Below are 70,913 nucleotides of genomic sequence, written 5' to 3'. Positions count from 1 at the left end.
GTGGGTTTTTCTTCAGGTCCTCCGGTTTTCCCCTCCACATTTAGAATCATGCGTTTAGAGTATTTGTCTGCTATAAATTTCCACGTGATGAGACGCCACTTTGTTGAGCTATCAATTGTGGCCACGTTGCTTCTGAAAAAGATGATAATTACTCATTTGGCCTTACCTGGTATTTAAAAAAGAAAGTAGTTTCTCTTCCCTCACCCACTCCTCCCCCACTCTCTCACTTGTCCTGCTCCTCCTCCACCTCTGCAACCAAATCCACCCCGACCCACGTCCCAGCCCGCTCCCTCTGCTCCGTGGACCCTCGCCTCCTCCTGGGGTCACTTTGTTAGCCTATGGGTGTCGTCTATGTTTGAATCTGTGGGTCTCTGTGTTAGTCTGTGGGTGTCTGTGTGAGAATGGGTGTCTGTGTGAGTTTGAGTCTCTACGTTACTCTATGGGTCTCTATGATAGTGTGTCAGTCTTTATGTTAGTCTTTGGGTCTCTATGCGAGTATTTCAGTCTATGTGTTTCAATGGATCTCTTTATGTTGGCCTATGGTCTCCATGTAAATCTATGGGTCTCCATATGAGTCTGTGCATCTCCATGTGAGTCTATGGGTCTCTATATGAGTCAGTGGGTCTCAATGTGAGTCTACGGGCCTCAATGCAAGTCTTTGGGTCTGTATGTTGGTGGTTGCTCTTTTAGCGAGTACGCTGTATGTTGGTGGCTGCTCTTTAAGCGAGTACGCCATCCCCCGCTCTGGAACTCACTCCCCAGGCATCTCCGCCACCTGCTTCCACCAGGAGGCAGGTGGCTGATGAGGATCGCCTCGTGGATTCCAATCGAGTCATTCAGATTTTGCAAAAATTGGACAACACCGCCGGCACACGATGGACGCCTACTCCTTGCGTTTGACGTCAGGAGATCTTTAAACAAATCCCTTCCTTATTTTCCGTGTGCCCAAATCAATCTGGCGAAAATCCCCAATCCAAGCATGAATGTGAACATGGCTCACATCAACGACAGCGACAATGTTTGTGTCGTGTGTCGCAATGGAGTTCGGATCACCTCCTGGTTAAATAGAGGATACCGCTTGCATTTGACATGTTCCCATTTTACACTGGAGTACTATAGTGACTCGATATCTGTTTCATGTTAACGCATCCTGCAGCTTAGCTTTTGTAATATGTGCTCTGTTCAACCTGGAGGTCATCTGCATGAGCCGATTTGCGCTTCGGGGAGTTATATTAGCGATATTTTAAATTGCTCGTAATGTGTGACACCGTTTTGTTTAGTTCTACGTTCTTGATTTTCAAGCGTTTCGCTTTGGTCACGTTGGTGACCTGGGTCACCGCCCCTGCAAAATGGGCTCATCCTGCATATATATATATATTTTTTTCACGTGATTTTCTTACCTTCCCTATACTTTGCACTATTATCGTTGCTTTCGTACTGTCTGTCGTCGTCACGCGACTGACCCCGACCGACCGTCTGCCGCAGGTGCGCTTCTTCGACCTCAACGTCCTCAAGCCGCTCATGGTCGACCCGTCGCTCAACCTCAAGATCATCAACCTGATCCGCGACCCACGCGCCGTTGCGCTCTCTAGGGACAACGCGCCGCGCGGCCTCAAGCGGGACAACGGCATCGTGTTGGAGCGCGGCGGGCAGCTCATCCTCGACGTCAACTACACGGCGCTCAAGACCATCTGCGACAGCCAGGCGGACATGGGCGAGGCGGCGCTCGTGGGCAAGCAGCCGTACTGGCTGCGAGGGCGTTACCGCCTGGTGCGCTTCGAGGACCTGGTGAAGGAGCCACGGCAGACGGTGCTGGACCTGCAGGCGTTCGCCGGCGTGCCGCGCAACGACCGCATCGCCTCCTGGGTGCACAACCTGACGCACGGCTCTAAGTCGTCGGGCGACGTATTCTACGTGGTGCCCAAGGACGCCGTGAAGGTGGCGCAGAAGTGGCGGCTGGAGCTCACCTTCGCCAAGGTCCTGCAGGTGCAGAAGGCGTGCGAGAGGATGATGAAGATCTTTGGCTACAGGTTCATACGGACGCTCGGCGAACTCAAGAGCATGGACGTGAACCTGATCGACGACCTGAAGTTCAGCGTCTTCGGAAACTGAGTGAGCGCGCTGCGTGCGTGCCGCCCGGGCCCCGGGGTGGGGGGGTGGGGGGGTCACCGCTTTGGCCGGCGCAGAGAGCGGCGAACATTTTGCCGATTTCGCGTTTTTTGTGTCGCGTCGCGGTCGCGGGTGGAGTTGGATCGCAGTTTTTAGCGGCCTGTGCAATGCGCTTCCTCGCGGCGGTTTTGCCGAAGGGAGGATTCTTTCTGCTCAGAGTGGGGGGAGGATTCTACAGTGATTATATCTGTGCATTGTTCTGTTGAACCTTGGGGATGCTGGCAAGATGTAATGGTTAGCACACTGTACTTGCAATGCAGGGGTCGCCTTACACGGCGCGGCAGCTGAAACAATGGGGCAAGTTCCAGAAATGCCAACACCACCTCTGTCCACCGTGCAGCCTAAAGCGGGTAACACAAAACAATCGGTGGATGGGCAAGTGGCGTGTGGTGGGGTAAAGTGTGGGTACCTCCCACCTCGTCCCAACATGTCTGGCCGGCGGGGAATGAAAGGCAAACGACCCTCGAGAGTTTTGCTCAAGTGGAGGCCCTTTTGCCAGCGGTGGCATGCGTAAGACATTTTCAAGGCTGCACCTTTATTGGTTTCATTTTAGTCATCGTCGCCGTCAAAGTGTTGCTTGTTGGTGACGTCCGGATCACAGCGGGGGGAACGCTGTCAGCAGAGTTACTGCGATGTATTGTTGCTGTTGACGTGACGTTACGATATCAAACGTCACAAGACGACGATTGTCACGATATCAGCTTCCACCTTAACCCCGTAGCTGGTACTCCCGGTACAACTCGCGACAAGTTCTCTGACGCCGTGGTGCGCGTTGGGCAACACGCGGTCACACGCCCCGCCACGAGACTTCAGATCGTGGCTGCTTCACGACATCTACCGACTCATTGCGCAAACACAGCCAGCTGCGTGTACGTACTGCGTGTACGTACGTACTGCGTGTACGTACGTACTGCGTGTACGTACGTACTGCGTGTACGTACGTACTGCGTGTACGCTGAACTTCTCATTCGCACCGTGCTTAGCCAACCTTACTAATCGGAGGTGCGAGTGAATCGATCGGACGGGACAACGGAGAGGGAGACGTCGCAGATCCATCGAGAATACTTTTTAATTTAGGAGAAACGTTTTTAGAGCTCTCTTATTATTTTTTCCTAAAATGTTGTGAAGTTTACCATCTTGTTTGAAATGCTTTGCTCAAGGAGTTGAACGTGAGAATGTTTTTTTTTTACAAGCAACGACGTTTACACGATACTTGCAGAATAACGGACGATGCTGGGATTTTCTTGGACCTTGAATTGTACAATATGCGTCGCAGTATTGCCGTATCGTGGCGGCAATACTGGTTTATGGCAATCAGATTATTTTCTTGAAATGGGTGCTAGGGAACAACTCTGGAAGCCCAGGAAAATTGTCCAGAATTGTGAAAGTATACCGAATGAAAATGCATTTTGTTTAATGTTGGTAAGAAATAATAGTACATTCTGCACACTTGCCTGTAAAAACCTCCGCATCGGAGGTTTGTCCATAATAGAGGTTTTTTTGGGTTAAATCGCTCTATTTTTGGGTTAGATCCCTCTCAAAAAGAAAACCTCTGATGGATATTGGTCACGAAAGCGTGTAAGCTACGCTGAAGCTCATTGGTGTTGTGGACTCGTGAAAAGCGGACCAACAGGGTTCATTGGCAACGTTAATTTGGCTGTTGCCAGAGTATTTGGCTGTTGCTATAAATTCCCAAGTGATAAGCCACTTAGTGAAGCTATCAATTGTGGCCAGAGAAAATGCATTGAATGAGTTTTCTTATGATTATTATTCTGAGGCTCTGTTATAAAAAGTTTGTAATGTCTAGACCGTGCTCCCTCTCCCTTGTATCAGCAATGATCTCCCAATAACGGCGCAGGACTTTGGATGTGCCGCTCACGGAGCTAATTCCACCTTTGTGAGGTCCATGCCTCCCAAAAAACACAGTTGTATGTGAATGGGCGAAACTGCATGCTCGATGTAGTTCGTTGTGGATTTTGTGGTTAATATGCAATGGTCTCTTGTAGAATAGACACTCTTTCACCTTTCTCAGGATGCATGCCATATTGTAATGGTTGGCACGCTGAGCTTGCAATTTTCTGAGATCTCCTCTTCCCCCCAGTTAGTCGATCGGTGGGTCGCGTGAGGTGGATGGGGTAAGTTGTGGGTACCCCCACCTCTTCCAGTGCAAGCTGCTCAGCGTGGCAGTGTAGCCCAAATTATCATCCAGTGGAGGCCCTGCCAACAGCAACGAAGCAAGCAATTGCAGGGCCGCACCTTTACCGCATTTTACAAGGGTTATATCGAAATGAAAACCTCTTTAAGATTACTCTCGCTCGGTTAGAACTCGTGGATTAAGTTAAATATTTCCTTCGTGTTTTAGATGGAGAAGTGTGTTTAGGTAGGTTATTTAAAACTAGTGGGAATCTAATAAAATAATAAAATATATATAAAACAATAATATATAAAACAATCAAAATTCTCACGACGTGAGAATTTTTATTGTTTTATATATATTTTATTATTTTATTGTTTCCCTTCAACGTGACTTTACCGATAGTGGGAATCCGTTGAATTGGATGTGAATGCATGCCCGTGTGCGTGCGTGTGTGCGCGCGCGAATTTGAGCGTGTGGGGAGTGGTGATGCAATGATCGGTGCGCCGGGCTATTGATGTTATACCCGGCTTCAGTCGAGCAGCAAGGTGGTGCAGTGGTAGAATTATGCCTGGAAGCAACTCCAGCCTGGTGGGGACTTTCTCCGTGCACTTCGGGGTTCTCCGGTTTCCTCTTACAATGCAATCCAGTATTGGCACAAACCCATTGCTAAAGAAATTGTCCTGTAAATGAACTCAGTTAGGATGAGACCACGTGGCAACATCGCCCCCCCCCCACCCCCCACTAATGTGAGAAACTTGGCAACTACCCTGCTCAAAAAGAGTCTTGAGACCCAGTGAGGCTTTCCTGGGTAAACAAGCGGAGTGCTAATAATACATCATACAAATTATACAAAACAGTACCAGGCGCTCCTCTGAAAATACCGCAAACTTCTTTGCCCTCAGAAGGTCTCGTCACGGTGGCTGGGAGATGTTTACTACCTCGCCTGCTATACAGGAGCTCGTGGGTTCAATCCCGACCTTGACGCCTGCTGCTGCTGTATATATTCGGAGTTTGCGGTGTCTCTCTTCTCCCCGTGGTTGCGTGAATTTTTTCCCTCCGGTTCCTCCGGTTTTTCCCCGCCACATTTAGAAACATGCGTTTAGAATAGTTCGCTGCTAAACATTTCCACGAAATAAGCCACTTTGTTGAGCTGTCATCATCTTTGGCCGGGCAGCTTCTGAAAAAAAACCTGCAGAGCTCAGTGGGCCTTAACTTGAAAAGAGCTAAATACATAGTCGGCATGCTTCGTGCAGCGGTGATATAATTGGCATCCCGCTGTGGTTGGAGGCACAGGTGCCTGGGTGTGTGCATTGGTGACCCCCCAACATCCACCGCCCACACAGGGCAAGGTGGCCCCTGAAATCCAGAGGTCAGAACGCTGCAGCTGTCGCCAGCGATACCCCGGGACTTGAATCCCGGTTTCAGACACCGGTGATTAAAACGCGCTTCTCAGGATGTAGCGAGTTCTCGGCCTGTCTCAGCCTGGTCACTAATAACTGCACACACACACACAAACCCCATCGCATGAAGTTTGATTGTGTGCCTTATTACATCTGTGATTACATCTGTGATGATATATTTTTTTAACCGTCATGCTACGAAACTTTCTCGCCCGTTGAAGGGCGGGTAGGGGAAAAACTCTGCCCTCCGCCGTATGTAGAAGGGGTTTACAAGATGTATTGGGTGACCTCACTGCTCTGTGAGATTGCCCAGTGTACTGTTCGTGTCGTGCCCGTGATGCTATTACAGTGATACCCCAACGTACGTTCCTCGCTTTTACGGCGTTTCGCTAATAACGTCGTCACGTGACTATTCAAGGCCGCTACTACCTGACGATTTTCGTCGACTCAACCCCCAAACGCTTGCGTCGCTGACAGCGTCGTCCGTCCTTTCTCGTTCTCCGCCACCTCTCAGCCTTCGCCTCCACCACCACCTACAACAACTACGACATCGCTTTCATTGATGTCGTTTCGATTTTCGTCGTCGCACCTTTCAGAAAGGCATCCCCGACGTGAGTCGCCGGGGTATCGCTGTCGCACAGTAGGGGCACGATTTGGAGGCGGTGTGAATACAAAATCACTGACACGGGGTAGGTTATTAGAGGATACGGGTCGGTGTTTTTCCTGCTTTTTTTAAATAAGAATTCAACATCACGAACATGAAACTGTCGTTTATTTAATATTATATGGTTTAGTGTGTGTGAGTGTCAGCTTCAACAGTGGCTAAAACTCAAGGTAGCAAAATTACTAAACATTTAAACGATGGGTTATTATTCTGTGGGCACGATTCCATCGTTCGGTCTAATTTTGACGATAAAATAACATGTCTAGCCTAATGTTTTTTTCAGCCAGAAGGAATTCCACTCATATCGACCTGTGGCTGCCCTACAATGTTTGTGACTTTTCTTTTGAGTTTTAAAATAAATAAATAAATAAAAAGAGCCTGCCACGTTCTTGTCATGTTGGTTACTTGAATGGCGTGGTCTCGGTGTTCAGTACATCAGCGAAACAAACCATGCGAGCGTGCGTACACACACAAAATAATATAATTCGTAACGATTTCAACTTGTGTCAGGTGCGGGCCACACAGTATTCGCTCGCTCTCGGAAGACGGAGAGGATGAATCGTGCGCGCAGAACCACACACAGGAAAGGCAGCAACCAAGCTGTGAGTCGGTGCCAAATTTCCCCCTCCAAGCTCTGCGGTCCTTTATAACGAAGTTGTTATCGGCCAATTAATGAGCATTTACACGTGGGAGGAGACCGGAGAAACCGACCACACGTTCGAGGGGGGTGCCACACTGAATCCCAAATAGGTGAACAGCTGGAGTCCACAATTGCCTGTTCAGCCTCCTCCTGGCAAGCCAGGGTATAGCTCCTCAGTCAGAATCTTTGTTTAGACTACAGGAGCAGGAATCCGATGAGCTATGAAGCTCTTACTCGCAGATGTCCAGTAGCGGTGGGTCAGAAAGTTACAATAATAAACTACAAAAACACGACACGAGTGAAAAATAGAGAAAAAGTTAAGCACGTCACGAAATATAAAATGTATGTAAGTCTGAGAGTGACCTGCCACACACTGCGTGTGAGAGTGACGCGAATTCAACCATCACGTGGGCACATGTGGCTGTATCCAGCACCAAGCTTCTGCTTCAGGATATTTTTTTAAAGGAAGATTTACGATCTTAAGGGAGGAAAGAAAATTGTTCCGTAACGTTGGTGCTGTGACGGCAAAGGCTGTGTCGCCTCTTCCAGTTCTTGATCGAATGCAGTGGTTCTCACCTTCACTGCAGCCTAGCCTGGTTGTCAATCGTTACAACAATTACAATGTTAATAACTACGCAGAAGTGTGATGAAACAAAGTCGTTGACGGCAACAAATAACAACATGAAGCGTCTCAGGCAATCGCAGCGCTTCTGCAATGTGTAAAGACATACACATTCTCCTGCTGAGGGAGCTGGTAGGAACGTTGGGTTGCTCGGTTAATGGCCAGGGTCAACGGCGGCACCACCACGTGGTGTATTCCGCAAATATGCCCGACTGTGAGGGCGGGCACAAGCCGGCGTGAGTAGGTTAAACGTTGAGTTTTATAAGGGAACCACGGGGTGACCAGCCCCTCCCCACCCAGCCCCACCCCTCCCACCCCCCACCCAGCCCCTCTCCACCCTCCCCACCCAGCCCCTCCCCACCCTCCCCTCTCCACCCTCCCCACCCAGCTCCTCCCCACCCAGCCCCACCCAGTCCCATTTTTGGATGCACGACGGACGGACACAATAATCCCCTGTGGGCTGCTGGTGTAACCAGGAGGTTCCTACCAGTAAGCTCACCTGTGTAGCCTTCACAGACTTGGAACAAGTGCTGGTAGCGAGCAGCACCTGTGAAGGCCGGCACGGTACGCGAGGGGGTGGGTGGCCAGCACCACGCCCGGTCGCCTTTGTCTCCCCAGTGGCGATGTTTACACATTGCATCAGGTCGTAATTTGTGGCTGAGTCGACCTAGGGGAGACCCAGTACCGGTTCAGATAATCGTCACTGGTGTTGGCCGTGAGTGGGAATCGAACTCGGGTCTTGCAATGTGTGGTCCTCTACGTTCAACGATCCGTATCGGTCCCTGACCCCAGACCGGGTGACCTCACACGTGTCGGGACCCACTGAGGTGGCATGACTTTACAGTGAGTCACGTGATGACCATTTGAAACGAGCGGTAGTTGTGGAGTCATCGACGCGTTATTAGCCGTGTGGATTCATCGGTTTCGCTAACTCAGGTGTCAGCAGTGCCGGATTAAGCTCGTGCCGGGCCTGTAGCGTACGTTTTAAAGGGGCCCTAATTTATTTTTTAACACAAATATATATAAAATGTTACTTGCATAGTAACGCAATTGTATTTTTGATTTGCTATACAATCAGATAATACGACAATTCGCTAACCTTAAACACCGAGTCGATCATAAAAGTTGAAGGCAGTATAGTACTATCGTAACAGTCGTGGCAGCGTCTCTTGTTTGGCCTTTGTATCTCCGCCTCGACTCAAATCAAATGGGGTGGGGTTTTTTTTTAAGTCTAATTTACGGTTGTTTAGATTCAGCCCAAACTCGTCTACCTCCTGAAATGGAGGTTTAATGTTCAGAGGCCAACGCCAGGATTTCCTGCTCAATTAAACAGCGGAGGCATCGGTGTTGATCTCCTGTTCATATTGCCCGAGCCAGTGCTGGTAATTCCACATTCCTGTGCTCTGGGCGAGTCTCACACAACCACACGGTCGAGACTTCCCTACAATGTGACAGCCATCTCATCTCACACCCCAAACCGATTAATTGCTGAGTCAACCCCCAACCAGAATTTGAAACCCGCGACCATTATTTCATCAGCACCAAAACCACTACCACCACCACCCACATCATCATCATTGTCATCTTAACTGTCATCACTACCTTGATCGTCAGCATTCCAGTGTAGGCAAGCTGGAGCAGTCAGGGTGATTTATGATCCAGCACTCGCTCACTGGTTCAGGTCAGGCCCACCGAGCTATGGAACTATTTTTTCAGAAGCGACTTGGCTACCACAAACGATAGCCCAACGAAGTGGCTTATCACGTGGACATGTATCGATAGCCCAACGGAGTGGCTTATCACGTGGACATGTATCGATAGCCCAATGAAGTGGCCTATCACGTGGACATGTATCGCAGCCAAGTACTCTAAACGTGTGGTGATGTTTATTTAAATGTGGAGGGAAAAACCGGAGGACCCGGAAAAAAATCCACACGACCACGGGGAGAGAGACACGCAAACTCCAAATATACAGCAGGCGTCAGGGTCGGGATCGACCCACGACACCCTGCATACCAGGCGAAGTAGTTAACATATCCTAGCCACCGTGGCGTCCTATTGGCTGGTAAGGAGGGTGAGTGAGTGGAGTGGGTGGGTGAGTGAGTGAGTGGAGTGAGTGAGTGGGTGAGAGCGTGAGTGCAGTGAGTGAGTGGGTGGAGTGAGTGAGTGAGTGGGTGAGTGAGAGTGAGTGAGAGTGAGTGAGGGTAGGTGGGTGAATGAGTAGGTAGGTGAGTGAGTGAGTGGGTGAGTGAGTGGGTAAGTGAGTAAATGAGTGGGTGAGTGAGTGAGTGGGTGAGTGAGTGAGTGGGTGAGTGAGTGAGTGGGTGAGTGAGTGAGTGGATGAGTGAATGAGTAGGTAGGTGAGTGAGTGAGTGGGTGAGTGAGTGGGTAAGTGAGTAAATGAGTGGGTGAGTGAGTGAGTGGGTGAGTGAGTGAGTGGGTGAGTGAGTGGGTGAGTGAGTGAGTGGGTGAGTGAGTGAGTGGGTGAGTGAGTGAGTGGGTGAGTGAGTGGGTGAGTGAGTGAGTGGGTGAGAGCCGTGACGAGATTGGCGACGGAGCGGCGGTCGCGAGGAGGGACGGACACTGTGGAGACGGAGCGACGATGTCGGCGAGAGTGCAGGAGTGGAGGTGGATTGTGGCACTGCGGGACTGAGAGAGATGGGTGACCTACCATGGGGAGGCCTTGTATGGATGGATGTACGCTAAAACTTTTTTCGCACCGTACATTGCCGATCGTTCAAATCGAAGGCGCTGGGGAAGGACATTAAGTTAAACACAAAAAGCAGCTCTAAAGAAATTAGTTTTCAATTTACACTTAGAAGTGCAAAGCAGTGGATCAAGGTTAACAAAGGATGATGATGACGATGCATTTATGACTGTACGTGCATGTAGCAGGACACACATACACGCAGTGTGTAGCAAGTCACACACACGCAATGTTTAGCAAGTCACACACACGCAGTGTGTAGGAAGACACACACACACGCAGTGTGTAGCAGGTGACACACACACGCAGTGTGCAGCAAGTCACACACACGTAGTGTGTAGCAGGACAGACACACACGCAGTGTGTAGCAGGACACACACACGCAGTGTGTAGCAGGTGACACACACACGCAGGGTGCAACAGGACACACACACGCAGTGTGTAGCAAGTCACACACACGCAGTGTGTAGCAGGTCACACACACTCAGTGTGTAGCAAGTCACACACACACACGCAGTGTGTAGCAGGTCACACACACGCAGTGTGTAGCAAGTCACACACACGCAGTGTGTAGCAGGTCACACACACTCAGTGTGTAGCAAGTCACACACACACACGCAGTGTGTAGCAGGTCACACACACACGCAGTGTGTAGCAGGTGACACACACACGCAGTGTGTAGCAAGTCACACACACACACGCAGTGTGTAGCAGGTCACACACACACGCAGTGTGTAGCAAGTCACACACACACGCAGTGTGTAGCAAGTCACACACACACACTCAGTGTGTAGCAAGTCACACACACACGCAGTGTGTAGCAGGTCACACACTGCGCCTGCCGTGTCAGCACTTTTAGGAGCTCAATGCAGTCCAGCCCCGAAGGAATAAAAGTGACCTGAAGTGCACTTTACAAAAAAAGTCTGCTTCAACCCAAGTGACACTATCAGACGGAACACAGCGCAGGAGAATTCCTTCAGGATCCGAGCCCGTAATGAGACCCTGGGGACAGTTGTAGGGTCGCCACCTTTTCCAGTGTAGACCAAACTTTGACATTTCCATGGGAAGCAAAACGCGCAGTAAATTGTAATAAACGAGACCTCGGGACAAATCGATTCCTGCTGCCAGGTTAATCCTGGACACAGGTGGGCAACCATCGTAGACATTCGCCGTGTCGATCGCCCGCTCCCACGTGGGTGGTCTCACGGCCACCAGCGGTAGCGCGAAATTTGCCGCTCGTCGTGGGACATCGCGGTTGGAACCCAGCGTGGGTGCCACGGTCGCGAGATGTTAACTCCCTCGCCTGGTATGCGGGAGGCCATGGGTTCGATCCCGACCCTGACGCCTGCTGCTGTATATTTGGAGTTTGCGGTGTCTCTCTCCCCGTGGTCACGTGGATTTTTCTCCGGGTCCTCGGGTTTTTTCCCTCCAACACGTTCAGAGTATTTGGAGGCAATACATTTCCACGTGACCGGCCACTTCGTTGAGCTGTCATTTGTGGCCAGGTCGCTTCTTACAAAGAGATATGTAGCTCGTTGGGCCTTTCTTGCTAATAGTGTGGCTGCGGGTGTATTCACCATACAAATATTACGCGCCGTCTGCTTCACTGTGGACGTTTAAGATGCCGTGGGATCATTCACAAGAGCCGGCCATTGTGTGCTCGCGTCGTGGTATTCAATTTGACAAATTAGAAAACATTAAATCGCTCAATTGTTCGGGTGGGATAGTATGGTTGTCATGTTCTAGTTTTAATTATTCAGTTCTCCTACAAGTGTTATTTTCACCTTTACACGTGCAATGACCAAACCAATAAACCAATCAACTAGGCGGTCCTAAACGCCACTCCTTGCGATCCCTCAACACGCTCCTTATTTCCGCTTTCACCAATTTACTCATCCCCATTCAAATTCAAATTAACTCGCTACTGCACGCGCCGATGATTGTTAAATACGTCCCACGTGACTCGCCTGCATCACGTGGAAGCCACTGAAGCTATGCGCTTCTAGATCTAAATCGAACATGCCTTTCTTAAGAACGGCTTTTCGTTTTTTTGTCCTGCCCCGCACCTCTGATTAACGCGGTTGGCTACGTACGGTGCGAAAGAAGTTCAACACGCAGTACGTACATCCACTGAGATCTCAAATGCATTTGACTGCTAATTGGAACGCGTTTAACACCGGGCGCGTGCAGCGTGGAATAACTTTATTTGTATTTGAACGCCGAGTAATTTGTTAAACGCCTAAAGAGTGGAGGGCGGGGGGTGTGGCGTCGCAAGTTCTGGCTGGAGTTTGAGAGATCCCGAAAATATTTTTTTTTCCCGAACATCCGAGTGACTTGGAGCGGACGTTCGCGCTGTTGAGAGAAGCGCCTCTTTCGTCATCCCTGAACAACAACAACAAACCGCGAGGCGGGGGGGATCGTGATTCGTATTCAAAAGTTCACGGCACATTTTGACCGTTCGTGGCAGCGGGGGTCAGGTTTTGTGAACGTCCCTCGACAAGAGCCGGGGGATTCATTCCTCCTCGCCCCACCCATTCGAGTCGTGTGCACATTTCTCGTTTGTCCTGAGCCACATTCTTGTCGCAAACCCGCACGCAGGGCGGCTCGTGTGGAGAGGCGTGCCGCTGGCCACCCACCCCCTCGCGTGCCACAGCGCCGGCATTCTTCATAGGTGCTCCCTTACAGCGCTTACCCCAGGCAGTCCACTTAGGCTATACGGGGGATCTTTGCCTTTGTAGTTATGCCTTAAACCAGGGGTGGGCAAATTTTTGACTCGCGGGCCACAATGGGTTCTAAGATTTGACAGAGGGGCCGGGCCAGGAACAGAGATGGATGGAGTGTTCGTGTGAACTCATATAAATGACAATCCTTTCATGTAAAAATCATTACGTGAAAGGATTTTGCCTTTAACAGGTAGCAAAGCATTTATTTGCAAGGCAATTTAACAAATTGCACGAACATGAACAATACAAAAACGTCGTAACTCCCGGTCAAAGTGCGCCATCAAATGGGGAAATGGGGCATTACAGGAGAAAGATAATTTTTTTTATTTAATAATAATATTTAAACAAGTTCGGCGGGCCGGATTAATAAGCCCAACGGGCCGTACTTTGCCCATGTCTGCCTTAAACGAATACCCGGTGCGGTGTAAAAATCAGCACTCGTTGGAAGACAAAGGCGGCGGGGGGGGGGGCTAGGTCTTGGCCGCCCACTCCATCGTGTGTCGTGGCCGGCGTTCATCGGTGTTCGTGAAAAGCACTTGCCCCGTCATTCTGTGCAAGGCTATACGGGGAATATTTGTCTTTATGGTTGTGTGTGGGAGTGGCGTTTGGGCGCAGTGGTCTAGCGGTTGGCGCGCTGCGCTACGATACCCCACGACCCGAGTTCGATTCCCGCTCACGGCTCTTTAATTCACCACGCGCGGTTCTATCGGAGCGGCAGAAACGCAGCGCGATCACAGCCGGTGGCAACGAGTCGTGAATGTCTCCCGTGCTAAAAGCTGTCTATATACACACAAAGACAAAGATCCCCCGTATAGCCTTGAACAGACTGTTGGGGCAAGTGCTGTTAGCGAGCACCTATGAAGGCCAGAACGACACACGAGGGAGTGGGTGGCCAGCACCACGCCCGGCAGCCTTTGTCTCTCCAGTGATGTTTACACACCGCATCAGGTACATATTTGAGGCCGAGTCGACCTAGGGGAGGCCCAGAACCAGTTTAGATAATCGTCACTGATTTTGGCCGTGAGTGGGAATCGAACTCTGGTCGACAGGTTTGTAGCGCAGCTAACCGCTACACTACCGATCACGCACACCATCACACACACACATCACACAACAACAACAACCGCCATTCGCCACTAAGTGGCGGTGACGTCACCACGACGCTTGTGCCAGGCTATGTGCACCCTGAGGCCACGTGAAGTGTCGAACGCCCGCTGGCAGGAGGTCACGGGGCAGACCCAGGTGCCACGGGGCGACTGACTGAGATGACTGGCTGATGCACCACCTGTGCCCCCTACTGTGCCAACCTGCTGTGCTTTGGCCACCCGGCGCTCCGCTCGTTGTTGTGAGCGTCGCTCCTCCGCCCTCCGTTGTTGTTGGAGAGCGACTACCTCCAACTGCCCAGTAGCATCCTTCACGAGCCTCCTCCACAGAGGCCGATCTTGACACCACTGGTACCAGTCATCGGCAAGTCCACTCAGCTCCACGTCCTCCTGTACCACATCACTCCATCTCTTTTCTAGCCCGTGCCGCGCCCGCTTTGCCCCCTCAATCCGGCCGAACAAAAGCTGTTTCGGCATGCGGTGGCTGGGCATGCGGGCTACATTACCCAGCGAACGCAGCCTTGCCTGCCAGAGGAGCTCACCGATGGGACTTGCCCAGATCTTTCAAGTATTTGTCAGCTCCTCACACAATCCAGCCTGGTTAAACCCAGGATGGATTGTAGGCAGGCCAGCCTAAAAGTTTCTAACCGGCGAAGATGTTCCATTAGGGGGGTCCACGTTTTTCGCAAGCGTAGAGAAGCGAGGGAATGACCGTTTGGCCGACAAGACCTGAAGCTTCGTGCGGAGCGACGGACCAGGCAGCTTCCACACAGCGTTACGCAACCGATGAAAATATATTGCCGCTCGACTGATTCGGAGTGAGACCTCCGCTGCCAAACCGGGGCCGGTCATGAGCACACTGCCCAGGTATTGGAAACTCTCCACTCTCTCAACAACTGCCTCATCACCGATTGGGAGTTGTGGGGGTGGAGTGTCTGATAGTACAAAATACCCAGGCAGGTGCTTAGTTTTGGTGGGGCTGATGGTAAGGCCCCACCTCTTAGTGGCACGCTCCAGTTTCAGCAGAAGTGTCTCCAACTCCTCCTCTGAATGATTAGCAATTACCAAATCATCGGCATACATAACGTGGTTAACCAATATGGGAGCCATCCCTTGACCGCACCCCGGTACAGCTACTGAAGGCTTCACAAACTACGTGGTCAAAATAGATGTTAAATAATGTGGGAGCCAGAGGACATCCCTGTCACACCCCAAGGTGTACAGGGAATGGCTCTGACTCCCAGCCACGTAGTTTTACCCGGGCCCGCTCACCATTATGAAGGTCCTTAATGATCGTGAGCAGAGGGTCAGGGACTCCGAAAGCACGAAGAACAACCCAGAGGCCAGGCCTACTGATGGTATCATAGGCCTTGACCAGGTCAATGAAGCAGAGATGTAGGTCTTGTTGGAATTCCCTACACCTCTGTTGTAGCAGATAGACAGAAAATTTGACATCTGTGCAGGACCGCCCTTTCCTGAAACCGCATTGGGGCTCCGCAAGCCTCTCCTCAGCGTGCCTAACAAGGCGATGTTGATTAATCCTTGCCAGGACCTTTCCCGGCACACTGAGAATTGAGATGCCCCTGTAGTTGTTACAGTCTGTGCAGTCCCCCTTCTTAAAGAGGGGGACCACCAGGGCATCCTTCCAATCCTGCGGAACCCGTCCAGTGGTCCAGACTGTTGTTATGATGTCATGTAGAGCAGTGTGCACAAACGCCACCCTCCCTCAGCATTTCGCTTGGGAGATCATCTCTGCACGGTGCCTTTCCTGGTCTCAGGCTCTGGATCGCCTTCAGTACTTCCTCAACAGATGGCACCTCAGCCAGCCGCTCACAGGGGGTGACTTCTTCCAATATTTGAGGCACCACCGCCTCAGCAGGGTCATCCCCACTTTCTGCCACGATGTTTTCCTGGCTGAGGGATTTTCCCTCCTCCAGGACCTCACAGAAATGCTGAGCAAATCTGCAAACCTGTTCCTGGGGGTCGGAGATTGGATCACCGTTTTTTCCCCTATTGATGGTAATAGGTGTTGCGCTGCAGGTTACTTTTTTGATGGAGTTAAATAGGGATTTGTGACCGCGGGCCACTGAGGCAGACTCCATCTCCTCAGCAACCCGCGACCACCACCCATCCTTGCAGCACCTCACGGCTCTCCGAACCTCCGAGCGAAGGCTGCGATAAGCCTCCTCATTATCTGACGTGGGATGCTGTAGCCGATGAGAGTGGGCCTGTCGCTTTTTCTCAACTATCCTGAACACCTCCTCTGTCAGCCAGGGTCTCTGGGGAGGTCTGGACCACGTACCCAAAGCAGCCATTGCAGCTGCATGAGTCACAGTCCTAAACCTCGCCCATTTACCCTCGACATCAGGAGGAGTGGGGGCTATGCCAACCCCAGCCGCAAGAGATGATGAAATTCTCGCTTGCAACTTTCATCAGCTAACTGAGACCAGGCCACTTTAGGTTGGAATGGGGTCCTGGGTGTACACCCATCTCTGCCATTACATACAATGAAACAAAAGAGAAAAAACAGAGCAATGTAAATACAATATACACTATTAGACATTATTGTAAAACAATAAATAAAAAGGCCATACCATGTGTTAGTGATTTTTTTTAATATTTTAGGCATGAAATTACAGGAAATGAGTTTTCAAATTTAGTTTTTTTTGTGGGGGAGGGACCCCAGACCTCCTGGAAGATCTGGTCCCCCCCCCCCATGTTGACTCCATGGCTACGGCCTTGGTGCCAGGAATCAGAGCGGAGAGTGTTTTTGGTGCCACCCAAGGAAGCAAAATTGAGTCGCATCGAGTTTAGTTACACGGCCAACACTGGGGGCGGGTGAACGACTTCACGAGGGCCCTCTCGCTTCGCGTGGCTATCGCCGACGCCAGCGTGATTGGCCACACCGTGCAACTGGAACGTCGAGTGGAGTCGCCTCGCGTGACACCGTCGGGGTCACGGGCAACCTCGGATGACGATAACTCTGAGTGCACAGACCCCCTGATAATGGTAATCACCCCACCGCGCCAAACCCCAGTGCGTTGAGAGGGGAGAGGTAGGGGAGTGCGTGGAGGGGAGTAGAGTGAGTTGAGAGGGGAGAGGTAGGAGAGTGCGTGGAGGGGAGTAGAGTGAGATGAGAGGGGAGAGGTAGGGGAGTGGTGTGAGATGAGAGGGGAGTGCGTGGAGGGGAGTAGAGTGAGATGAGAGGGGAGAGGTAGGAGAGAGTGCGTGGAGGAGAGGGGAGTGAGAGACGTTACTCTGCTCGTTCTGTCCCCACGGATTCTCGTTCAGTGTCCACGGCGCCCACTGTGGGGACAACGGCGTATTGCATCACAGCAACAAAACACCACTTCACTTGGAAACACGACTGCATCATTAGATTATAAGCAGGGGGTGCGAGTTGAAGCGCGTGATTTCCCGCTGTAAACACGAGAAATGTTGCCACCTTTAACGGACACGACAGGGTCACGAATTTCAGACGAGACGTAACAAACTCTTTGGTTTTTTTCGGTAAAGTCACGTAGGTAAAAAATGAAATGTAATAAATGAAAACTAAATTAAATCACAACGTTTCGGGCGCAACACAAGCGTCCTTCTTCAGGTGGGGACAACGTAGCGAAAGCACAAACGCTTAAAGTGTCTCAGAGATGGCTGTAAAGAGGGATTATAGAGTAGTCGCAGGGCATGGTGAGTGTGGGGGGCATGGTGAATGTGGGGGGCATGGTGAGTGTGGGGGGGGGCATGGTGAGTGTGGGGGGGGCATGGTGAGTGTGGGGGGCATGGTGAGTGTGGGGGGCATGGTGAGTGTGGGGGGGGCATGGTGAGTGTGGGGGGGGCATGGTGAGTGTGGGGGGCATGGTGAGTGTGGGGGCATGGTGAGTATGGAGGGGGCATGGTGAGTGTGGGGGGGGCATGGAGAGTGTGGGGGGGCATGGTGAGTGTGGGGGGGCATGGTGAGGGTGGGGGGCATGGTGAGGGTGGGGGGCATGGTGAGTGTGGGGGGGGCATGGTGAGTGTGGGGGGGGCATGGAGAGTGTGGAGGGGGCATGGTGAGTGTGGGGGGCATGGTGAGTGTGGGGGGGGAATGGTGAGTGTGGGGGGGGGCATGGTGAGTGTGGGGGGGGCATGGAGAGTGTGGGGGGGCATGGTGAGTGTGGGGGGCATGGTGAGTGTGGGGGGGAATGGTGAGTGTGGGGGGGGGGGCATGGTGAGTGTGGGGGGCATGGTGAGTGTGGGGGGGGGGGCATGGTGAGTGTGGGGGGCATGGTGAGTGTGGGGGGGCATGGTGAGTGTGGGGGGGGCATGGTGAGTGTGGGGGGGGGGGGTATTGTGAGTGTGGGGGGAGGCATGGTGAGTGTGGGGGGGCATGGTGAGTGTGGGGGGCATGGTGAGTGTGGGAGGAGGAGAAGTTGCAAAACCAAGGGTGCACTGGGAGGCAAACGACTGTAGCCGAGACTGAGGCTTTGTGATGTCGATGGCGGAAGTAGATAAGCAAGCGAGGATTAAGCCGCATTTTGTTATGCTGCCGGGTGGGTAAGTTGGAGATGTGCAAGCTAAAACACAACTTGTGGTACACACTACCCTGGCGATGGTAGTGTGTAAAACTGGGGGTAACAGACTGGGAATATGGGTATGTTTATGAAAATACATCTAAACCGGCTGTCTAGCAGTAAACTGCCCGGTAGCTAAAGTAACAAAGAGCGCATGTGGAACAAGAGCACGTGTGGAACAAGAACACGTGTGGAACAAGAGCGCGTGAGGAACAAGAGCACGTGTGGAACAAGAGCGCGTGTGGAACAAGAGCACGTGTGGAACAAGAGCACGTGTGGAACAAAGAGCGCGTGTGGAACAAAGAGCGCGTGTGGAACAAGAGCGCGTGTGGAACAAGAGCGCGTGTGGAACAAGAGCGCGTGTGGAACAAGAGCATGTGTGGAACAAGAGCGCGTGTGGAACAAGAGCACGTGTGGAACAAGAGCGCGTGTGGAACAAGAGCGCGTGTGGAACAAGAGCGCGTGTGGAACAAGAGCGCGTGTGGAACAAGAGCGCGTGTGGAACAAGAGCGCGTGTGGAACAAGAGCGCGTGTGGAACAAGAGCGCGTGTGGAACAAGAGCGCGTGTGGAACAAGAGCGCGTGTGGAACAAGAGCGCGTGTGGAACAAGAGCGCGTGTGGAACAAAGAGCGCGTGTGGAACAAAGAGCGCGTGTGGAACAAGAGCGCGTGTGGAACAAGAGCATGTGGAACAAAAGCACGTGGAACAAGAGCGCGTGTGGAACAAAGAGCACGGCCACGTGCACATTATGCAAGGAGGACATCATGAGCATCACGTCGTGAGGAAGTGCATTGTGGGCCCTTCTTGTCTTAGGTCACCATCAATGTTGAGCAAATGTGACTCAGCAGCAGCAGTGATGCAGTGTGGGGCGCCACGGTGGCTAGGAGATGTTAACTACCTCGCCTGATGTGCAGGAGGTTATTCACTTCACATTTTCAGATTTGACGAGAGCAGTGGTTTCACTTTTTAAGTCTCCACTTCATGATGAGGTTTAAACTACTCTGAAGTGCAAACCGTGGGTCTCATATCCCGCTCATTAAAACCTCCCTCCCTTGCTTCCAATCGTGGGCGGGAGATCGATGCCAGGAGACCCGGGAGGGTTGCCAAACCCCTGCCAGCATCCCCGCCGATGCACTCTGCGCGTCCCATCAACCCTCGCCGCCTCGTCACCTTGTGACGTGAAGGTGGCCGGGTGCTGCTGCTGCTGCTGATGATGATGATGAGGTGGAGTGGGTGGCCAGATCCTAGAGAGTAACTGGGCGTCGTGGTGGCTATGAGATGTTAACCACCTCGCTTGGTATACAGGAGGTCGTGGGTCGATCCCGACCCTGACACCTGCTGCTGTATATTTGGAGTTTGCGCCTCTCTCTCTCTCTGTCTCTACTCCTGGTCACGTGGATTTTTCTCCGGGTCCACCGGTGTTTCCGTCCACAGTTAGAATCAACATCAGCACGCGTTTAGACTATTTGACTGCTGCTATAAATGTCCACGTGATAAGCCACTAAGTTGAGCTGTCATTTGTGGCAGCCAGGTCGCTTCTGAAATAGAACGATACAGCTCAGTGGGCCTTACCTGCTAATATACAACATAGTTTAACCACTCACACACCTCACCAATATCCTCACCACTCCTCACCACTCACACCTCACCACCCCCACACCTCACCACTCACACCTCACTACTCACAAACCTCACTACTCACAAACCTCACCACTCCCACACCTCACCACTCACACAACTCACCACTCGCACACCTCACCACTCACACACCTCACCACTCCTCACCACTCACACACCTCACCACTCCTTACACCTCACACACCTCACCACTCACACACCTCACCACTCACACACCTCACCACTCACACACCTCACCACTCCTCACCACTCACCACTCCTCACCACTCCCACACCTCACCACTCACACCTCACCACTCACACACCTCACCACTCGCACACCTCACCACTCACACACCTCACCACTCCTCACCACTCACACACCTCACCACTCCTCACCACTCACACACCTCACCACTCCTCACCACTCACCACTCCTCACACCTCACCACTCACACACCTCACCACTCACACACCTCACCACTCCTCACACCTCACCACTCACACACCTCACCACTCACACACCTCACCACTCACACACACCTCACCATTCACCACTCCCACACCTCACCACTCACACCTCACCACTCCTCACCACTCACACACCTCACACACCTCACCACTCACACCTCACCACTCACACACCTCACCACTCGCACACCTCACCACTCACACACCTCACACACCTCACCACTCACACCTCACCACTCACACACCTCACCACTCCTCACCACTCACACACCTCACCACTCCTTACACCTCACACACCTCACCACTCACACACCTCACCACTCACACACCTCACCACTCACACACCTCACCACTCCTCACCACTCACCACTCCTCACACCTCACCACTCACACACCTCACCACTCACACACCTCACCACTCCTCACACCTCACCACTCACACACCTCACCACTCACACACCTCACCACTCACAAACCTCACCATTCACCACTCCCACACCTCACCACTCACACCTCACCACTCACACACCTCACCACTCACACCTCACCACTCCTCACCACTCACACACCTCACACACCTCACCACTCACACCTCACCACTCCCACACCTCACCACTCACAGACGACCTCTCTAACGCTACTGCGTCGATTTCATGCGAAGCTCTCCCATGCGTTTTCGGGTCGTGGCACGTGTTTGCTTGACACGATGTCCGACGTTTTGCCCCACCACTCAGCGCGTGCAGCCAAATGTTGGATGTCTGGCCAAACAACGCGCAGCACAAGCTGACCACAGCTGGCAGCTATCCCAGTAGACATGGAACGTTGACGCAAACGTTGGACCAACGTTTGTTCAACGATTCCACCCACTTTGCGCTAACGTGGGCCCAACGGTTTCACCCACGTGCCAACGTTGCCTCAACATTGCCTCAACGTTGGCGTGTTTACCGGGGGGGAGGGGGGGTATCGCTGCGGGCGAATGACGAGACTCCCCCCCCCCCCCCCCAGAGTATCTGTAATCAGAGGCAGGGGTGGGCAGAGAGCGCAGTGGGGGGTGGGGCGTTCGACGATTCGGAGCGGATGCCCGCCACGATGTTTAATGATTGAACCGCTGGCTGGACGCTGCGTGTGGCAATGTTGACTTTGACTGCGGTGGGAGGGTTCAGAAGCGTTCCTTGGGGTTCCGGGAAGGCCCCTTGATTCGGAAAGGATATGCAGGAGGGGCCATCAAGAGGAGTATTATAATTCTGTTTAAACATGTGCACATATAAAGGGAGAGCTGTGATAGGTGTCTGCAGAGAGCTGCCCGGTACATCTGGGACCGAAGCTTCGCTGGAGGTGGCCCCGGCAAGAGAGAGGGGGAGACACCTTGGGCCAAAGTAAGTTCCGCGCACCTCCGATTAGCACGGTTGGCTACGTACGGTGCCAAAGAAGTTCAAGGTGCGTACATGTTGAGAGAGACGTCTGCTGTATGCATGTTTTTGTTGAACCTTGTTCGCACCGTACGTAGCCAACCGCGCTAATCGGAGGTGCTGTGCGTGTCTGCTTCGTGTGGACTGGAAGGATTATTGAATGTAGGATGAGAAAATAGATAAGCAGGCAATCCGGTACACGTGGGACGTCGGACCAATGTTTACTCAACGTTGGTTCCATGGACATGCCATTAGCCAAACGTTTCTTGCTTATATATCCTTCATATATCATTAAACAATTCTTACACAATCCATCAGCCGCATGGCCTTCTGGGAGTGCCTATGTTGAAAAGCATTGATTCAAGACGAGCAAACTCTGAGCCGGTTTTGACACACGGCGTCTCATCAGCAGTCGGGTTTTCTTGCTGGTTACCTGCCGATCTACCAGGCAAGGACCTTGTCTTTAATTGGGGCGCCACTGTGGTGAGACGGTAACTACCTCGCCTCGTATACAGGAGGGCATGGGTTCGATCCCGACCATGATGCCTGCTGCTGTATATTTGGAGTTTGTGTGTCTCTCTCCCAGTGGTCGCGTGTATTTTTCGCCGGGTCCTCCGGGTTCTTTTCTCCGCATTTAGTAACACGCGTTTCGAGCATTTGGCTGCTATAAAGTTCCACGCGAACATAAGCCACTTCGCTGAGCTATCATTTGTGATAGCCAGGTCGATTATTTTACGAGAGCTATACAGCTCAGTGGGCCTTTACCTGGTCAAATAAAAAATAGTTCAGTAAATTAATTTCGGTATTCACTAGGACCCTCAAATGATACTGGTAGGATGATTGATAAGAGCAAGGTAATGAGGAGCCTCAAGAATAACGTTTTAAATCGACGCTAATGGGTCAGAACTACGGTCGTTAACAAATGCAACATGAAACAATACTTAAAGGTACGCAGCCTGAATAGACGCGTTTTGTGGAGTTGGTGACAAGAGGAACGCGTGGACTTCAGACCTGTCCATGAATTGGCCGAGAAATACCTTCATACACAGAGGACTGCAGAGCTTGGGACGTGGCTGTTACTGTTGCGCCAGCTCTCTGCCTGGCTGCTGTTACCATCCGGGTGAGATCTGTGCTTCCTTCAGCCATTGTGAGATGCAGTGTGCATGATCGGTGACGCTACTAGTGAAACTAAAACATTATGTTAGAGACTTACATAAGAGACTCGTAGACATCCATATACATCAAATGGAGACCCACAGAGACTCGCAGAGATGCATAGAGACTTGTAGCTATCCATAGAAATCCATTAGGAACCCATGGAGCCTCATGGAGACCCAGATATGTGCTCAGAGATTTATAGATATATACAGAGTATCATACTAAACTAATTTAAAATAAAATAAATCGTGACTTTACCGAAAGAGCCAAAGAGTATGGATTCCAGCAGTCACGACAGCTTCAAATCAAGATTAAACTAATTTATTTTGCCAGGTGTAAGAACCACTTACCTATGTATCTCTTTTTCAGAAGCGACCTGGCCACAAAGGATAGCTCAACAAAGCGGCTTATCACGTGTAAATTTATAGCAGCTAAATACTCTAAATGCTTGTTTACAAATGTGGAGGGAAAAAATCCATGCGACCACAGGGAGAGTGAGAACACGCAAACTCCAAATATACAGCAGCAGGCATCACCAGGGTCGGGATCGAGCGCACGACCTCCTGTATACCGGGCGAGGTAGTTAACATCTCCTAACCACCGTGGCACCCCAAACACGTATCGAACCCCAGGGACCGATAGAGAGGAGCCATGGTATCAACACACTACTTGGCCGATGACGCCTTCATAAACAGATGACTGCAGAGCTTGGAGGGGGATTTGCCGCTGGATGATCGCTTGACTACTGCTGCTGCCTAAGTGAACATTCTCAGTCTGTCTAAGTGAACATTCTCATTCAGTCTAAGTGAACATTCTCATTCAGTCTAAGTGAACATTCTCATTCAGTCTAAGTGAACATTCACAGTCAGTCTAAGTGAACATTCTCAGTCAGTCTAAGTGAACATTCTCAGTCTGTCTAAGTGAACATTCTCAGTCTGTCTAAGTGAACATTCTCAGTCTGTGTAAGTGAACATTCTCAGTCTGTCTAAGTGAACATTCTCAGTCTGTGTAAGTGAACATTCTCAGTCAGTCTAAGTGAACATTCTCAGTCTGTCTAAGTGAACATTCTCAGTCTGTCTAAGTGAACATTCTCATTATGTCTAAGTGAACATTCTCAGTCTGTCTAAGTGAACATTCTCAGTCTGTCTAAGTGAACATTCTCAGTCTGTCTAAGTTAACATTTTCAGTCTGTCTAAGTGAACATTCTCAGTCTGTCTAAGTGAACATTCTCAGTCTGTCTAAGTGAACATTCTCAGTCTGTCTAAGTGAACATTCTCAGTCTGTGTAAGTGAACATTCTCAGTCAGTCTAAGTGAACATTCTCAGTCTGTCTAAGTGAACATTCTCAGTCAGTCTAAGTGAACATTCTCAGTCTGTCTAAGTGAACATTCTCAGTCTGTCTAAGTGAACATTCTCAGTCTGTCGAAGTGAACATTATCAGTCTGTCTAAGTGAACATTCTCAGTCTGTCTAAGTGAACATTCTAAGTCTAAGTGAACATTCTCAGTCAGTCTAAGTGAACATTCTCAATCTGTCTAAGTGAACATTCTCAGTCTGTCTAAGTGAACATTCTCAGTCTAAGTGAACATTCTCAGTCTGTATAAGTGAACATTCTCAGTCTGTCTAAGTGAACATTCTCAGTCAGTCTAAGTGAACATTCTCAGTCTGTCTAAGTGAACATTCTCAGTCTGTCTAAGTGAACATTCTCAGTCTGTCTAAGTGAACATTCACAGTCAGTCTAAGTGAACATTCTCAGTCTGTCTAAGTGAACATTTTCAGTCTGTCTAAGTGAACATTCTCACTCTGTCTAAGTGAACATTCTCAGTCTGTGTAAGTGAACATTCTCAGTCTAAGTGAACATTCTCAGTCTGTCTAAGTGAACATTCTCAGTCTTTCTAAGTGAACATTCTCAGTCTGTCTAAGTGAACATTCTCAGTCTGTCTAAGTGAACATTCTCAGTCTGTCTAAGTGAACATTCTCAGTCTGTCTAAGTGAACATTCTCAGTCTGTCTAAGTGAACATTCTCAGTCTTTCTAAGTGAACATTCTCAGTCTGTCTAAGTGAACATTCTCAGTCTGTCTAAGTGAACATTCTCAGTCTGTCTAAGTGAACATTCTCAGTCTGTCTAAGTGAACATTCTCAGTCTGTCTAAGTGAACATTCTCAGTCTAAGTGAACATTCTCAGTCTGTCTAAGTGAACATTCTCAGTCTGTAGTAGCTCCTCGCTCACCTCTTTCTCTTGCTCTACGAGTGATTCCGTACTGCGAGGTGCAGCGGTTAGCGCTACGCTGCGCTATGAACCTTGCCACCCGAGTTCGATTTCCGCTCACGGCCAACACCAGTGACGATTATCTGAACCGTTCTTGAGCCTCCCCTAGGTCGACTCGGCCTCAAATGAGTACCTGGTGCGGTGTGTAGTAAACATGCCAATGGGGAGACAAAGGCGGTCGGGCGTGGTGCTGACCACCCCCTCGTGTGGCGTTTCAACCTTCATAGGTGCTCGCTAACAGCTTGTACACAACTTCTTTCGCACCGTACGTAGCTAATCGTGCCAATCGGAGGTGCAGGGGAAAGACAACAAACTAAACACACAACAAGCAGTTCTAGAGAAATGACTCGCCCCAACAACTTGCCCCGACAGTCTGCCAAGGCTGTGTGTTGGTGCGTTTGTGGTGGCTGTGTGGTGATGGTGGTGTCTGTGTGTGTGTGTGGTGTCTGTGTGTGGTGGTGGCTGTGTGTGTGGTGGTGGCTGTGTATTGTGGTGGTGTCTGTGTGTTGATGGTGGTGGCTGTTGTGTTGATGGTGGTGTCTGTGTGTGTGTGTGGTGGTGGTGTCTGTCTGTGTGTGGTGGTGGTGTCTGTGTGTGTGTGGTGGTGTCTGTGTGTGGTGGTGGTGGTGATGTCTGTGTGTGTGGTGGTGGCTGTGTGTGGTGGTGGCTGTGTATTGTGGTGGTGTCTGTGTGTTGATGGTGGTGGCTGTTGTGCTGATGGTGGTGTCTGTGTGTGTGTGTGTTGGTGGTGGTGTCTGTCTGTGTGTGGTGGTGGTGTCTGTCTGTCTGTGTGTGGTGGTGGTGGTGTCTGTCTGTGTGTGGTGGTGGTGTCTGTTTGTGTGTGGTGGTGTCTGTGTGTTGATGGTGGTGTGTGTGTGTGTGGTGGTGTCTGTGTGTTGTGGTTGTGTACCCGTGTCTCCCTCTCAGACCTCGGTTTGCCCACGTAGACAGATAACGGATAACGGCGACTCCGATAACAGAGAGGTCAGTCCTCGCTTACACAGCAGAATGGTCACCCGCCCGTGTGTGTTTATTCGCGTCTCTCATCCCATCTTATCTCTCTGGTCCCACTTTTTGTTTTAGAAATAAGCACCACTACTCAAAACGTCACCGATTATAAACTTTATCCGAGGCCACACACACTGTGTGTTATTGACAAAAGTGTTGAGTTTGTTGCGTGCTGTTTTGTGGTGTGTTGTTTCTGTTGTTTGTGTTTTCTGGATGACATCTCCGTGGAGTGTTAAGAGACGGGAAGAGTGAGCACAGAATCAGAATCTTTATTTATCCTGGAGGATGTTCAGTAAGGGACGGGTCAGCAAGTCACAACAACAAACAATACAACAACATCTTATTTGGTTATTTCGGTAAAGTCACGTAGAATGAGAATAAAATAATAAATTGATAAAATAAATTAACACAATAATATTCTCACGACGTTTCGGCCACAACACAAGCGGCCTTCATCAGGTGAAGGGACGAGACTGTCTGGTAGGACAGCGCTGGAGTGAAAGAGCCACGTTCAGATCACGGCCTTTAAGCTGTGTGAGAGGAACAAAGCGCCCTCAACTTCAGCACCACGGATAGCTACGGGCCCCGTTCAGACGGACGAGTTCGTCCATGGTCGGAACAGAGGAGGGGGAGAGAGACAGCTGCGAGGCCCTAGTATATTCCATGTTGTAAAACCATACCATTAACCGTGGTGGAGTATACTAGGGCCTCGCAGCTGTCTCTCTCCCCCTCCTCTGTTCCGACCATGGACGAACTCGTCCGTCTGAACGGGGCCCGTAGCTATCCTGGTGCTGAAGTTGAGGGCGCTTTGTTCCTCTCACACAGCTTAACGGCCGTGATCTGAACGTGGCTCTTTCACTCCAGCGCTGTCCTACCAGACAGTCTCGTCCCTTCACCTGATGAAGGCCGCTTGTGTTGTGGCCGAAACGTCGTGAGAATATTATTGTGTTATTTTATTTTATCAATTTATTATTTTATTCTCATTCTACGTGACTTTACCGAAAAAACCAAAGAAGATGAATCATTGCAGTCACGAAAGCTTTAAATCAATACAACAACAATAAACGATAGCAGTGTAAAATAGAGACAAGGGGAAGCAATTCACTAAACAAAAACCTTCCCGTTGCGAGCTGCCCCCCCCACCCGCGCAGCCACTGAGCCGCCACCTGGGCCAGATTGTAACGGCTGGGTGGTTCCTCGACTCGTCGGACAACGAACGTGAAAAAGACCTCGGACCCCGCCCCGCCACGCCCAGCATTACGCTGGGCGGGGCTTGCAAGGGGGTTTCCAGCATTCACAAGGTTGGATCACATGGGGGGGGGGGGGGCTATGTTGGTGGTGGCTGTGTGGTGGTTGTGGAGCTGCGTGATACCACCGCAGGCTGCGTCTGCAAAATATAGCAGCTCCCTGCCTTCGTCATCACGGTCACCCTGCACCATAAGAATGATAACGCCGATACTAAATGTATTAACTAATAATAAATAACAACTATTTAAACTAAACTATTATTTTTACCAGTTAAGGCCCACTGAGCTACATAGCTATTTTTCAGAAGCAGCTTGGCCACTAATGATAGCTCAATGAAGCGGCTTATCATGTGGACATTTATAGCAGCCAAATACTCTGACACGCATGTTTCTAACAGTGCAGGGAAAAACGGAAGACCTGGAGAAAGATCGACGCGACCAGGGGACGATAGACACCGCAAACTCCAAATATACAGCAGCAGCAGCAGCAGGCGTCAGGGTCCGTATGGAACCCACGACCTCCTGTATAGCTGGCGAGATAGTTAACATCTCCTAGCCACCGTGGTGATGATGATGAGAGACACCGCAAACTCCAAATATACAGCAGCAGCAGCAGCAGGCGTCAGGGTCCGTATGGAACCCACGACCTCCTGTATAGCTGGCGAGATAGTTAACATCTCCTAGCCACCGTGGTGATGATGATGAGAGACACCGCAAACTCCAAATATACAGCAGCAGCAGCAGCAGGCGTCAGGGTCCGTATGGAACCCACGACCTCCTGTATAGCTGGCGAGATAGTTAACATCTCCTAGCCACCGTGGTGATGATGATGAGAGACACCGCAAACTCCAAATATACAGCAGCAGCAGCAGGCGTCAGGGTCCGTATGGAACCCACGACCTCCTGTATAGCTGGCGAGATAGTTAACATCTCCTAGCCACCGTGGTGATGATGATGAGAGACACCGCAAACTCCAAATATACAGCAGCAGCAGCAGCAGGTGTCAGGGTCCGTATGGAACCCACGACCTCCTGTATAGCTGGCGAGATAGTTAACATCTCCTAGCCACCGTGGTGATGATGATGAGAGACACCGCAAACTCCAAATATACAGCAGCAGCAGCAGGCGTCAGGGTCCGTATGGAACCCACGACCTCCTGTATAGCTGGCGAGATAGTTAACATCTCCTAGCCACCGTGGTGATGATGATGAGAGACACCGCAAACTCCAAATATACAGCAGCAGCAGCAGGCGTCAGGGTCCGTATGGAACCCACGACCTCCTGTATAGCAGGCGAGATAGTTAACATCTCCTAGCCACCGTGGTGCCCCCCCCAATTATGTTCTGTAACGCCGCGATCTCTCTCTGTCTGCACGTGACCCTCTCAGCTGCTCCGGTGAGCATGCGTCCGCTTCAATGGCTCGCGGTCGCCTGCTGCTGGTGCTCCACGTGGGCGCCGGCCGCTCCCGCCGTCGTCAGGACTCACTTCATCGCGATCCGCGAGATCGACTGGGACTACGCGCCCGCACGTCGCAACCTCATCGCTGACGTGAGCGTGGACGACGACGAGTGAGTGCCGGAGCCGGCGGCGTGCCAAACCGCGCCGCGTCGGCCCGCGTTCCGCCGATTCGCTCCATGGGCTGTTCCGCGCCGCACGCGCCTGATGATTAATAAACACGTCCCAACGCGACGCGCTCAGCGATTGACAACCCCCCACCCCACTTACTCACCCACTTACTCACCGACTTACTCACTTACCCACTTACTCACCCACTTACTCACCCACTTACTCACCCACTTACTCACCCACTTACTCACCCACTTACTCACTTACTCACCCACTTACTCACCCACTCAGCTCACCCACTCAGCTCACCCACTCACCCACTTACCCACCCACTCAACTCACTCACCCACTCACTCAACCACTTTTCAACTCACTCACCCACCCGGTCACCCACGTACTCGCCCACAAACTAACTCGCTCAAACACTCGCCCAACTCTCCGCTCACTCACCCACTCACCCACTTACTCACCTACTACTCCTTCACTCATCCGCCCACTAACTCGCCCACCTCTCTCCTCCCGGCGCCGCGTGCGCGTCCAGGCACGCCGGCACGTTCGTGCGACGGGGCCCTCAGCGCGTGGGCACCGTGTACACCAAGGCCGTGTACGAGGAATACGCGGACGCCGGCTACTCGCTGGCCCTGCCCAAGGAGCCGTGGCTCGGCTTCCTGGGGCCCGTGCTGCGCGCCGAGGTGGGCGACACCGTCGTCGTCCACCTCAGGAACTTGGCGTCGCGCCCCTACACCATCCACTCGCACGGCCTGCACTACGACAAGGGCAGCGAGGGTGAGCGGGGAGAGTGGGGGCGAGGGGGGTTGGGGGGGGGCACTGCGAGAGAGAGAAGCGGACATCGAGAGTCCTGCAGCATCGGGTTGGAGTTCCCGTCGGTGACCTGTGGGTGACCTTTGGGAGACTTGTGGGTCACCTATGGGTGACCTGTGGGCGACCTGTAAAGCGGGTTGGTTGTTGCTCGCCGAATCGTTTCGACGCCTCCCTCGCTCCTCCCACTCCCCCACCCCCCCGCCAGGAGCCCCCTACCCCGACCACACGGAGCGCCAGCAGAAGGCGGACGACGCGGTGGCTCCGGGCGAGAGCCGCGAGTACACGTGGAGGCTCAAGCCCGAGTACGGCCCCATGGAGGCCGACCCGGCCTGCATCACGTGGACGTACCACTCGCACGTGGACGCACCTAGGGACATCGCCGCGGGGCTCATCGGCCCGCTGCTCGCTTGCAAGAAAGGTGCGGCCCCCCCGGCTGCCCGGGACCCCCCCACAATCCACCCCCCACGCGGGACGGCGGGGGGGGAGGTGACGTTGACAAAATAAAAAATCCGAGTTGGAACTCGTTGTAGCGCTGGTGGCGTCGTCCATCGTGGGGCGATATTATTTTCAACGGTCTCGAAGCCACAGTGCGCTAAGCAGTGCACCACCACTCGGAGAAAGAAACCAACAAGGGTGTGCGTGGAGGGGAAAGTAGAGTGAGATGAAGAGGGGAGTGTGGCGGGGAGAGTGGAGGTGAGGTGAGATGAGAGAGGGAGAGTCCACGGAGGATGTTGAAGAGGGGAGTGTGGCGGGGAGAGCGGAGGTGAGGTGAGATGAGAGAGGGAGAGTCCACGGAGGATGTTGAAGAGGGGAGTGTGGCGGGGAGAGCGGAGGTGAGGTGAGATGAGAGAGGGAGAGTCCACGGAGGATGTTGAAGAGGGGAGTGTGGCGGGGAGAGTGGAGGTGAGATGAGAGAGGGAGAGTCCACGGAGGATGTTGAAGACGGTAAGTGCGATCCTGAAATGGATCTGGGATTGGCCGAGGCTCTGTCTCCCTCGGGGGTGTGGTGGGGATGGTCTGGCCCCCAGCGAGCGGATTGCCTCGCGTGCATCCCCGCAGGTTCTCTGGACGAGCACGGGAACCCCCAAGACCCGGACCGAGCGTTCTTCCTCCTCTTCTCCGTGATGGACGAGAACCTGAGCTGGTACCTGCAGAGGAACGTGGAGCGCTTCTGCGAGCAGCCGGCCACCGTGGACGTCAACGACGAGGACTTCGTGGAGAGCAACAAGATGCACGGTGCGACGCCGCGTGGACGCGGCCGCGTCGCCTGGGGGACAAGGGGCGCCACGGTGGCTAGGAGATGTTAACTACCTCGCCTGGTATACAGGAGGTCGTGGGTTCGATCCCGACTTTTACCCCGGGTCCTCCGGTTTTTCCTTCCATATTTGGCATCAATGTTCTTTCGGAGTATCTCGCTGCTGCTATAAATGTTCATGCGATTGACAGCCACTTGGTTGAGCCATCACGAAAGCAGCAAAATAGCTCCGTGATGAGGTGTAAATCCAGGTTTCCCCCGCCCACCTCTTAATCATCATAGGTATGTATTTTGAACTTCTTTCACACTGTACGTGGGCCAACCGTGGCTAGGGGGAAGGACAACAAGCTAAGCACGAAAAGCATTTTTTTTGGGCTCGTCGATCATGAACCCGAGGGGGGCCTCACCCCCCCCCCCAACCGCCCCCCGGCAGCCATCAACGGCTACGTGTACGGCAACGCGCCGCGGCTGGAGCTGTGCGCCGGCGAGCGCGTCTGGTGGCACCTCGTGGCGATGGGCAACGAGGCGGACGTCCACGCCGCACACTTCCTGGGCCACACGCTGGAGGAGCGCGGCCGCCGCGTCGACACCGTCGCCCTCTTCCCGGCCACCTTCCGATCGGCGCGCATGGCCCCGGCGCGCGTGGGCACCTGGCTCATCAGCTGCCAGGTCAACGACCACGTGCAAGGTGACCCCGAGGGGTTTTCCCTCCGTGGCGTCGACAACCGCGCCACTCGGAGGTTGCTGGGAAAGGATAAAAACCAAACTAAACGCAACGCAAGCGCTTCTTTAAGACTATGGTTCTAAGGAAATTGGTTTACAATTCGCCTGCGGTGGTTTGTTCGCGACCCACGCGGGAGGGAGGCGGAGACGTCGACTAAAGCGGGGCTGCCGCTGGGGGTCCCCTCGCCGGCCAGCTGCGAGCGCGATAACTTTAAACCACGGCCCCCCTCTCCCCCTTTCCCACCCTCGCGTCCCCCCAGCCGGCATGATGATGCTGTACACGGTGCGCGACTGCGGCTGGAAGCCTCCCGGCCCCGCGCAGGCGCCCGTGAGAGGCGGCGTGACGCGCACGTTCTTCGTGGCGGCGCACGAGGAGGTGTGGGACTACGCGCCGGGCGGGCGCGACCGCATCTCGGGCAAGAAGCTCGACCAGCCCGGGAGGTGAGGGGCCCGGAGCGCCGGCGGCCGCCAGGAACGCCGGCAATTGCCGCCGGCCTCCCCATGAGTGTCGCTCCCCCCCCCCCCCCCCCCCCCATCGTGTGTCCCCATACGTCTCCGTGTGTGTCACCGTGTGTCTAAATACTCGCTGTGTATCTCCATTCTCCCCGTGTCCCTGCGTGTCTGTGCGTGTTCCCGTGTGTCTTAGCGTTACACCGTGTGTGTGTGTCCATGTGTCACCGTGTGTGTGTCCATGTGTCACAGTGTGTTGTGTATTCATGTGTCACAGTGTGTGTGTGTCCATGTGTCACAGTGTGTGTGTGTGTGTCCATGTGTCACAGTGTGTGTGTGTGTCCATGTGTCACAGTGTGTTGTGTATTCATGTGTCACAGTGTGTGTGTGTCCATGTGTCACAGTGTGTGTGTGTGTGTCCATGTGTCACAGTGTGTGTGTGTGTGTGTCCATGTGTCACAGTGTGTGTGTGTCCATGTGTCACAGTGTGTGTGTGTGTCCATGTGTCACCGTGTGTGTGTGTCCATGTGTCACCGTGTGTGTGTGTCTTAGCGTGACACCGTGTGTGTGTGTCCATGTGTCACCGTGTGTGTGTGTGTCCATGTGTCACCGTGTGTGTGTGTGTCCATGTGTCCCCGTGTGTGTGTCTCTGCGTGTCCCCACGTGTCTCTGCGTGTCCTCGTGTGTCCCCTAGCCCCTCGGCCGTGTTCCTAGAGCGGGGGCGGCACCGCGTGGGGAACCGCTACTGGAAGGCCCGCTACGTGGCCTACGAGGACGACGTGTTCAGTGCCGTGCGCCAGCGCAGCAAGAACGACGAGCACCTCGGCCTGCTCGGTAATGCCGCTCGTAGGGCCCCCTCACCTTGCCTCTTTATCTTCCGGGGACGCATGAACCATTTGTTTTGGTGATCTCTATCCTTTGTGTAATTGTGCGTGTGTGTATATATATATGCGCACTGTGTAATATTGCTGTACTGTACATGCGTGTATATTTTTATCTATACTTGCGTATGTTTTTTGTGAGTGTGCGGAGCAGTGGTAGCGCACTGCGCTACGAACCCGGTGACCCCAGTTCGATTCCCGTTCACGGTCAACACCGGTGATAATTATCTGAAACGGTGCCGGGGCCTTGCCTAGGTCGACTCCGCCTCAAATTAGTACCTGGTGCGGAGTGTCAACATCGCCACCGGGGAGACAAAGGCGGCCTCGCGTGCCGGGCCGGCCTTCACGGGCGCTCGCGAGCAGCACTTTCCCCGACGTTCTGTTAATGCTACACGGTGGGGGGGATCTTTGTCTGTGCGCGTGCAGGCCCAGTGCTGCGCGTGGAGGTGGGGGACGTGCTGCAGGTCGTGTTCTGGAACAACGCGAGCCGCCCGTACAGCATCCAGCCGCACGGCGTCTCCTACCTCAAGGAACACGAGGGCGCCGTGTACAGCGACGGCGTGGCTGGTGAGCCAGGGGTCGCGGGGTGAGCCAGGGGTCGCGGGGTGAGCCAGGGGTCGCAGGGTGAGCCAGGGGTCGCAGGGTGAGCCAGGGGTCGCAGGGTGAGCCAGGGGTCGCAGGGTGACCCAGGGGTCGCAGGATGAGCCAGGGGTCGCAGGGTGAGCCAGGGGTCGCAGGGTGACCCAGGGGTCGCAGGATGAGCCAGGGGTCGCAGGGTGAGCCAGGGGTCGCAGGGTGGCACAGGGGTCGCAGGGTGGCACAGGGCTCAGAGATGCCCAATAGGCTCCGCTCACGAGCTGGGTTTGCAATTCTCAAAACCCCAAATTATTATTCCCAAATCTTGAGCCTCAATCTGGGGTTCGGGTACGGTGTCAAAAACACCAGGAACGCCGTATCCAAACCCCGAGTCGTGAACCCTCATTGCGAACCCCGACACCCAATTGACGGACCCCAAATCGTCAACCTCGAACCGTGACCCAAAACCAAGAACTCCAAATGGCGACCCCTCGCGTTACCCCCGTACCGTGACCCCTGCAGCGTGACCCCTGCAGCGCGACCCCTGCAGCGCAACCCCCTACCGTGCTGCCCCCCTAACCCGGAACCGCGGGCACTCGTGCAGGCGGGGAGTCGGTGGCGCCGGGCCGCCGCTTCCTGTACCGCTGGGTGGTGGGCGAGGAGTCTGGCCCAGCGGGGGGCGACCCGGACTGCGTGACGTGGCTCTACTACTCGGCGACGGACAGCGTGCGGGACACCAACTCGGGACTCGTGGGGCCCCTCATCGTGTGCCGCCCCGGCAAGCTGGGCGCGGACGGCGCGCAGGTCGGCTCCCCGGCGTGGTGGCCCCCTCCAATTGGGGGGGGCAGGGGTGGGCACGACGCAGGCAATGCTGGCGAAGTGAGACGGCGCTAGACGCAACGAGCAACGGCGCCGTCCGCTTGCGTCTGTCGAGCGTTCTGCTCTCCGCACTGCCGCTCCGTGTGCCCGCGGCGACGACTGTGGCGACGCGCGTCCAAGCGTCGCCACGGGGCGCCTGAAAATTGGAGCGGCGATGCCGCGGCAGATCGGCCGGTGATTCACAAAATTAGTTTATTTAGGGTGAGGTCGTCGCGTAGCGAATAACGCCACGTTCGACAATTGCCCTCCACCACCCGACACGGCCAGTTCAATCAAGCTGTCATGTCACGTGGGCAAATGCGCCAATTGATTTGGTTTCAGCAAACCGGAATGTTGAAAGGCGAATCATTGGTTTGCCACAATTTTTTTTCGTGAATACAGGCTCCCTTGAGCTACTAGGGACCCATACACTTGTGCTTTGTTTGCTTATGCCCCCCCCCCCAACCTTCTCCCCCCCCCCCATTGTATTCTACATTATTATTATTGTTAATGAATTATAATTATATTCTTTGATTTTTTCGGTAAAGTCATGTACATAGAAAATAAAATTTAAAAAATTCACGTCATGATGATCGCAACACAAGCGGTCGTCATGGTGACGACCGCTTGTGTTGCGATTTAAACGTCGTGAGTTATTTTATTTTATATTTACGTGACTTTACAGAAAGAACCCAAGAATATGAATTCCTGCAGTCAAGAAAGTTTTAAGTCAGAATAATGATTAGTCTGCTGCTTAGAGTTGTGGTCTAACGTGTGTTTACCTCCTGGCCTGAACGTTCGATGCACGTTGCTCCTGTCAGTAATTCGGCCGTGTCCCGTGGTCTGGCATCCTAGAGGGCAGTGCGGCAGCAAAATGCAAAGTTGAACTTCCCCCCCCCCGACCCTTCCCGTGCAGCGTGGCATCGACCACGAGTTCTCGCTGCTCTTCTCCGTGTTCGACGAGAACCTGAGCTGGTACCTGGAGCGGAACATCGCCGCTTTCGCGAGCGACCCGGCGGGTGTGAACCGGGACGACGACGACTTCCAGGAGAGCAACAAGATGCACGGTGCGGCTGCCGGACACGCACGGGAACCTCCCCCTCGGTGGCGGTGCACAACCACGTTTAACCGGCCGGTGCCACGGTGGTGAGAAGTTAACCACCTCGCCTGGTATACAGGAGGTCGTGGGTTCGATCCCGACCCTGACGCCTGCTGTGTGTGTGGTGTTTGCAGTGTCTCCATCCCCGTGGTCACGTGGCGTTTTCCCCCGGGTCCTCCGGTTTTTCTCTCCACATGTAATATAATCAACATCACGCGTTCAGAGCTGCTATACCTTTCCACGTGATAAGCCACTTCTCGTTGAGCTATCATTTATGGCCAAGTCGCTTCTAAAAGAGAGTTACGTAGCAGAGTGGCCCTTACCTGGTAAAAATAAAAATAGTAAAACATTCGAGGAGGCAAGATACGTCTGCGCTGGGTGGGACGTGTGGCGCGGCATGGGGTGAAGACCGATTGGCGAGATGGGCGTCGTTGGAACGGTCTCCATGAGCCCGGCCACCAAAGGGAAGGCCTTAAGGCCAGATGGTGGGATGCTGAATCTCTGGGTCTCTGTGCGAGTCTATCCAAGAGCAAGTGGTGGGATCTTGGGGGTCGAGTGTTGACCGTGCAGCAGCTGCGGGATCTAGCGGAGCATGGAAACCATTGGCGAGGTCACGTTGTGCAGTCTTCCGTTGCTCGGTGGACCTCGCATTCACATTCTTCACAATTTTAGTGATTGTTCTTTTGCATTGCTTAATAGCTGCCTCTACCAATCTTTCGCTCGCTCTGTCCCATCCACAGAGGTTGTCTCTCTCTCCCTTCTCCCGTCCCACTGCCCCGTACGTTCTTTCTCATCCTCTCTCGATCTTCCTCTCCCAATGGGCCCTTGAACTCTCCCTTCTCTCTCTCCATGCGCCCTTTGCTCTCTGTGTCTTTCTCACCCTCTCCTTCTCTCTATCTCCCTCTCTCTCTCTCCCTATCACTCCCCCCCCCACCTCCGCAGCCATCAACGGGCGCATGTACAACACCCTGCAGGGCCTCCGCATGTGCAAGGCCCAGCAAGTTTCGTGGCACCTGCTGGGCCTGGGCTCCGAGTCCGACGTCCACTCCGTCTACCTTGCGGGGAACACGATGCGCGCCTCGGGGCGCCGGCGCGACACCATCAACCTCTTCCCGCACACCTCGCTCACGGCCACGATGAGCGCCGACAAGGCCGGTGAGCCCTCCCGGTGACCCACGCACCGGCGGCAGTCTGCTAAGGCCGTCGACTGGGCTCGGGCACAGTGCCAGATCCACGGTGGGGGGCGGGGGGCAAGGGGCGATCACCTTCAACCCTCCTCCACCTTGAGAAGCCACGGTGGCTAGGAGATGTTAACTACCTCGCTTGGTATACAGGAGGTCGTGGGTTCACTCCCGACCCTGACGCCTGCTTGTTTATTTGGAGTTTATGTGTGTTCTCTCTCATCGTGGTCACGTGGATTTTTCTCCGGGTCTTCCGGTTTTCCTCTTCACATTTAGAATAAAATCGCGTGCTTCGAGTATTTGGCTACTGCTATAAATTTCCACGTGGTGATGATAAGCGACTGCGTTTCTGACAAAGAGATAGATAGCGCAGTGGCCCTTACCTGGTGAGATAGAATAAAAATTAGTTTTATGGAGAGTTACCAAAGGAAACGAGGTAAAGTTTGGTTTTCTTTTTTGCTCGCAAAGCTTTGATGTCTCGGGACCGCCCCACACCTCCCACTGGGCTAGTTTCTCGGTCCGCCTCCGCTTGGGCCATGTCAGGGAGCATTGTTGCTGGCGACTCCGAGAGCCCTGGCGGGCCCACCTACGGCCCACGCGACAGGCCTCCGGCATCGCCCTGACAGCCGCCCCGTCCGCTTCGGTGCCCGCCACTCGAATGCTTCCGCGCGCCGCACAGCGTCGCACGATCCACGCGGACGCGAGGCGTTTCTTGCCTTGTTGCGATCGAAGAATGGCAACGATGACTACATGTCCCTGTCCTTCATCTGCTCGCATCAAACACAACCGCCGTTCGCCACTAAGTGGCGGTGACTTCACCACAGAGCTTGTGCCAGGCTAGGTGCAGTTTAAGGCCACGTGAGGTGTCGAACGCCCAGTGGCAGGAGGTCACGGGACAGACCCGGGTGTCATGGGTTGACTGACCGAGATGACCGGCCGATGCACCACCTGTGCCCCCCCGTGCCACCTTGTGTCCCGTCTCTCTCCCCACGTCTTCCCATCATTCCCCCCCCCGCGTCTCTCTCCCCCCTCTCTTCCCCCCACCGCCACCCACGGCGCCACCCCACCCCACCCCACCCGCACCCCCCCCCCAGGTGACTTTGGGGTGGTGTGCAAGACGGCGGACCACCTGTCGGCGGGCATGAAGCAGCACTACCACGTGTCGCTGTGCGATGCGCGCGTGCTGCGCCCGCCGCGCCCCACAGCGACGCGCACGCACTACGTGGCAGCCGTGGAGCTCACCTGGGACTACTCCCCCTCGCGCCACTGGGAGCTCGCGCGGCACAACACCACGCGGCAGCACAGGTGCGGCGTCACGCGCGCGGGTGTGTCGCTGCAGGTGTGTCACGACGCCATGCAGGTGTTACTTCAGGTGTGCCACGATCCCATGCAAGTGTGTATGCTGTTGCAATCTTTGCAGAGAGACGGTAAGCATTATTATCGTTATTAAGTTTGAATTCCATTTTTTTTCACGAGTGGGGCCGCTGGCACGTGACGATGAGCTGTCACATCCTGTGTCCGTGTATGTTGGCGTGTGTGCGTGTGTGCTTGAGTGATGTGTTCAAATGCATGCACCCATCTGCCCATGTTGGTGTATATGTACGTGCGTGTGTCCACGTGTTTGAGTAACTGGCGCGATGTGTAAACATCGCCACTGGGGAGACAAAGGCGGCCGTGCGTGCTGCCGGCCACCCACCCCCTCGTCGTGCAGTGCCGACCGTCATAGTCGCTGCTACTCGCTAACAACACTTATGTAGTGAGTCCAACTGAGTCGCAGACGTTATCTTGAGAGCAACACTATTTATTCCGCATTAACACGTAACGCAATACGATCTACACTCGGGTCTCGAATGCCCATCTAACCATGCTACGGCAGAACTAGACACGGTTCGCTATCCCGGTCCGGACCATGAGCTGGGTCCCGGACCGCGTGGCTAGAGGCTTCTTCTCCCCGACGAGGATCTTCTTCACACCTTCACACCAGCACACAAAGAACCCCGAGCTCCTCACGATACCCCCGGGCTGGGGCTGGCTCCGCCCTTAGCCCCGCCCACCTTCCAGGCCTCTCGAGCTCCTTCTCGAAGGTTCCCGAGAGCTCCTTTGGACCACGTGACCGCCCCACGGCCACCGCTCCCATATCGTCCAGTCACGTGACGGCAGGTCAACCAGCGTGTCATGCCCCAAGGTAACCCAGCGCTCACCCAAGCCCCGCTAGGGCCGGTACTACATCCCATAACCCGGGCTGCCCAAAATGACAACACATTACCGGCCGTGGCTTCGCGAGCCCCGGCACCATACAGTCACGACACTTGTTCCAAAGTCTCTCGAGGCTGTACGTGGGATCGTCGTCGTCGTTGTTTGTTTGTCCCAGCCACGGAGAGACATTCCTGAGGGGCGGCACGGACCGCATTGGCTCTGCCTACAAGAAGGTGGTGTACCGCGAGTTCACGGACGACACGTTCACGCGCGAGAAGCCCCGCGGGGAACGGGAGAAGCACCTCGGCATTATGGGTAAGGCTGCCACCTTGCTGTGGCCAGGAAAGTAACCCGAGCAGTGGGCGGGGCCACCCGAGCAGTGGGCGGGGCCACCTGAGCAGTGGGCGGGGCTAGTGACCGAGTGGGCGTGGCTGACGGATGGTGGGAGGAGCTGCCATCTCGCCGCGTGTCCCCGTTGAGCCTCCCAGAAAGGTCACCAGTAGCGCCACGTGCGAGCGAGCGCCCGCGCGGTGTCGCGCTGCCGTGGCCCCAGCCGCGCGCGGTGACACAGCCCGCCCTGTTCCAGGCCCCATGCTGCGCGCGGAGGTGGGGGAGGCGCTGGTGGTCGTCTTCAAGAACATGGCGAGCCGTCCGTACAACATGCACGCTCACGGCGTGGACGAGGGCCTGGACAGCTGCAACATCCCCCCTGTGGCTCCCGGCGAGTATCTCTCCTCCGCAGTGCCTCGCCTCCGCACAGCGCCTCTCTCTCGTCGCGATAATTTGTGTTGCGCCGCCACGCGTTGCCTTGCAGCGACCGGCTCCTGATTCTCAGTCATCTCGGCATCGGCGCTCCGGATTCGCTCCGCCTGCCGGGCGTTGTGCACAACAAAAACACGAAATACGGATTCACCATCGTCATCACCATCGATTTGCGTGAATTGTTGTTTGTATCTGCCCATGCGTGTGTATTTCGCAGTTAGTGAGGAGCGGTCGTGTAGCGGTTAGCGCGCTGCGCTATGAACCCGGCGACCCGAGTTCGATTCCCACCCACGGCCAATACCAGTGACGATTTTCTGAACCGGTCCTGTGCCTCTTCTAGGTTAACTAAGCCTCAAATGAGTACCTGGTGTGGTGTGTAAACTTCGCTACTGGGGGAGACAAAGGCGGTCCGGCACGGTTCCGTGTTGGCATTCATAGGTGTTCACTAACTCTATACAGGAATCTTTGTCTTTGTATCAGTGTGCGTGTTTTGTCCCGTGTGTGTGTGTATCTGCCCATGTTTGTGCGTGACGCCCTATGTGTGTGTGTGTGTTTGACGGCCCGTGTGTACGTGTGGGTCCGTGCGCAGGGCGTGTGGAGAAGTACAAGTGGATGGTTCCCGAGCGATCGGGCCCAGGAAAGGGAGACCCTGACTGCCTCCTCTGGGCCTACTACTCCAACGTCGACCCCAACAAGGTTGTGTTCTGTTTGCCGTGTCCTGTCTCCTATGTTCCGTCTTGTATCCATATCCTCTGTTCATCCTTTAACCAGGAGATGAAAGTAACCCACGGAGAAACATCAAACAGCCTAAGGTCACATAAACATTATACAAATTATCTGGTAGTGTATGTACGTCGAATTTCTTTCGCACCATACGTAGCCGACCACGCTAATTGGAGGTGCGGGGGAAAGGACAACAAACTAACACCAAAAAGCAGTTCTGAAGAAATTAGTTTTCAATCGAGATGATTTAAAAGTGCACAGCTCCGTTGGCTTCCTAATAATCTCAAAGTAGCTTCCTCGGATGATGCTGCTGCATTGGCGTTGGTGCTCAAGGAAAATTCACAACAACAGCGACACTCGGCAAGTTTGTAAGGAACACTTTGAACAAAATATATAGCAAGGCAACATTTTGGGAAATGGCCCTGTGCTATGAGTAAGGGGCATCGCCCACACCGTCACCTGTTACGTATTCTTTTTTTCCTTTTAGGGTGACACTGTCATTGAACTTTCGTTGGGTTTTTGTTTGATAACGTCAAAGTCATTGTAGCTCTTAAAACATTTTCAATACGGTAAACAAATAATGTGAAGGAAGGTGACGAGATTAATCCTAGCAGTGGCTTTTGGCTAGCCGTGGAACAAAGACGGTCACCGCATCGTGCACTTTCGGATGTGCTTCTGTGGCCATCTGGAACGCTCTTCCTTCTGATATTAGGAAGCCACTGGAGCTATGCACTTTTAAGTCATCTAGATTTAAAACTAATTTCTTAAAAATTGCTTTGTGGATTTAGTTTGTCGTCCTTCCCCCGCACCTCGGATTAGCACGGTTGGCTACGTACGGTGCGAAAGAAGTTCAACTATAGCCTAAACAGATTGTTGGGGCAAGTGCAGTTAGCGAGTACCTAATGAAGGCCGGAATGGCGCACGAGGGGGTGGGTGACCAGAACCACGCGCGACCACGTTTGTCTCCCCAGTGGCGATGTTTACACACCGCACCAGGTACCCATTTGATTTGGAGTCGACCTAGGGGGAGGCCCAGGGACCGATTCATGGTGTTGGCCGTGAACGGGAATCGAACTCGGGTCGCCGGCTTTGTGTAACCGCTACACCACCACTCCCCGCAACGTACGAAAGTACGCCCGGCGCATGCCGAGCGAACGGCCGTGTTTCCAATCGCCATTGCACCGTGTGAATCGCGTGTGTGCGCGCGTGCGTGGCGCAGGACCTGTACAGCGGCCTCTTTGGAAGCCTGCTCACGTGCCGGTCCGGCGTGCTGTCGGGCGGCGGCGGCGGCGGCGATGGCGCCGCGCGGCCCCGCGGGGTGGAGCGTGAGTTTGCGCTGCTCTGGATGGTGTTCGACGAGAACGAGTCGTGGTACCTGGAGGAGAACGTGCAGCGCTGCTGCGGCGGGGCGGCCATCAACTCCTCCGACGAGGACTTCAAGGAGAGCAACAAGATGCACTGTGAGACCCGTCGCTCGCCGCGGGGGTGGGGGGCACGGGGGAGGGTGTATGGAGGCGCCAGGTGCGCGAGACCTCCGATGAGCACGGTTGGCTACGTACGGTGCGAAAGAAGTTCCAGATGCACACAGACAGGAGGCTGAGCCGGCAGGGAGGGTCATTGAGAAACAAGATCCTTCATACGTACCTGTACATACGTGCACACACCCATACATACGTGCACACACCCATACATACGTGCACACACAAACATCAGGGTGCACGTTTGTGGTCGTGGTCAGCACCGTACGATGCTCTAGTGATGTCCGTCGGTCCGAGGGTACGGTCACTGTATAGAGGAATGGTGGTCTAGCGGTTGGCGTGCTGCGCTACGAACCCGGCGACCCGAGTTCGATTCCCGCTCAAGGCCACCACCAGTGACGATTATAGGAACCACTCCTTGACCTCCCCTTAGGTCGACTCGGCCTCAAAATGAGTACCTGGCGTGGTGTGTAAACATCGCCACTGGCGAGACAAATGCGGCCGGGCGTGGTGCTGGCCTCACACCCCCTCGTGTGCTGTGCCGGCCTTAATAGGCGCTACTCGCTAACAGTACTTGCCCCAACAGTCTTTTAAGGCTACACGGGGGGATCTTTGTTCTTTATTGTGCGCGCGCGTCTGTGGCTCGCTCCCATGCAGCCATCAACGGCTACGTGTACGGCAACCTGCCGGGGCTGACGATGCGCGAGGGCGAGCACGTCGCCTGGTACCTCCTGGGCATGGGCAACGAGGTGGACATCCACACTGTGCACTTCCACGGCCACCCCTTCACCGTGCAGGTAACGGCACCGCTCGCTCTCTCCCCCACACCACGCGCGCCGCTAACCACGGCCGCCTCCACGCAACCGTCCGCTTCTCCCGTAGAAGATCTGCCCACCCGTGGCTGGGCGTCGAGGAGGCTTCCGTGCAAGGACCCTGGGCTCGCCCCCGAGATGGCGGGCACAGCGGAAATGTGGACTCCGTCTCTCTGGGATCAGAATCAAAATCTTTATCCTGGAGAAATAGGATGAGCTCTATTGAAACTCTTTTTCACGGATGTCCAGAAGGGGCTCATTCCTTGAGAACTGGTTTGTATTGAGTGGCGTTGTTCACCGTATACACATACGAATGAAGATAGAGTATCCCCCACCGTTGCACGACCGGGTTTTCTCCGGATGTTTCAGTAAAGTCAGGTAGATAGAAAATAATAGATCACAACACAAGCGACCGTCATCAGGGCTGCCAGGTAAAAACCGCCGGGCTCGCTGCCGAACACTTACCGTACATTATCATAGGCTGCTGACATTTGGGCTAGGCTCATTTTAAACCCTGATAGTTTCCCTTGGAAGCTAACCACCCCCCCTTTTCCTGAAGACGACCGCTTGCGTTGCCATCGAAACGTCGTGGTTTTTTGTGATTTTACTTGAACCTCTCTCTGTGACTTTACCGAAAGACCCAAGAATATGAATTCCTGCAGTCACGAAAGCTTTAAGTCAAGGAATGTTTATTATTAATGTAGGGCCCTGTTTGGAAGGAAAACATATCATGCAATTTTAAGATCACCCCCCTCTCCAGCCACCCCGTTTGAAATGTTCTAGATCTGCCTCTGGCCAGAGAAATTCGGACAATGAGATGCAATGCGAGGGGATCACGGGATGGAAGCGAAGGGTCGAATTCGCCCACGTGTGCTCACCAGCGGGCTCACGAGCCGCGCGTACTGACCCGCGGCCTTGGCGTGTCTCGAGCAGGTGGGGGGCGGAACCCACCGAGCCGACGTCATGGACCTGTTCCCGGCCACGTTCGAGACGGCGCACATGAGGCCGGGCAACCCGGGCACGTGGCTCATGCACTGCCACGTGACGGACCACATCCAGGCCGGCATGGAGGCCACCTACACCGTCCTGCCACGCGGCACCGCCCCCGAGTCCAACGCGTGGATCAAGCAGCGCCGCTGAGAGGTGGCGGTGGTTTCCAGATTTCCTCCCACCCATCCCCCGTGGGTAGAATTGTGGTGATTTGGAGTCACGGTTTGAATCGTGGATCGCCATCACCGGCGCCTAGCAGGGCCACCGAGAGCTGGTGGTTGCAGCAGCAGCTAAGTCTCCCCTAACTCCACCAATCCTAGCAGTAGAATTGTGATGCTTTAATTCAAGGGGTAGCGATTTAAACCAGGAACCGAATGGCCTTACAACTAGGAAAGTATACGAAGTGAAATCGTGTGAACAATGCACGTGTGGGCGAACTTATATTTCACATTTTCATAAAAATAATTAAAAATTACAAGAAAAATTACAAATTAGACATTATGGTACCCTCAACTTGTCAAAAACAATTAAATAAATCGGTAATTTTTGTTGACTTTGGCTCGACACACTCTTGAGACATGACCGACAGTGTGACGCAAGGTTCTAACGTTATAGCTCGGACACACGATGCTGTCCGTAGCACACCGTGCTCTGACGTCGTACAAACACTCATACTGCATTGCCCAACTGTGATGTTACATCACACATCACACTGGCGTTGCCAGACATTGCCTCCACTACCACTACGCAAAACCTGGACCGATATACCATTAATTTTCAATTTACTTTCTATCAACAACAGTGCCTTTTGTTAATATAACGTGCACAACTCAAAGACAATACATAAAAGACTGAAACAAGCCCAAAGGTTATTTTGTCTAATCTCAAACTTTATTTTTCAAAAACTGTAAAACGAGAAACACTACAATACATAATTATTTTGAAATATTAAAACATTGCAAACTCCAGTGCGCATAAGCTACCGTCACAACGTGCTGCATTACACAGTCCTCTCTGGGCACGTCAAAAGACTGCGGTTGTGAAGCTGTTTCTGAGGCAGCGCACTCTCCAAATGAATGGCTGCACAGTCGTGCCCTCGAAACAGGGTGCACGGCTAATACCGTGTCCTGCATAAGGCAGCGGCGCTTTCGTGGGGACAAAGAACCACATTTAAAGAGTAGCGTTTTTGTTAAGTTGCACTTGCTCAAATGCCGAACAGCACGCAAAGCGACGCTGTCTCTCTCCCTCTTAAAACTAATTATTTAGCGACGCTGCCTTTGACAATTGGTGCACAAGCAGAGGTAACAAAAACAAAAGCTCAACATTCGTCGATAGGAGCGTGGCCTTCATTTAGACTGGAAGAATCTGATGAGCTGTGAAGCTCTTTCACAGACGTCCATTAATGGCCCTTCGCAGCACGTAGGCCGGTTAGAGGAGTTGGAGACAACGCGATATAGACATAGATACGTGCTGTGAAGGACCCATTGCACAACACCGTCACCTGTTATCTAATTTTTCTATTTAGGGCCACCGTTACTGACGAACGTGTCGAGTTTGCTTCGTCGCCCACGCCGCGTGGGAACAGCACACGGGGCAGCAGTGCAGGCCCAGCGGCGTCGGGTTTTGTGCATTCCAGAATTGTCTCGTAGCTTTCCTGTGGTTTCAAATGTCTTTTTTGTCTACCTCCCTTTTGTCTTGCTATTGTCGTTTGTAATGTAAGCAATAGAAATATAGAAGTCATGGTAATAACGGGAGTTTTGTTAACGAATGGACGAAGTGGATTAGCCTGGTCTTCCGGGGACGCGCGCTGTACTTGGTTACTAACGCTTGACAACGATCAGCAAGTAAACAAACACCCATGAAATGTATGTGTAAAGAGGTGAATTACAAGGCTTGTATTCGCACCGATTACTGTTGTCATGCCATGTCTATAAAGGTGTTCGACCCTTGCAGTGTTTGCTCCGTGGCAATAAAAAAACAGGCGTGCAACAATTCACTGCGCTCAGCCATGCATTGAATCGTGGATTCGGGGGCGACGTTTCAAAGTGTATAGCGTAGTCAACGTTATTATTTTCGTCTCAGTTTGCATCTTTTAATTTACGCAAATTTTTCGTTCTCTGGTTCTGTAGAGATGTTTCAGACACCTTGTGTAAATAAGATTAGCAAATATTTTTTTTTTTATCAAGCACAGTTATTTTAACGATGGTCACCCCACTTGTGCGTGGCTCGTGGGGGTTGTTTACCATGCCTGGTCAAGTGGGGGGGGGGGAGCATGGACGTTGGAGCATAGTACAGTACAACGGATTTGGCGGCAGGGACCCCCTCTGCTGCACACAACATAGCCCCCCACAACAGGCTGCAGCAGCTGTTTTAGAGATGAGTGGTGGTCACCCATTCAAACACTCTTTCAGGCTCGGCTGTGCTTAACTTCCGAGATCTGGTGAAATTGGGCGCATTCTCTGTGATTTTTGTTCCTAGGCCGAATACGTTTTATATGTTTAGGATAAATGGGGAAACCCAATTCACACTATGCACGAGAAATCACATCTAAAATTGTCGATTTAATTAATGCATTGTTGCATACCCAACAGCACCTATCGTGTCGTGAGAGTTCAGGGTGTGATTTTTAAATACTTTGGTGAAAAGGCCAGTGTAGGCAGCACCACAGGAGGCAATATGGCAGTCGATTCACTGCGAGTGTCTACTATGAAGTGATTGAGTCAAACAAGTCTAAAGCTTAGCTTATGTAATAAAAAAAACCCCATGACAAAGTAAACTATGCCAACGCAGCAGAAATACTTAACACACAGGCTTTCGCGACCAATATTATCCATAAGGGGGTTTTTTTAGGGTTGCAACAGCACACTGGTGTGTTGGAGAGTAATTCCACAACATTTTTTATTTGCTCTCCAACACACCAGTGTACTGGAGTGGTGGTAAATTGGCACGTTTTGTTTACGTGACAAACCTTACTCATTTGCTGTGTCGCGCGGAGGCGGGTTTAACGTGATTTATATTTATGTGATCCAACCCAAAAAAAATTTTTAAACCCTCTTATGGACATAAATACTTGTGTTCATTGCACTCCAGCAACAAAGAATATAATCTGTCGGCAACCGTGTTTGTCAGAGTTGCACAAACGTCCGTACACACGTCACCACCCTGCAATTGCATTGAGAGACATTCAAAGCATTTAGTACTCCACTCCATGACGGAGTAAACGTTAACTCTTCTCGATTGTCCCGTGGGCAGATTAGCGGATTATCCGGGAGTGGGGATTAACCACGCACTGTGGGCGCGCTCGCTGCTTTTTGGCTACTTCTCACGCAAACGAGGTGGGCAACTTCATGCCAACTCCTCAAACGTGTCGGTATATTAGTAATTCATTTAGTAAGCAACAAAAACAAAAGACATGCCATATTGTCACCACCCCCCGTTTCCAAGTCAATTACTTTTTTTTTTTACAACTTGAAATGTTTTTCATCCCCCGTCTTTTTGTTTTGTTCAAGCCGTCCCTTGCCCCACCCCCATTACCCCAGAATAATCGAGCGCCGACGACAACCCCACACCCTGTGTCCATCCGATTTTCACAGTTCAACAGACCACAACTGTAAACAATTCACAAGCAAATTCAAGCTCTTATGTGCAGTAGAATCTGGACATAAGCACACTTCTGATACGAGCCACCGCATGCCTACTGGTACACTAGTGAGCGTGAAAGGTCAATGGCAATGTCTGACACAAGATCGCTACTTCAGATATAAGCAACACCTCTCCTTGCTCCCAAGGAATTGTGCTTGTATCCAGGTTCTACTTTCACCGAAAAATGGTTACGACACTGACATGGCTGTTCAGTGGTTCATCGTGACGCTGCGACTTCAGTTCTTACTGAAGTCCCAAATGGGCAGTGCCCGTGCATTGACCGTTGCTTTGGCAGATGGCAAGACCCGGCTGCTTGTTCCGACGGTAAGGAAGCTCCTTACTTCAGCACGCTCCGACAAGCCAGGGAAGACAACTGCAGGCTGTAGTGAGCTGGAAGCTGCACAGAACACACGCGTACACAAAGACAAAGATTCCCCATATAGCCTTAACAGACTGTTGGGGCAAGTACTGTTAGCGAGCACCTATGAAGGCTGGCATGGCACACGAGGGGGTGGGTGTCCAGCATCATGCCCGACCGCCTTTGTCTCCGAAATGTCAATGCTTACACATCACACCAGGTACTCATTTGAGGCTGAGTCGACCTAGCTGAGGCACAGGACCAGTTCATATAATCACCACTGGTGTTGGCCTTAGTTGGTAAAATGAAAAAGTTACGTTTTTTTTTTCAGTAATTGGCGAGAAACGTTACATTACGGGACCATGATGCCGACAAACAAGCGCTTGCTCTCCTTCAAATGACATCACGGGATCTGTAACGTCAACTGTGACGCAACCCGCAGTATTAACCGGGGCGGCCTGCCAGATTCGAATGGCGAAACTCTGAAGCGCCTTCCCATCTCATAGCCCCGGACGGACAAATGCAAGGCGACCGATGCCGTCGCTCACCTGGGCACCCAGCCTGCACAGGTAACGGTTGCGTAGCGCAAATGCAGAGCGAGGACCCAGGCGTGTCAGATCCCTCTGGCTCTCACGTCGTCGGAGCTCTGCCCTCCTCGCCCTCCAGGATTGATGGGTGGATGGGAGGGATAGAACACACGAGGCACATGAGTAGTGAAAGGGGTTCGAAGATTGAGGGAGGTGAAGTTAAACGTGCATCAGTAAAGCAACAGGCTGCAAGAATAGGCAATTTGAAAAGTAATTTCTTTAGAACTGCTTTGTGGTTAGTTTGTTGTCCTTCACCCGTACCTCCGATTAGCACGGTTGGCTACGTACGGTGCGAAAGAAGTTCAACATACAAATACAGACTGTTTATAAAAAAACTAATTTTACTTTTAATTTACCAGTTAAGGCCCACTGAGCTATGTAGCTCTTTTTCAGAAGCGACGGGCCACGAATGATAGCTCAACGAAGTGGCTTATCATATGGAAATTTATAGCAGCCAAATACTCAATAAACGTCAGGGTCGGGAATGAACCCACGCATTCCTACATACCAGGCGAGGGAGTTAACGTCACAAACGCTCGACGACGCCGCATGCTGGCAAGGGTTTTTAAGTGCGGGAGAATGTGGTTGGCGAAGTGCGTGTAGTTACCTTAGCATGTGGAGCCGGACTACGTTAGGACAAACACAGTCAACGCGATCATAGCATTCGTTTTGCCATTTATATTTCAAGTGCACGACACCCGGTACAAATTCTCCCCCATCCTGAATTTTGAACGCGTAAAACGGAGCAGCACCATCCCATTCACAATCATACGATTTAATTGTGGTACTTTTGAAATGGCTAAACCTTATAAAAGTATGACAATGAAATACTTCGTATAATCTTTGACATTAAACATGGTAATTGGGTTAGTATTAAAATGTTCAAGTGACCCAAAACCCGTTCAGCTGTTAAATTTAAAATATAACAACCATGAACTCTTGCTTTCTTTAACAGAATTGTACATGCAGAATAATGCCTTGTAAAGCTATTGCAAGAATCATATACATTAAAAGATAACATTTAAAACAGCAAAATGCAACAATCTTATGAGTTATTTCTATATCTGCTTTGAACTTCTTTTTAACATTTAAAAATATTTGTCAACAAATGTAACTCCAAATTATGCTGTCGGCATCATGTTGTGTTCATGAAAAATGTATTGATATTCATCGCAGAGCATTGAGTGCAACACCCCATGTTGGACAACGGCCCATGGAAGCAGACGTCACAGAACTACTTAATTTCACCTCGCTAGTGCCTTCTAGCGAGGTGAAAGCATTTTTCCTCCCCAACATTCCGCTATAAAGTGATGTCATCGCATGACAGCCAAATTAAATGTTTCAAATTCTCACCAAACTAAAATTAAGTACGGGCGCACATTTCACGCCGTGATTTGTTTGTCAAGTCGCCGGCGCGCGAGCAGGCCGAGACCACCGTCGCTTTGCTGCACAAGAGGGCTCTCGGTTTAAAACGCCGGCGGGCGGCGCCCCGCAATTTTGACAACCAAGATCGAGGTGGTGCCAGCTCAGTGGTCTGACCTCTAAACCACCTGGCGACCTTTCGTTAATGAACAACGCGTACAACTTTGAGTGAAATGTAAAACCGAAGCATGCCAACGTTCATCGAGGGTGCGCATAATCGCCGAGCTACTGGTGTTGGCCATGAACAAATAGATTTAAGTGCAGCATTTAAAACCTATAAAGAGACCGGGTATATCGTAAATTACAACGGCAACAACGTTAAGCATCAATTGCAATTACAACAGAGCTCTCAGGATGCCCACAATTAAATGTTAAGATGCTTTTCGATTTAAAGCTTTCGTGACTGCAAGGATTCATCTTCTTTGGTTCTTTCGGTAAAGTCACGTAGAATGTGAATAAAATAATAAATTGATAAAATAAAATAACACAATATTTTATTTTATCAATTAAATTGATAAAATAAATTAAATTGATAAAATAAAATAACACAATATTTTATTTTATCAATTTATTAATTGATTCTCATTCTACGTGACTTTACCGAAAGAACCAAAGAAGAAGGTTAAGATGCTTTACGAGTACAAATTCAATTGTACAACAATCCAAAAATGAGACTGAATTAAGTGGTCATTCCCCTGTAATACCAATTGTGAGGTATTGCAGTTGATTCATTTGACCCAGGTTTTACAAAGTGCATCAAGGCAGCATGGAAAGTGCTTGCATTTCCCTAAGTTTTCATCAGACCTGGAATCAATTACAAACGTAACGGTGAAACGTAATGAATCGGTAATAACAATATCTTTTAGATTTGAAGTTTACTCTTTGGTTCTTTCGGTAGTCACGTAGGTAAAAATAAAAATAATAAAATCCGTGACTTTACCGAAATAACTAATATCATTGTAAGGTCTGATAACTTGTGTACACGTTCAGCCCCTTTGTCAATCCACTGCCGGATGAGGGTTTCCCCACGCCATTCAGGTTGTGGGGGGGGGGGGTTGTTATTTGATCATACTTCACCAAGCTGGTCAGTGCGGGTTGGCTATTGAGGGAAGCAGACTACTGGGAGCGTACGTAGTACAGTACCAACGGATTTTTTCTGCACTGCCCTCTGGTGCCAACACAGCCCTGTAGCAACCTACAACACCGAAGCACAATCAAGGCTTAACCCCGTTTAGTTTTCACGATCTGATGAGATCGGGCGCATTCCGGGCGAATCGGTAACAGATTTCTATCAACGATGGTGATGTAAATTGCAATCATAAACACGTCCCTACATCTGGTTTCTAAGACTGTAAAATCCCATTTGCCGCACCCAACTTCCCATCGTCTCTGTCCTGGAGTGCATTCCCAAATCTCATTCCCATTTATGTGACAAGGAGTGGATCCTGGTTCCTCTAAATGCTGTAACGCTGAACCCCCCACTGTGATGTCCAGCCCAAGAGAACTGCTGGATGCAGATACTTACAGAAATTGAGTTGTTCTAACACTGCGTGCCAGCGGTGTAAATAAATTCAGCAAGAGCATTCAAAGCAAGCAAAGCGCCCGATAGAAATTGCATACCCCACTACCTTTGCGGCACGGGAGCCACACAGGTACGAAAGCAAATCATCGATAAAATGTTTTTAAAGTAACGTGAATATTATATTTTTCCACGCGTGTTTTTACACGCCGATAGATTTAGTGCCATTATAAAATAAGCGCTTAGAGAAAAAGTGTTTTTGTATCTCAGTAGGATTATCTGTATAAGTAAAATAAACAAAATGACAAATTTTACATCTTAAAATTGCACAAGCGGGGACCCCACCCCCGATCTGTCGCTGCCGAAAGAAAAACGGCAGCCATGCTGATTTTACTGCAAGCGGGGGAGAAGCGCGCGCATCTGCCAAGCAAAATTTCTTTTTACAGAGCGTGCCAAGCCTTAAAGCTGCGAAAGCCAGATTCGAGAGCGGCAGAAGTTTAGGAAGTCGTCCCAGATGCCTCTCACATATAGACGGGGGACATCGCTGGAAATTCCGCTCAGCTGCAAAACAGCCAGCAAGGAGATGAACGGTATTATTTACTGCCAGGACGCAGGCCGTACACAAATAGGGCATCGCATTGCATTAGTCAGCCTTCAAAAGGGGGCTGCCACAATAAATTAAAGTCGGCATGCAATATGCGTTAGTAGATGCTCCAATATTGGAACTCATGAGATTGAACACATTTTTAAATGGTACGTATACGGATGTAAACACCTACGTCAATATACTAGTGCGTTGATGGTGACTCATGTGTAGCCATTTTTCTTTATTTCTAATTTAACACAGTTTCCAGACCGGTTCAGATATCACTGGCCACCGATGTTAGCCATGGACTGGACATCCAACTCGAGTTGCCAGGTTCATAGCGCAGCACAAGAACCAAATGCTTAATCACTTCCCACAAACTACTACATAATTAAGACGAACTAACATTTGGTATTGAGCTCATGAGAGAGCAGCAATGACTATTTCATTAAAACACAATGTATTTTTTTCATGTCAAAAAGCACATCACGGAGTCTATACAAAGTGTTGTTCTCTGTGCTGGGGGATGCTGTGCGCGTCAACTGGTGGCATCGCGTGCAGAGACGTTGTACTCACTCAGCTGCTTCGAGCTCTCGTTTCTTGTCTCTTTCCCTGGAGGAGAGGTTGAGGCCGCCGTCTGCACACGACACGGCGCGCGGCAACCCACCCGGTGAACGGAGACGCATGGAATCTCGTAGCCGGTGCACGCATGGCATCTCGTAGCTGCAGGAGCCGGTGTTATTGTGACGTATGTTCTCGCCACAGTTGCGAGATGTTAACTACCTTGCCTGATATACAGGAGGCTTTGGGTTCGATCCTGACCCTTGACGCATGTATATTTGGGGTTTGTGTGTTCTCGCTCTTCCTGGTGGTTGCGTGGATTTTACTCTGGGTCCACCGGTTATTTTCCTCCACATTTAGAAACATGCGTTTTACAGTATATGGCTGCTATAAATTTCCACGTGATAAGCCACTTCACTGAGCTATTATTTGCGGCCAGGTCGCTTATGAAAAAGAGCTACAACACAGCTCAGTGGGTCTTAGCTGGTAAAATAAAAATTGGAAAAACATGTTGAACTTCTTTCTCGCCGTACGTAGCCAACCGTGCTAATCGGAGGTGCACAATTGAAGTAAACTGTGGACGATTGAGTGCATCAACTATGAATGGCGACACACCATATCCTGATCCTTGTTGTGTAAGGTGTGAAAAAGGTACAAATATGCATTGATAATGTATGCACTGTTCTTGAAACTGGTGTAGGTCATTAAGTTGCAAGGACAACGCATATATTTTCAAATAAATATTTGTTTGCATTTTTTACCACAAGCACATGTGGTTAATGCAGACTTGATGCCTTGATGGTGTTTGACCATCTTACCAGCTGTATTTATGTATTTTCCTTTATCATTCAATATCTTGATACTGGCAAAAGCATCCCATCGAGAGGGGAATTTCACCTGGCAACACGTGGTGGCTAATTTTAATTCACTCCAGTCACTTCCGTCACTGCAAGGTTGACACGCACGTTAATGTGTTGAACTTCTTTCGGACGGTACATAGCCAACCGTGCAAATCGGAGGTGCAGGGGAAGGACAACAAACCAAACACAAAGAACAGTTAAGGTGTTTTTTTTTTTACGTGTGGCTCCTCAAAAGGTACTTGAAAGTCCAATTTGGTGCACTGGAAAGGAAAAAGTTTGCCACCCCAGTCGTTAGGTGTGTGCACCGGTGCTCACCTCTGATCAGGTCGATCAGGTAAAGTAGAACAGTGGCGATCAAGGCAACTGGAAGACAAAGGGAAAGGCATTACAACACGAGGAAGGAGGAAAACACGTTGGTCTGACCGCATCCACTCGGGACTTTAATAGCCAAGCGTAGAGCAGTTTATTAATTAGCAGACCCTCGGCCAATCCGCTGCTAGATGAAGGCCGCTCCCATGCGGTGTTGGTCACGAAGGCTGTTTGACCATACTTCACCACGCACGGTCATTGCGGGTTGGGGATGCCCGGAGACCGGTTCCGATGTCACTTGCCACTGTCGTTTAGTCGTGGCCGGGAATTGAACCTAGATCGGCGGGTTGATGGCGCGCTCACATATGGATTCTGTGCAACACTATCCGACACGCATTGTGCCCCACAGGGGTTGTACCCTGCTCGCGTGCGACACGACGCGCTGGCCACGCACAGGGCTCGACAGCGTGACTCACAGCACAAGCAGATGCAGAAGAAGAGCTCCAGGAAGAGGTATCCGCTCGAGTCCAGGATGGAGCCGGCAGCAATGGAAATCACCGCCAGCCCCAGGTTCTGTATGGACTGCATGCTGCAGCAGGAAAGCACGCGCGATTGGCAAAACTATCCAACAGTTTACAGCGATATAATTTTTCGTGATACGACACACAACCCCGTCTAAAACTTCCGCAACATGACGAGGACTGAGATATCATTTACACGTACTGCCCATTTTTTTTATAATCTTCCTGCAATGCCCCCAACTGCCCACAACGCCTACTACGCCTGTCTCTTGCCCACAGTGCGTGCCCACCCATCCAAGCACTATCCAGGTTCATGTTCTGCTGAGCTTTACAGTACTGTACTGTGCATTCAATTAACTAGAGTTACCGTTTATAGTGTTCAAATGGTACAAACTAAAATACGACTTAAAAATAACACCGACATCCCAACGCCACACTCACAATCCATAGGCTGTCCCAAGCTGGTGCTCCGGCACGAGAAACGACACCATTGGCCACAGCGCACATGCCAGTAGGGAATACGCCACTCCCATCAGGCTCTGCGTGGAAGACACACACCGTCCATTAAGGCATGGCATTGCCCAGCGGTAGCGTATTCGCCGCTTTTTGCAGAGGTTCACGGCTAAAATTCAGCGGCCGCCCAGGTTAATACTGTGGTTGCGTGATAACCACAATAATGACTACTGCGCGCCGTCTGTTTCACAGTGGACGTTAAAGATGCTCTGCTGTCGCCATGAGTAAGAGTGCTGGCGTCAGGATCAAATTTGACAAAATTGAAAATACTTGAAAACTACTCAATTGGGATTGTACATAGCAATCATTGCACCCTACTGGCAGACTAATCCCCCAGGTCACTCTTGCAAATGAGACATCCTGTTCTTATCCTAAGCACAACAATAGCTTTTAATTCAATGCGGTGGCCACCACGTGGCTCCGTAGCATTCTGTTTATGAATGGTGGTCACCCATCCATATTTTGCTAAACGGACGAAAAGATTATCATGGAGCTTATAATTGTACAATAAATCGTAATATTGCCATATTGTGGCATCTCTCCAACTGGATGTGGAAAGAAATCCGTCACTGGTGTGTGTACTCTCGTGTGTGCCTGCGGTTACAAACACGAGAACCCAAGGACCATACGCAACTTCACGCTGACCCAAAGATATATTCCAAAGTCATTGGGTGGGGGTGTGTTTGCAATTCACAAACTCTCAAGACAGCAATTGCACGGCTCAATCACTTGCATCTGGATCTCTCACCGCTGCTCTTCATAGGCAATATGAAAGAATAAGACTGCCATGCTTGCGTGTGAGAACGAGTGTTGGACGCGGTCTCACCATTGGGATCCAAGGATTCCAGAAGGTGAAGGCGAGCATGAGGTGAGCTCCCAGCGTGGCCAACACGGCCATGAGCACCCACAGGATGTTCTTGCCCACGCGATCCACCATGAACCCCAGCACGGGGGACGCGGGGGCCGAAATGACGTACACAATGCTGCACGTCAACGCAACACAAAGATGCAGACGCACGCACGCAACAAGGACGATAACTCAAAACACATACACAAGACAGATAGATAGCCAACAGATACAGAATGTGAATATTTATTTATACTGGAGGAATCCGTTGAGCTAAAAAGCTCTTTTTCACAGGTGTCCAGTAAGGGCAGGTCAGAACGTTACGAAAAGACGATAGGAGTGCAACGTATAGGAAAGGTAAACAAATACAATGTGTATTATTGGTTCTTTCGGTAAAGTACAATGTGCTTATGAAGATATGCAAAAGACACACAATACAGGCATGAATAGAACATGATACGCACGTGCAATTGTTTGGAAAAAACTAACGTAGAAAATTAACGAATATTCATGCATTTACTTTAACCTCTTTTTTTGACCCCCCAATGGTAACCCAATTGCGCTATCAGCATCGGTGTCACAGGACGAAGATTCCATTTCCATCTCTCGCACAGCACTGCGACCCTTCTTGTCAGGAATGGCCCACAAAAGCAGACATCAAAGAGCTACCTTTGAGAGCCCCTCAAGAGCTATTCTGGTCTACAGAGGAGGGGGCAACACTTTCCCACCCACTCCGCCACATTAGTCATATTCGTCGCATGACAGGCAAACTAATATTTTTAATTCCCAAAGCTGGAATTTTGCCAAAATGAAGTGCATAACCAGACTTTACGTGATGGATTGTTATATGTGTGTAGTTATTGGTGACTGGACTTAGACCATCACCTCACTGCACGCGAGAATCTGGTTTAACCGAAGGGGACTGTCTGGATTCGAACCCAGGATCTCAGCAGTGCTGGATTCAGTGCTCTGACCGCAGCCACCTGTCCAGTTCAAACATGTAGCAACATTGTTAAAATTGTCATTATACACGTGTGAAATAAAAAAAACAAATTAACTTCACCAGGGTCTTACCTGTTAACTGCTCCTGCGCTGGGGGCACTGAAGCCAAACTTCTCTTCAAAGAAAACTCTGAAAACGTTCAGCACAAGGGGGGGCGGGGATCAGTGATGAGGGGAGCAATGCTCAGGTTACTCTTGGAAACGAAACTATCGTGGCCTCCTAAAGGTCTCACAGGGTTACGTAAAATAAATACCATCCCACACGTCACATATAATATTTACAGCCCTTTGTGTCAATCCACTGTTGGGTGAAGGTCTCTCCATGTCGTGTTGGCCACGTGGGTCGTTTGGCCATACTTCACCACGTTGGTCACTTCTCATTGACCAAAGGGGTTGCCCAAAACTTGTTGACAAAATCCAATGGTTTGTTTTCGCTCTCAAATATGCAAACGTATTGCTCTACACAGCTTACCCATCGGCTTTCATATCGAAAAATAAAATAGTTCCAAAGACACTGTTGGAGAGCATTACATAATCCAATTTGTCAATTTTATAATTAGGCTTTCGCAAACAATGATATTCTTTATTTGAGCTTGTACACCACTGCCAACGAAGTCCTTTGGTTTCTTGACGATGAAAATGTTACGTGGCAGACAGTGGCAGTGGGGGGTGTGCTCTTGGAGTACGTACTTCCCCAGGCCGATGAATGGGAAAACTGCCACGTAATATCCGACGCACACCATGAAGATCATCCAGAGCGATGCTGGGAAGTCCTTGACGTCGGTCAGCCTCACCACCTCTCCTGCACGACACAGCGGGCGTTCAAGCGAGGCCAGCCACCACACAGGCTGTGCCGGATTTCCGAGCAATGACATCAGACATCATGGCCATAGGCTATGTGGGCGAAATACCGGTGATATGTAATGGGAAATTGGTCCATCTGCATATTTGTGAAGAAGGGCCATTGCCCAAAACGTAATCGATATATTTCTTTTTAAGACCACATTGTCATTAACGAATGTGTTAAAAGTGTTTTCTGCAAATTAATGGGCTATCTAAACTATAAAAAAAATTACCGTGTAAGGCCCACACTGAGCTATGTAGCTCTTTTTCAGAAGCGACCTGGCTACAAATTATAGCTTAACGAAGTGGCTTATCACGTGGAAATTTACAGCAGCAAAATACTATAAATGCATGCGGATTCAAAATGTCGAGGAAAAACCAGAGGACCCAGAGAAAAATCCACGCAACCACAGGGAGAACATGCAAACTCCAAATATACAGGCATCAGGGTTGGAATTGAACCCACAACCTCCTACATACCAGGCAAGGTAGTTAACATCTCGCCACCACGGCACCATCCTCATCTCCTGCCATGATTTATATTTGACACAATTACATTTAACCTCTGCTCAGTGCAGCCCACCTGTTTTGCCTTGCTCCTTGTGCAGGATTTTTTCGGCACGCTTGTCCAGGAAACCCAGGATGAGCGCACACACCAGCGAGAAGAGGCAGGTGATTGACGCTGTCACAATATCACAAACACAAGGCAACACAAACGCGTTTTTTTTGTAGGGTCTAAAATGGGACCGCATCACAACACGCCGTACGGAAAACAGTATTTATTTTATAGAAGCAGTCAGCTAGCGGGAAAAGAAAGGAAGACTCTGAGCCTCGATGTGAAAAACTCCTATAACCAACACGGGGAGGGGGTTAGGAAGTCTATGGGGGCCTCTATGCGAGTCTATTGATCTGTGCGGAATTCTATTGCTTTCTGTGCAAAATTGTGGGTCTGTGTAAGTTCACGAGTTTTTGTCTGCATATATAGGCCTCTGTGTTTTTGTCTGTAGCTCTAATTATGTGGCTCTGTCAGTCTATATAATACAATGTGCATTTATGTACCATCTCAAATGAGACCGTTGAACAGAAAACAATGGGCGTATTTATTTTATGTAATGAGGCAGTGAATCAGACTGAGGAAATAAAATGAAGGTTTTGAGCCTGGACTTGAACAGAGGCAGGAAGTCGATGGCACGGATCGCTGGGGGAAGGAAGGGAGATCCAAGCACAAACAACACCCCACACATCACATTTGGCTGCAGCAGTGCTGGGTGAAATGGTGCTTTACAATAGCAGCAGCATAAAGTCCAATAGAAAAATCCCAGCATTGCCCATCTCCAATTTATCACAAAATGTTAAGACTGGTTACACATTTGTGAAGTGCATTCTCTCTTTAATTCCTGTGTTCAAACCTAGTTGCTTTTTCACGTTGGAAAAATGATGGCATTTACTGTCATTCTGGGTCTTTGCAAACACCCTCGAGTGCAAGCAACAGGAGCGTGCAATCAAACAGCAACGTCACTAGAAATGTGTGTTGTTGGTTCAATGTGGAGCCGTTATGAATGCGAGAAAGGTTGATTTGTCATTGGATGGCGCTGCTTGGAAGAGAACCGGGGGGTGGGATGCATGGCCTACCACCTACCGATCATGAGAGAGATGCCCAGGCAGGAGTGACCCGACCCAAATGTTTGCGCCACTTTGTTGTACAGAATGCCCATCACATTCATGTTCACTGTACTTCCCTGGAGGCAAAAGCAAACACATAGAAGGTGTCTATTAAAGGTGTCAACATTCCATAAAAAATCCCGATTTAGATTAGACATCATTTGAATTTCCAGCGCTCACTCAGGACTGAATATATACATGGCGTGTACAGAGGTATCATCCATAGACAGGTACTTGATTGGATAAAACCAAAGAGCAACATCGCCCCCTGATGACGAAAAATAAGAAGAGGTTTTACCTTTTCTGGCAATAAAACAGGTATGTTCAAAATACAAAACAGATACCTTTTGCAAGGCATCAAGTCTGCATTAACCACACGTACTTGTGGCAAAACATGCAAACAAACATGCTCTGATAATATACACATTTGATTTGGTGCTTTCGTGACTGCAGGAATTACTCTTTGGTTTTTTCAGTAAAGTCACGTAGAAATAAGAAATAATAATAAAATTACATAATAGCATACGACGTTTCGATTGCAACGCAAGCAACCATCATCAGGTATAGAAGAGCTAAATTTAAGAGAGAGAGGAAACACAGAACCGCAGATATATACAGACACCTAAGTAGAGGGAGTTAACACAGAGACACAAAGAGACACAACGTACGGAGCACAGAGAGACAGGGTCTCTGTGCCGAGGCCTTAGCATGTAGGGGAGACAAATAGAGATGGAGAAGCACATCAAATCGAACAAGATTTAGTAAAATTTGGAAACAATATAATGCAGCACAGAGGGTCGGTCAAAACACAATTAACGTATGGTCTGGCTGATTATGTAATTTCAAAGATTGCTAAATTATAGGTTAACTCTCTCTGCTTAGATGTCTATATATGTGTCTGCGATCTGTACTCTATCACTCTTAACCTATAATTTAGCAATCTTTGAAATAACAATCAGCCGGACCATGCGTTAATTGTGTTTTGACCGACCCTCTGTGCTGCATTATATTGTTTCCAAATTTTACTAAATCTTGTTCGATTTGATGTGCTTCTCCATCTCTCTTTGTCTCCCCTACATGCTAAGGCCTCGGCACAGAGACCCTATCTCTCTGTGCTCCGTACATTGTGTCTCTTTGTGTCTCTGTGTTAACTCCCTCTACTTAGGTGTCTGCGGTTCTGTGTTTCCTCTCTCTCTTAAATTTAGCTCTTCTATACCAGATGATGATTGCTTGCGTTGCAATCGAAACGTCGTATGCTATTATGTAATTGTATTATTATTTCGTATTTCTACGTGACTTTACCGAAAAAAAACAAAGAGTAATATACACATCGTCTTGATTGGCCTACACCAGAGAAGCCTTCTGAATGGCCTTGTCTCACCAGTGTTAGACCAGAGAACAACGCCAAAAGGCGAACAGTACAAATACAGTGCAAGTATCAAAGCATCAATAGCTTGGGGTGAGAAGTTATTTTTTTCACTTTGGAAAAAATATGGCATTCACTGCCATTCTGAATCTTCAGATCCACACCAAAAAGGCCTCATCGCTCCCCGTTGGCAGGCTACCCATTGGTGTAACTGTAGCATATTTGTGGTAACGTCGCATTATAAGAATGGCACGGATGTCATAAGCACGAACAAATATTGTTATTAGTAGTTTGAGACGGTTATACAAAAACTATGTATATATACATTCACACGTGGCACTACAAAGATTGAATCGTACTAGTCTCGTCCCCATAAAGGTCCACATGTCCACCACAGCATTGGCAACACATTACCACCTCCGATTAGCACTGTTCGCTATGTACGGTGTGAAAGTTCAACATACACACATACATCACGATTCTAACTTGCCATTCTGGATTTATTGTGGTGGATTTGAGGCTGGCCAAATACGTTTTGAGTCTCACTGCTCACCGGCATACAAAGTCCAGTTCACAAAAACATACCAATCGAGCCATGCTGAGCTGCAGACCAAACACCAGGTTAAGCTCCTTGCCTTTGAACCAGTTCACCGCGTACGTGTTTTGAGCCACAGCCAGAGACTCCCCGCCGATACTGTGAAATTCAGACACGTAACAAAGCACAGAGCACGAGTATATTATCAGAGAATGTTTGTTTGCATGTTCACCACAACTACCATGTGTGGTTCATGGAGACTTGATGCCTTGCAAAAGGTTTCTATTTGGCGTTTGAACATCTTAACACCTATATTCTTAGTTCTTTCGGTAAAGTCACGTTGAAGGGAAACAATAAAATAATAAAATATATATAAAACAATAAAAATTCTCACGACGTTTCGACCATAACACAAACGGTCGACCGTTTGTGTTATGGTCAACGTGACTTTACCGAAAGAACTAAGAATATGAATTACTGCAGTCACGAAAGCTTTAAATCAAAATCTTAACACCTGTTATATTGCCAGAAAGGGGTAAAACATCTTCTTATTTTTCATCATTTTGATACTGGCAAAAAGGTGTCAAAAGTCTAGAAAATATTTGTCCTTTTTGAGATGCTTCTTTCACCAGGACACTCTCCATGAGCACACTTACCCAAAGATAAATCTTCCCAGCTCCATGAGCCAGTACGCATTGGTAAACGCTCCGACAGCAACGATGATCTGCAGCGGTCGCAAAGACGTGACGCGATAACATCAACACTGTTAATCTGCGGGAAATTCATTTTTTTTATATCAAAGTTCAAGAATCTGTGTTTGAATATACAATGCGATCACTGCCAGGGGCACTGAACTCACCTGGCCAATGAAGACAAAGAGGCCAAAAATAATTGTTCCAAGCCTGTGAGGGAACGACAATTGAATTTAGAAATTGTTTTACGTTGATGTTCAGAAAATAACTGAAATATATAAAAATGTAATCTTAAGAAACAATAATTAAAATACACTCGCATCAAGATTTCAAAATAGACTGCCATGAAAAGCAGCATACCAATTCACTGAGAGAAGTGTTCAATCAGTGGACATTGTCTACTATGACATGTAGATTGGAAACAACGAAGCCGACGTGGAAACTGGAACAAAACTGAAGAGAGTATGCAAAGAAGCATGCAGGGATGCATGCTTGGAATGACACTTGGTTCTGTATTTACATGGAGAACCTCTTTCGCACCATACGTAGCCAACTATGCTAATCGGAGAAAAAAAAAAGACGTGCCTGTCATCCAATTGTAGTATTAAAATTAATGTGCAAATTGACCGAGCATAAATTGGCCTTTTCCGTGACAGAAAATTAGAAACGCAGTCTTGCACAGTCAAAACATATATTCTGTTCTTGACCCGATCGTGCGGCAAAGATGCGTGCGGCAATGGATAATAACGTTTGCTAGCTTTTTCGAAGTGGTAGATCTGATGTGGCCACGAGTCATAGGTTGCCCAGCCCTGCTTTAGACAAATGTACAAATTACGTCACGTGCCAATGGTGGTGAAGGAGAAGTGGCGGAGTGGATGAAAAAGAAAATGCTGAACGAGGCAGTCAACTGGGATGTTGACAGACTGTGGTGGTGATAAAGAAAATAGGCCGAGTAAAGGCAACATAAACATAAAGGTAAATCATATGCGACAAAGGTTATACAAACATATTCAAAGTACAGCTCAGGCCATTCATGACATTCTGTTGATCGTAATTGTGTATTCTGAAATAAACTATGTTGGGAAAAGAAGCAAACTCTTTCGATGTGGAAGAAGGGAAAGAGACGTGATGGCAAGCTGCGGAGACACGGGCAGCAGGGGATGTGGCTTTTTTCAAGGAGATTCCTCACCTGACCCCAAAAACGCGGTCAATGAGGAAGCCTCCGAAGAAGCAGAGAATCACGTTGGGCCACGAATACCAGGCATAGAGCTGCATGAAGGAGGCTGTGTTCACTTTCATGTCCTAGCACGCACGCGTAAGCAAGCCAATGTGAGCACACATACAATATGCACACAAAAACTAAATCCCCCGTGTTGCCTTTATTATACTAACAGTGCAATGGGAATATGTAACTCCAACAATAATTTGTATTTAATTAGCAAATGGTCCTTTTTGCTCATGTTTGTCTCAAAGTTTTGGTTATTGATTTCATCGATTTAACCAGTTTATATTAAAAAAATTATCAAATTAGATCATCTTTATCAGTTACAGAGCACATGTTTGTGGATAAACGAATACAGATGTAAGGGATCTGCCAGCCACCCTCACACACGCACCATGCAGACATGAAATCTCCGCTCTCAGTATAACACGCACCAATCACACGCATGGGAATGCGCTAGACGGGGGTCAGGGGTTAAAGGGTACTGACGTCACCCGGACCAGGCGTGCCCAACGTGGATGTGTATTGGGAACGAGGGCGGAGATGGAGGGGTTAAAAGGGGCTGTGAGACGCGTGTTCGGGGTTGGTTTTGGAACGAGTGTTGCTGTGGGTTGGAGAAATAAAGAAGTGCTTAACCAGTCTCCGACTCCTCTTCACAGGTATCCCTCGGTATGCGAAAGTTCAGTTTACAAAATTTTGCATTAACAGCATTCACAAATTATGCACACTTTTCGATTGAACGAAATCGAATTTCCGCGTTGACAAAATTTCACTTCGGCACGCGGTGTGAGATCATCAAACAAGCAGCGACCCGGAAGGCTGCGTCGTCATCCATCCGTGACAGCGACAGTGTCCCTGCAGTGCCACAGTGATGGATTCGCATTGCCTTGCAAGTCATTCCAACATGCGGCAGATCTTTTGTTTAGTTCTCTGAAAAGGTTATTTTTTTTTAATTTAACATTCATCATTCCATCGATTTAATGGTTGTTCTTTATTGTATGTTTAATTTTTTTCGCACCGTACGTAGACAACTGTGTGAATCGGAGGTGGTGTATATTTTTAGGTTAGGAGTAGAGTTGGAATGACTGCTCAAAACACATCCCTTATTTTTAGTATTCAATTAATGGGAAAAGCCGTTCCCATTACAAAATGTCATTGTCCTCGCGTGTGTTTTTGAAGAACGCATCCCATCCGTGAATTAAGGCACCCCTATAGGGCCAATGCCTAAACAATTTCAACCCCAGTTGGACGTTGTAAAAAAAAACATTCATTTACCTGCATAACCTGCGTCTGCAGGGCTGCTGGGTTGTCATAACAGAAGTAGCTTCCTAAGAGGGGGCAAAAATCACACATTTATAACAGGTTAATCGTGTTGTTGTTTTTCTTGGGTAAGAAAAAGGCTTGCATATATATTTGGGGGAAAATGCCCCATCATGATATCACATCCATTAACTTAAGTATCTGTGCCAACGGTATATGATTTGCAAACTTGTGGTTACTCATTAGCTCCTTGGTTTGCCTTAAGTGCAAAGATTATGCAAGGCTCAAATTGTGTACGTTAAAGAATCACATGGTTACAGGCGGCGACTAAAAACATGTCCAGGAAAGAAATACGCTCATTTAGAGATATAGTGAACAAACAGCAAGAACACTGATGTCCTTGGGGTATCGTTCACGAGTTCACCTCCAGTTCCTTAATTTTATTCAAGATCTGAAGCCTCAAGGAGTAAAAATCAATGGGAGAGCACTCCTTTCTGTCCTGGAGTACTGTACGTTTGTATGTATACTGGAACTTCTTTCGTACCGTACCAATCGGGAGGTGCGGGGGAAGAACAAACTAAACACAAAAAGCAGTTCTTAAGAAATTAGTTTTCAATTTAGGTTTCAAAGTACGTAGCTCCAGTGGCTTCCAAATATCGTAAGGAAGAGCGTTCCAGACGGCCGTAGAAGCGCATCTGAAAGCGCCGCGCGATGCGGTGAGCGCCGCCTCTGTTCGATGGCTGAGTCAAAAGTACCTGAGCTCACAGCCACGAAGGAGACGTTCCTATCTAGCCTAAAGCCAACATTCCTCGCCCACCCAAACACATCTTATACTTACACTATTTGAACTTACATTCTTTACCTATGTTATGTATTTATCTTTAACGATCTGCGTACCTTTCCTACACTTTGCACTCCTATAGTCTTTCGCGTTGTTTGTTGCCTCTAACTTTCTTCACCCGCCCCTACTGGACATCTCCGTGTCCTCTTAGACGTGTCTTCCCCTCCTTCGGCTGCCACTCCATTCCGAGTCTCGACGATCTGCAGCGATCATTGCGACCCGACTGTCCTTCCCCCGCACCTCCCACGAGCACGGCTGGCAGGGTATGGTGCGATAGACCTTGAACATACATGCATGCTTATCTTCCAGTAACTTGTCCTGCACAAGACTTACACTTCTGTTAAGTCAAAATAGTGTCCCTTAGTGTCTGCGGCCTGCGTGTGTTCCTTCATCCACGCCTTCCTCTTTCTGTCCCTTCATGTATTACCCCGTCCCGTTTTCCAAAATCACTGCACACATTTTTCTCTTTCTCAACCCGGTCCACCTTCCACAACCGCCCGAGATATCGTACACCCATGTGCTCTCCAGTTGTACCCCTCCGGCAATTGTTGTGGAATCGATTAAAAAGGTAACATAATCAACGTAGCCTAACAAAAAGCACCAAACATTGTTTTAAACCAGTGACATACTTTTACCCGCTGTGACATATAGCTAAGCATCGTGGTCATTGACAACGACGGCGGGATTCGCAGTGTACAAAGGTACAAGGAGATGCAGTAGATGGGCAGATAGAGAGGAACAGGGATTGGGAACACGCGGGCTAACGACATCAATGGATCTTAGTGAGAAGAGTGAGAGAGGGTGGCCGAGCAGGCCGTGGGGGGTGGCCGAGCAGGACAGGACGCGAGAAGAGGCAGCGGTCGATGTTCGTCACGGAGTGCCCGGCGAGGAACGGACCACATCCAAGAGGCCTCTCGCCCGTCCGCCAAGACGGCGGGGCGATGGAATGGGGTCGTGTGCGGCCGCGGGGTGGACGGCGAAGATGGTGAGGTGGCCTAGAGAGGCCTTCATCCAGCAGTGGAGTGGCCACATTCCACGATTGCCCTCAAGGGGAACTCGCGCAAACTACGGAAGTGTTGCAACCAGAACTTCTGCTTTACTGATTATCACAGCGGCGCCACGTTAATTCGACTTGTGTTGGTCGAACGCTTGGTTTAAAGTCGACAAACACGCGGCTCGGCGCAAGCGAGGTAGTTGCCCCAATTCCTTTAAGCAAAAAAAATCACTGCAATTAACCACGCACGGAAGGGGGTTACATTTCATAGCACGCATAAGCACGCGTCTCCACTCCAAACCAATCAGGTTCACGCTCCGGCCTCCGCGTGATTGACGCCGACCCATAAGCGGGTCTGTTTGCAATCCCGCGAGCCAATCACGAGCGGCAGGAGCGCATGCGCGCTACCAATTGTAAACGCGACCAAACGCTCTTATACCGAAGCCCAGGAAGCACATGAAGACGAGGACCACGAAGCGGTGGGGCGTGCGCCGCGGGTTGCACAGCGGCGAGGCGCCGCAGCCGGATAGCGCCGCCTCGTCGTCGTCGCCTCCATCGGCACCGCCGCTGCCGATTTCGTTGCCGCCATCGCCGGCACCGAGAAGCGCCTCCGTCTCTTCCGCCATTGTCGCCAAACAACAAAAAAAACCGGCCCACGTGACCACGAGGCGCGTGAGTGCACGTGACGTAACCGCCCGGGAACCCTCATTTGCATGACCACGCCTTACGTCCTGAGGGTTTATTTTGCATATCCACGCTCCTTCCCTGATGTTAATTAGCACGACCACGCCCCGGTTTAATAATTAAATAAAGCTGCTGCGTTGGCGGTGAGCGCGCGTGACAACTCAAACTAAAGCCGCTCGCCCGCCCCCCCTAGAGATCGGGGTCGGCACGGTGGCCGGGAGATGTTAACTACCTCGCCTGGTGTACAGGAGGTCGTGGGTTCGATCCCGACCCTGACGATGCCTGCTGCTGTAGATTTGGAGTTTGCGTGTCTCTCTCATCATCATCATTACGGTGGCCAGGAGATGTTAACTACCTCGCCTGGTGTACAGGAGGTCGTGGGTTCGATCGCGACCCTGACGACGCTTGCTGCTGCTGTTTATTTGGAGTTTGCGTGTCTCTCTCTCCCCGTGGTCGCGTGGATTTTTCGCCGGTTCCTCCGGGTTTTCCCTCCACATTTAGAATCAACATCACCACGCGTTTAGACGGTTTGCCTGCTGCTATTAATGTCCACGCAGTGATAAGCCGGCTTGGATGAGCTGTCAGCTGTGGCCAGGTCGCTTATGACAAAGAGCTACGTAGCTCCGTGAGCCTTACCTGGTAAAATAAAAAAGTAGTTTCTAACTCGTCATTGCCGCAAGTACATGGTGGTCCAGAAGTCTTGTGACCCACAATTAATGACTCCTAATCATTTTCCCCTTTGCATATCTGTTTTTAATAAACCTTAAAAAAAACAGTTTTAGAGAATGAAATGTGGGTCACAAGACATCTGGACCACCCTGTACATTCTTTCAAATCTGCGCCCCCTGAATATCGGTAGAGACCGCCACTGTGACCCTTCAGAGACAAAGGTCCTTCCTGTTCAACAAATCCACCGACTCTAAAGGACCGCTTCGTTCATCCGACTCCCTCCCGTAGCATTAGAAGTGGCTCCTTAGTCCCGACAAACAATCAATTTCCTAAAACTCTGTTTGGTAAAAACACACGCACGCAAAAACACGCACACACGCAAACACACGCACACACGCAAACACACAAACAAATACAACAAACAGAAACAAACACACAACAAACACAAACAACAACAACCGCAATTCGCCACTAAGTGGCGGTGACGTCACCACGACGCTTGTGCCAGGCCATGTGCACCTTGAGGCCACGTGAAGTGTCGAACGCCCGCTGGCAGGTCACGGGGCAGACCCAGGTGCCACGGGTCGATTGACTGAGATGACTAAGATGACTGACATGACTGGCTGATGCACCACCTGTGCCCCCTACTGTGCCAACTTGCTGTGCTTTACCCACCCGGCGCTCCGCTCGTTGTTGTGAGCGTCACTCCTCCGCCCTCCGTTGTTGGAGGGCGACTGCCTCCAACTGCCCAGTAGCGTCCTTCACGAGCCTCCTCCACAGAGGCCGATCTTGACACCGCTGGTACCAGTCATCGGCAAGTCCACTCAGCTCCACGTCCTCCTGTACCACATCACTCCATCTCTTCTCTAGCCCGTGCCGCGCCCATTTAGCCCCCTCGATCCGGCCGAACAAAAGCTGCTACGGCATGCGGTGGCTGGGCACGCGTGCTACATGACCCAGCCAACGCAGCCTTGCCTGCCGGAGGAGCTCACCGATGGGACCTTGCCCAGATCTTTCAAGGATTTGTGAGCTCCTCACACAATCCAGCCTGGTTAAACCCAGGATGGATCGTAGGCAGGCTAGCCTAAAGGTTTCTAACCGGCTAAGATGTTCCATTAAGGGGGTCCACGTTTCGCAAGCGTAGAGAAGGGAAGGAATGACCGTGGCCGAGAAGACCTGAAGCTTAGTGCGGAGAGACAGACCAGGTAGCTTCCACACAGCGTTACACAACCAATGAAAAGATATTGCCGCGCGACTGATTCGGAGTGAGACCTCTGCTGTTAAACTGGAGCCGGTCATAAGCACACTGCCCAGGTATGGGAAACTCTCCACTCTCTCCACAACTACCCCATCACCGATTGGAAGTTGTGGGGGTGGAGTGTCCGATTGTACAAAATACCCAGGCAGGTGCTTAGTTTTGGTGGGGCTGATGGTAAGGCCCCATCTCTTAGTGGCATGCTCCAGTCTCAGCAGCAGCGTCTCCAACTCCTCCTCTGAATGAGCAGCTATAACCAAATCATCGGCATACATAACGTGGTTGAGCAATAGGGAGCCATCCCTTGACCGCACCCGGGCATCGATCAGCCTCCCATTATATCTGTACCAAATGGAGATTCCCCCGGTACAGCTATTGAAGGCTTCACGAACTACGTGGTCAAAATAGATGTTAAATAATGTGGGAGCCAGAAGACATCCCTGTCGCACCCCAAGGTGTACAGGGAATGGCTCTGACTCCCAGCCACGTAGTTTTACCCGAGCCCGCTCACCATCATGAAGGTCCTTAATGATCGTGAGCAGGCGGTCAGGGACTCCAAAAGCACGAAGAACAACCCAGAGCCCAGGCCTACTGATGGTATCATAGGCCTTGACCAGGTCAATAAAGCAGAGATGTAGGTCTTGTTGGAATTCCCTACACCTCTGCTGTAGCAGACGGACAGAAAATATGGCATCTGTGCAGGACCACCCTTTCCTGAAACCGCATTGGGGCTCCACAAGCCTCTCCTCAGCGTGCCTGGCAAGGCGATATTGAATAATCCTTGCCAGGACCTTTCCCGGCACACTGAGGAGTGAGATGCCCCTGTAGTTATTACAGTCTGTGTGGTCCCCCTTCTTAAAGAGGGGGACCACCAGGGCTTCCTTCCAATCCTGCGGAACCCGTCCAGTGGTCCAGACTGTTGTTATGATGTCATATAGGGCAGTCTGTGCACAAACGCCACCCTCCCTCAGAATTTCGCTTGGGAGATCATCTCTGCCCGGTGCCTTTCCTGGTCTCAGACTTAAATAAATATAGACAACACGTTCTATATTCTTGGTTCTTTCGGTAAAGTCACGTAGAAGCTAAAGGGCTAAACTTTTCAGTCACACCTAAACACATACCAGTTAATGATATCATTGGCCAAGTAGACGTGGCTCTCAAGGGACTGGGTCACATCGCTGCAGACGTAGCAAGATCTGAAATCGCTGCAACCCTTAAAAACGCTAAGATGCCAGCTAGCAACCTCAACAAAGATGAGCGTTTTGAATTATATAAATTAAAAAAGAGGGATGACATTGTCATCCTCTCAGCCGACAAGGGCAATGCCACTGTCATCATGGATGAAATAGAATATAACAACAAAATTCAAGAATTACTCAACGATGGCAGCTATACAAAAATATAAAGAGATCCCACCAATAGCCTCGTCGTATAAACCAACAAAATCATTTATGATTCAACCACATTAATTGATCAAACCAAACAGTTCTCGTTGAAACCTTCTGCTGCCAGGCCACCAAGATTATACGGCCAAAAATACATAAAGTAGATAACACCCCTTTGTTCCATCGTCTCTACTATCAACTCCCCCGCCTACAAACTGGCTCGTTTTCTGTCTGAAATCCTGCGGCCTTTCACTGGAAAAAACACCTCTGTGGTACAAAATTCTACTCACCTGGTATCGACAATCAAGGGTATTTCCCTGTCCCCAGACGACCTGCTTGTCAGTTTTGATGTAGTTTCCTTATTCACCAAGGTTCCTGTACCTGACACCATCGCAATCATTGAAGACTTGGTTCAGCAAGGACTAAACACTGAGGTACCCCCCCTGGTAAGACACTGCTTAACCAATACATACTTCACTTGGAATGGAACTTTCTACAAACTGAGGGCACCCCAA

At 50.7% G+C, this 70,913-nt stretch overlaps 3 protein-coding genes across 7 annotated transcripts in view; 2 read left to right on the top strand and 1 right to left on the bottom strand.

The window, feature by feature from the left end:
• LOC116954531 (carbohydrate sulfotransferase 6-like) overlaps window positions 1-6,752 on the top strand; it is a 19,712-nt gene extending 12,960 nt beyond the window's left edge. The window contains exon 3 of the mRNA XM_032975107.2: window positions 1,486-6,752. Coding sequence (XP_032830998.1) covers window positions 1,486-2,112 — 627 coding nt within the window. The 3' untranslated portion in view covers window positions 2,113-6,752. The remainder of the gene's footprint in view (window positions 1-1,485) is intronic.
• A 5,567-nt stretch (window positions 6,753-12,319) lies between these two features.
• Window positions 12,320-46,256, top strand: LOC116954591 (hephaestin-like). 4 transcript variants are annotated; one of them, XM_076052408.1, is made up of 20 exons: window positions 12,320-12,456; window positions 26,565-26,621; window positions 29,280-29,460; window positions 30,000-30,244; window positions 30,486-30,698; window positions 31,340-31,516; window positions 31,969-32,223; window positions 32,519-32,699; window positions 33,403-33,542; window positions 34,016-34,156; window positions 34,770-34,969; window positions 35,940-36,090; window positions 37,065-37,277; window positions 38,398-38,608; window positions 39,675-39,814; window positions 40,086-40,220; window positions 40,851-40,957; window positions 42,204-42,444; window positions 43,120-43,259; window positions 44,208-46,256. In XM_076052408.1, exons 3-20 carry the CDS (start codon window positions 29,294-29,296, stop codon window positions 44,412-44,414), a joined length of 3,264 nt encoding a protein of 1,087 aa, XP_075908523.1. In that variant the 5' UTR covers window positions 12,320-12,456; window positions 26,565-26,621; window positions 29,280-29,293; the 3' UTR covers window positions 44,415-46,256. The 4 variants fall into 4 exon arrangements, with proteins under 4 accessions (XP_075908523.1, XP_075908524.1, XP_032831125.2 ...); XM_032975234.2 differs by lacking the exon at window positions 12,320-12,456 and adding an exon at window positions 22,089-22,179; XM_076052409.1 differs by lacking the exon at window positions 26,565-26,621.
• Window positions 45,134-67,086, bottom strand: MFSD1 (major facilitator superfamily domain containing 1). 2 transcript variants are annotated; one of them, XM_032975235.2, is made up of 17 exons: window positions 66,845-67,086; window positions 64,586-64,638; window positions 63,278-63,390; window positions 62,256-62,298; window positions 62,053-62,120; window positions 61,447-61,555; window positions 59,473-59,572; window positions 58,417-58,515; window positions 57,681-57,792; window positions 57,064-57,120; window positions 55,969-56,125; window positions 55,071-55,168; window positions 54,585-54,697; window positions 54,115-54,162; window positions 52,955-53,015; window positions 48,813-48,924; window positions 45,134-48,303 (listed from the first exon to the last, which is right to left on the bottom strand). In XM_032975235.2, the coding sequence occupies exons 1-17, from the start codon at window positions 67,029-67,031 to the stop codon at window positions 48,244-48,246; spliced, it is 1,590 nt and encodes a 529-aa protein (XP_032831126.1). In that variant the 5' UTR covers window positions 67,032-67,086; the 3' UTR covers window positions 45,134-48,243. The 2 variants fall into 2 exon arrangements, with proteins under 2 accessions (XP_032831126.1, XP_032831127.1); XM_032975236.2 differs by lacking the exons at window positions 45,134-48,303; window positions 48,813-48,924 and adding an exon at window positions 49,510-52,353 and having other exon boundaries at window positions 66,845-67,084.
• Between the last annotated feature and the right edge of the window lie 3,827 nt (window positions 67,087-70,913).

This window comes from Petromyzon marinus, chromosome 55 (assembly GCF_048934315.1).
Source record: "Petromyzon marinus isolate PM22_M1 ecotype Great Lakes invasive population chromosome 55, UKy_Petmar_22M1.pri1.0, whole genome shotgun sequence".
NCBI lineage: Eukaryota > Metazoa > Chordata > Hyperoartia > Petromyzontiformes > Petromyzontidae > Petromyzon > Petromyzon marinus.
Note: the sequence above shows the minus strand (reverse complement) of the source record. Positions and strands in the feature narration are given on the sequence as shown.

What these genes read in the sequence shown, in the direction of transcription:
- MFSD1 (XM_032975235.2), bottom strand. Translation starts at nt 67,031, where the DNA reads ATGGCGGAAGAGACGGAGGCGCTTCTCGGTGCCGGCGATGGCGGCAAC. An exon ending in CCATTCATCGGCCTGGGGAA is followed by an intron (nt 57,121 to 57,680) that starts GTACGTACTCCA and finishes GAACGTTTTCAG; the next exon opens with AGTTTTCTTTGAAGAGAAGT. An exon ending in TGTGCAGGCTGGGTGCCCAG is followed by an intron (nt 48,304 to 48,812) that starts GTGAGCGACGGC and finishes TGTTCTGTGCAG; the next exon opens with CTTCCAGCTCACTACAGCCT.
- LOC116954591 (XM_076052409.1), top strand. Translation starts at nt 29,294, where the DNA reads ATGCGTCCGCTTCAATGGCTCGCGGTCGCCTGCTGCTGGTGCTCCACG. An exon ending in GGTCAACGACCACGTGCAAG is followed by an intron (nt 32,224 to 32,518) that starts GTGACCCCGAGG and finishes GCGTCCCCCCAG; the next exon opens with CCGGCATGATGATGCTGTAC. An exon ending in GGAGAGCAACAAGATGCACG is followed by an intron (nt 36,091 to 37,064) that starts GTGCGGCTGCCG and finishes CCACCTCCGCAG; the next exon opens with CCATCAACGGGCGCATGTAC.